Raw genomic sequence first — 72089 nt, 5'->3', positions numbered from 1 at the left:
CAATCAGACACTACAAACATACCTTCCATCCATCATACACTACCAACATACCTTCCACCAATCATACACTACCAACATACCTTCCACCAATCATACACTACTAACATACCTTCCACCTATCATACACTACCAACATACCTTCCACCAATCATACACTACCAACATACCTTCCACCATCATACACTACCAACATACCTTCCACCAATCATACACTACTAACACACCTTCCACCAGTCAAACACTACCAACATACCTTCCAGCAATCATACACTACCAATATACCTTCCACCAATAAAACACTACCAACATACCTTCCACCAATCATACACTACTAACACATCTTCCAGCAATCATACACTACCAACAAACCTTCCACCAATCATACACTACCAACAAACCTTCCACCAATCATACACTACAAACACTTCCACCAATCATACACTACCAACATACCTTCCATCAATCATACACTACCAACAAACCTTCCACCAATCATACACTACAAACATACCTTCCACCAATTATATACTACCAACATACCTTCCATCAATCATATACTACAAACACACCTTTAATCAATCATACACTACCAACATACCCTCCACCAATCATACGATACTAACACACCTTCCAGCAATCATAAACTACCAACATTCCATCCACCAATCATACACTACTAACACACTTTCCACCAATCATACACTACCAACATACCTTCCACCAATCATATACTACCAACATACCTTCAACCAATCATACACTAGTAACACACCTTCCACCTATCATACACTACCAACATACCTTCCATCAATCATACACTACCAACATACCTTCCACCAATCATACACTACCAACATTCCTTCCACCATCATACACTACCAACATACCTTCCACCTATCATGCACTACCAACATACCTTCCACCAATCATACACTACCAACATTCCTTCCACCAATCATACACTACCAACATACCTTCCACCAATCATACACTACTAACATACCTTCCACCAATCATACACTATCAACATACCTTCCACCAATCATACACTACTAACACACCTTCCACCAATCATACACTACCAACATACCTTCCACCAACCATATACTACCAACATACCTTCCATCAATCATATACTACAAACACACCTTTAATCAATCATACAATACCAACATACCCTCCACCAATCATACATTACTAACACACCTTCCAGCAATCATACACTACCAACATTCCATCCACCAATCATACACTACTAACACACTTTCCACCAATCATACACTACCAACATACCTTCCACCAATCATATACTACCAACATACCTTCCACCAATCATACACTAGTAACACACCTTCCACCAGTCAAACACTACCAACATACCTTCCAGCAATCATACACTACCAATATACCTTCCACCAATAAAACACTACCAACATACCTTCCACCAATCATACACTACTAACACATCTTCCAGCAATCTTACACTACCAACAAACCTTCCACCAATCATACACTATAAACACTTCCACCAATCATACAGTACCAATCATACACTACCAACATACCTTCCATCAATCATACACTACCAACAAACCTTCCACCAATCATACACTACCAACATACCTTCCACCAATCATACACTACAAACATACCTTCCACCTATCATACACTACAAACCTACCTTCCCAAAATCCCCGGCTTAGAAACATGAAATCCTGAGGTGCGTATTTTTTAAAAATTCATATCCCGACATCCCCAAAAAAAAAAAAAAATTCCCGCATCCCGTAAAGATCAATCACGAAATCCCGAGCTAAAAACACACGAACCAGACGTCCTGAATAAGTCCTGCCTCCCTCTAATCTCTACACTATCTTCATTTTGGCCAAATCACTACTTTCACTTTTAACAATATTTTTTTATGCCCCATTTATGGGAATTATGATGTTTAGTCTGTTCGTCCGTCCTTCTGTCCGGCTTCAGGTTAAAGTTTTCACTTTAAACAATAAATTTGTATGCCCCATTAATGGGAATTATGTTTTCAAGTCTGTTCATTCGTTCGTTCGTTCGTCCGTCCAACTGTCCCGCTTCAGGTTAAAGTTTTTGTCGAAGTAGTTTTTGATGAAGTTGAAGTCCAACCAACTATAAACTTAGTAAATATGTTCCCTATGATATTATATTTCCAATTTTATTGCCAAATTAGAGCTTTTATCCCATTACATAATCCTTTTAACATAGTAAAAGATAGTGCTGATATGGCATCTGTATACTATGGACACATTCTTGTTTCCACATGTTTTACTTATTTCAATATCTATGCAGCTGGTATGACCCCCTTAGATAGTAAATATTTCAGAAAAAAGGTAGACAGAATACAGACAGTCTCTTTATATTATAGTGATATAATCGTAGTTTACACGTGATAAATGCGAAAACATAATTGTCTCTAAGGAGGTATAATAGTTGTGGTTCTTGCGACCTAAAAACCATGATATGGAGAACGCTCTGATTGGCTTATTTATTTTTCATTTTTGTAATCTATCATACAATTGGTTGTTCTTGTGCATGTTTAAAACCGGAAGTCTTATCCATGACTAAAAGTTAGTCTGATAACCAGATAACAGAAACAATATCCGGACACCTAATTTGTCGTTTTTCTCCCAAAATAACTCAATCTGAATAGTCATAAGAATGGATGACAAATGCGACTATGCATGTTACCTAAAGAACACAGAGGCATGATGATTAATTTATTGTGGAAGGAAGAGAAGCGACACACAAAATGAGGTCTTCTCGTTTAATAGTATAGATAGGTAAATAAAGGCAACAGTAGTATACCGCTGTTCAAAACTCATAAATCCATGGACAAAAAACAAAATCGGGATAACAAACTAAAACCGAGGGAAACGCATTAAATATAAGAGAACAACGACATAACACTAAAATGTAACACACATAGACAAAATCCCACGAGAATAACAAATATAACATATATATATATATATAACATCAAAACCAAATACATGAATTTGGGATAGACAAGTACCGTTACACGTCTTATCGCAATGTAAATTTACACTTAAAAATAAGAGAAAACAAACGACACAACGTTATAATGTAATACACACAGAAACGAACTATAATATAACAATGACCATATTCCTGACTTGGTACAGGGCATTTTTAAAGGAAAAAATGGTGGGTTGAACCTGGTTTTGTGGCATGCCAAACCTCGCACTTTTATGGCCATATGAAATATAACATCAAAATGACAACACAGGACTACCATATAAATAAATTGGAGAACACAATTGACAAAGAATCACACGAACAACAGCCAACAAAAGGCAACAAGTTCAAAATTTTAATACGCCAGAAGTGTATTTTGTCCACACAAGACCTATGTGTGACGCACAGATACAAAAGTTTGAAAGCCGAAACGAGTACAAAGTTGAACAGCATCGAGGACCAAAAGATCAAAAAGGTTGTGCCAAAAATGGCAAGGGTTTTCCGTTAAGTTACCAGAAAATCCCTATAATTTAGAGTAATTTATACTTTTGCAAACAGTAAATTTAATAAAATGAATATACAAAAGATGTACATGATAAAGCTGAAGTATTAACTAATTACAGGAAACAACTGAAATACATTTACATAACCAGACATTTGAAACACAAAAGTAGACACATCCGAATACGTTTAAACCTCTACGTAAAGTGACGTCCTATTTGAAACTGAAAAATGACGAAAAAATGACGTCATTTGAATTAGTAAAACAGAGCATCAAAAAATGAAAAATGACGTCACATAAGAATGAATAAGATAGAATAAGGATTAATTTAAGATTATATATTTGAGCTAACTACTGATATTGCATTTAATAACAAAGCACATTATAAAATTTATTCAACAATTAGCTATTATTTATCGTTTTACAGTTGATGAAATAAAAGAAGATGTATATGTGTATGATTGATGAAAGATTATTTGATTGTATTTCAGGGTCAGACTCCTTATGATATGGCAACAATAAAAAGCTATGATGATTCTGAAGAGAAAAAGAAGAAGAAAGAAGTGATGGACTTCCTTACGGTAAATATTTTTTCTTAATAAAAAAGGGATATTCACAAATACAGTAAAACCTGTATAAAGCGGCCGGCTACGGAACTATGAAAAAGGACCGGTTTAGACAGTGAGCCGGTTTATTCAGGTTTCCGTTTTGACCGAAAATTAATGACTTGTGACGTCCGACATTTTGCATGTAAAAGTTCTCTCTGATTGTAAATTATATCTGATAAATTAAAGTACTTTCACTTCGTTTTTCATTGTTGTCGAGCCTGCAACTTTTGTTGCAGAAAGCTCGACATAGGGATAGTGATCCGGCGGTGGCTACGGCGGCGGCGGCTATGGCGGCGGCGGTGTTAGCTAACTTCTTAAAAGCTTTATATTTTAGAAGGTGGAAGATCTGGATGCTTCATACTTTGTATATAGATGCCTCATGTTACGAAGTTTCCGTCAGTCACATGTCTAATGTCCTTGACCTCATTTTCATGGTTCAGTGACCACTTGAAAAAAAAGTTCAGATTTTTTGTAATGTTGAATTCTCTCTTATTATAAGTAATAGGATAACAATATTTGATATGTGCGTACCTTGAAAGGTCCTCATGTCTGTCAGACAGTTTTCACTTGACCTCGACCTCATTTCACGGATCAGTGAACAAGGTTAAGTTTTGGTGGTCAAGTCCATATCTCAGATATAGTCTAGTCAAAATAAAGTTTAACGTCAAACAAATTGCAACAAAAGAAATTTTTGTGCAATTTGAATAATAAATTATGTCTAAACAACATATCAAAAATCGACAAAAATCGATCGGCTTGTTTTTTCTTAAAATCAATTACAAATTTGCTGATAATTTCCGTGTAAATAACGTAACGTTCAGGCTGCCGTAGAGTGAAAGAGTTCACAAAAGGGAAATAACTGCAATGTAGCAGACGAATTCGCTGTTATAGTATCAACGATTTTGCCGGTATTGGTAAGTATTTAAATGAAATAAAAGACAATAAGTTGTATAATAGGTATGTTTATAATGTTCAATTCATATATAGATGTTCACGAATCCCGATTTTTTGTCAATAAATGTTATTTGTCCACGATTCACACACTGGCTCTGCCGACGCCTTTAAATGAATTAATTTTGAATGTAAGCCGAAAAACTCTGATAAATCCTTTGGTTATAAATAAAACCAATTACCCTTTTATAAAATATATCTAAAACAACGAAAAACTACTTTTTTATGACCGATTCAAGCTAAGGCTATTTCGGGAGAAAAAAAGTATGGAACGCCGTTAGCGTCATTTTATACTTTTAATTATCGGAATGACAATGGAATTTTTAATGTTTTAAGGGCATTTTAGATTATTTCAAGTTATTTTTTTTCCATCAGTATTGTATTATGATGTACAACAATTAACATTAACACACTTTTATGCAACAAATTAGTGGAAATCGTCGTTTTCTTACCGTTTTAAGCCATTTATTTTGTTTATTACTGTATTCAATATAACCGACGATTTATATTATATATGTATATTAATTTAAATATTGCTTTTTATCAAATGTGTTGTAGTACATGTAGAAACTTGTCATGAAACAATATTATATTTTTGTTTTATATAAATTTTACATTCATGCCTATAATATAACATCATATATATTCAATTATTAATTAAAGGATGAATTTATAATTATTTTTTTTTTTACAGATGGCATCATGGACAGCTGTATCTTTTGTGACAAGCTCCTGGAAAACGGTGAACCCACAGTAAAACTTGGAAAGAAAGGGTGTGATAACATCAACAAAATCAGCTCCGACAGACACAAGGAAATATTTACTGCTCCTGGCCAAACAGTTCACCATGATTGTAGACGAGATTTTATAAACCTTAAATCGACGAGATGGAAAATAAGTTTGAATGTAGACCCGGAAATAAGTGATACTGAAAGAGATTTAAGGTCCAGCAAACCACTTTTCAAATTTAAAGATAACTGCTTGTTCTGTGGGCAAACTGCAAAGAATTACAAAAGAAAAAGAGGATATGACGTTGTTTGTGTTAGAACTTTAGATTTTCAGTCATCGGTAGAAACTGCATGTAGAGAGAGAAATGACAAATGGGGAGAAGAAGTTTTCAATAGAATACAGATGGCTCATTCTGATTTGCATGCGGCAGATGCAGTTTATCATGCTCAATGCAATTCAAACTTTAGAACTGGGAAGCAAATGCCACAAACTATAGCTACAACACCGGAGGACAATTTGAAAAAAAGAAAAACATCCTATGCAGGTAGACCAAAGAATGATACTGCAGAAAATGGTTTCCAGGAAATTATGTTTAAAATAGAAAAGAATCGGAAGCAAATATCTATCGCCGATGTAGTACGTGAGATGGAAAAAATATGTGGCGTAGAGAATACTTATTCAATTGTCCACATGAAGAAAAAAATCCTGGATTATTTTGGTAAATCAGTATTGTTTACAGAAGAAGAAGGAAAACCAAGTATCCTGACGTTTCGGGACAACATTTCATCGATATTGCATACTTTTTATAATCGTAGAGGAAAAGAAAATAAGGAAGAAGAAAAGAAATCTATCATATCAACTGCAGCACAACTTATAAAAGAAGACATCAAGCTAATAACGTCTAAAGACATTTATTATCCGTCTGCAGAAGAAATGGAGTCAGAAACCTCAAATGCTGACTATGTCCCTCGTTCACTAAGAATATTTTTGAACTCGTTATTTAGCGAAGCAGATTGTATCACCAAAATTTCAGCAATTGGACATGCAATCATACAGGCAACAAGGCCACGAAATGTTATAGCACCATTGCAGATTGGCTTAGGTATTCAAATGCACCACCACTTTGGTTCCCGTTTCCTTGTTGACACACTGTACAATCTTGGGTTTTGTTCATCCTACAGTGAGGTACAGAAATTCGAGATGAACGCTGCTGCGTCAAGAAGCACAGAAAGTGAAAATGACAGTCAATCATTTGTACAGTTCGTTGCAGATAATGTAGATCACAACATACGATCTTTAGATGGGTTTGGAACTTTTCATGGGATGGGTATTATATCAGCCTCCACTCCTGGCATTAAGACAGCAAGAGCTGTACCTCGTACGAACCCAAGCATAAAAGAAATTACTGCATTAGCGAAAATAAACATCAAATTCTACAAAGAACAATCCAACTCGTTCAGGCAATTAAAATATGAAGTACTCAAGAAAAGAGAGATGGGAAATGAGACTTGGAAGCTTGATCTATTATCCAAAATTTGTTGGCCTCTAAAGTTAAATGCAAGTTGGTCAGCTATAATGCATAAAACTAGTGGATCTTATCCCGGGCAGTCAAATATTACATTTCTTCCTATGATCGATCTTAATCCTAGCGACGAGTCCTGCATCTATACAACACTCCATTTTGTCTGTAAAGAGGCCAAGAAAAACAAATGCACTCCTATATTAACTTTTGATCAGCCTTTATACTGGAAGGCAATGACGATACTTCAAAACGAACCTACTACCAGCTCACTCAAATGTCTTGTACTGAAACTTGGAGGATTCCATGCAGAGATGAGTTTTATCGGGAGCATCGGATACCTTATGTCTGGATCAGGATTGATGAATATCTTTGAAACTGTGTATGCATCCACAGCGGTATCACATATGTTGAGTGGAAAAGCAATTGCTAGGGCTGTAAGGGGCCACTTCTTATTAGACACTGCTCTCACTGCATTGATACTCTCAGATATTTATGGGATTCCAGTTCCGAAAATAGACGTAAGCTCAGAGGAAAACGAAGATGAAGACTGTACTCAAACTTATGATAATTCTAAAGTTCAAATTCACGATACATGCTATACGGAAGAATTTTCGAATGCCACTGATCTATTACATTTATTTTTGAAAGGAGATGTGACTCTTACAGACATTGATCAAAGTAATGCATTAAACATTATAAGAGATAAAATAGAAGAATTTCGACAGTCGCGAACGAAGCATAGAACAGCAAAGCTTTGGTTTCAGTATATGGACATGATATGCATCCTCCGAGATTTTATAAAGGCAGAGAGGACTGGCAATTGGCATTTACATTTGGAATCCCTAAAGGCCATGCTACCGTACTTTACAGCTTCTGGCCACAATCTGTATGCAAAGTCTGCATGGATTTATCTTAACCAAATGGAATGTCTCAAGGAAAAAAATGCAGAAGTAGCAGCTCTATTTGAAAAAGGATACCATGTAATCAGACGAACAGATCAATATTGGGCAGGTATTTCGTCTGATTTGGCTATTGAGCAAGCTTTAATGCGAAGCATTAAGACAACAGGAGGGCTTACAAGAGGACGAGGTATGAGTGAAAGCCAGAGAGCACTCTGGATTTTATCTATGCCTGATTGTGCTGAGGTAAATAATGCAATGATGTCATTTACCGGGACAAAATTCTGTTCCTCAGATCAACATAAAGAAGATGGCGTTAGTCGCCAAAAACGGGATACTAAAGATACGATGATATTTACTTCCTTTCTTCAAGAGAGAAACCCATTTGTTGAGGAAGAGGGTATGAGAAACATAGAAACAGGTGTATCAGCAACATCAGATGTGAATGCAGATAGAGCTAAAGATATTGGACTCAGTATATTAAAATCGATGGAAGGTAAATGCGTATCAGAGTATACTTTCAAAAGAAAATACCAGGCTATCACACTTCAAGACAAACCTATTTGCGTAAATTCGGAACCTGAAATGGCATCAATCGACCCACAACTTTTATTTCAGAGATTTATCGTAGCTGCAGATAGTATATATGAAGACAAATCTGAAATATTTGCTTACGAACTGTCTAGTCAACCAAGTTCTATGTTTGATTCATCCGGATTTATGAGGCCAGCATCAAAGTCAACTCTAGCGGATGCGATTTGGAATCTTGGAGACTGCAGTACAGAATATACAGATACTGTCTACAGTTATGTTGTTGATGGTGGATCACTTATGCATAAAATACCGTGGAAAAGTGGGTTGACATTTGGAGAAATTTGTAAAAGGTATATTGATTCCATAAAGTGTTATGGCTCGATTGTTGTAGTATTTGATGGATACGTGTCCGGTCCTGATACGAAAGATGCAATGCATCTTAAGCGAACCAAAGGAATATTTGGTACAAATGTAACATTTACGGAGACCACGCCTTTTAGGTCAAAAAAGGAATTATTTTTGGCTAATAATGAAAATAAACAGAAGTTTATTGAAATGTTGAGTAGACATATGCATTTAAACGGAATTGAAACAAAGCATGCTTCAGCAGAAGCAGACGTTCTGATCGCTCAAACTGCAGTAGAATCTGCCATTTCGCACCCAACAATACTCCTTGGTGAAGATACGGACCTGTTGGTACTTCTGTTGTACTATAACAATTTTGGATCTATGAATCTGATCTTTAAACCAAATCATGATAAGAAGACAAAGTCAAAAATATGGGACATAAATAAAACGAAAGGCGTTCTTGGACAAAACATGTGCAAAGTCCTTCCGATCATTCACGCAATAAGCGGTTGTGACACGACATCAAAGCTGTATGGTGTAGGAAAGGTAGCTACATTAAAGAAATTTATCGACAGTCAAATATTGAAAGATCTTGCTGAGATATTTTTAAAAGGATCTCTTGTTGAAGACATTATAAATGCCGGGGAAAAAATAATTACGTTTTTGTACGGAGGTGCTCCGATCGAAGGACTTGACGTTCTGAGGTACAAAAAATTTGCAAATAGAGTTCTAACTTGCAAAGAAGTCATCCAAATACACACTCTTCCGCCAACTACCGAGACTGCAACATATCATAGCTTAAGGACTTATTTACAAGTTCAGACATGGATCGGAGGAGAAGAGATAGATCCTTGTAATTTTGGTTGGTTACTTGCAAATGGAAGACTTATGCCTATCAAGACAAAAAAGCAACCCGCTCCACAAAGACTCCTTTTAATTATACGTTGCAACTGCAAGACTAATTGTGATACTCGTCGCTGCACATGTAGAAAACATGGTTTAGAATGTAACATTTCGTGTGGCGAATGTCGTGGTCAGAGCTGTATGAATGCAATGCATGTTGACATTAATTTAGCAGCTGATGAGCTTATGTTTGACTCAAGTTGAAACAAATATTGAATATATTGTCAGTTATATTTTCTAGATTTCAAGAAGGCAACTACCTTTAAATAAGTCCTTTTTTTCTTAAAATGAAGATGTGACATTGTTTCTTTGACATAAGCTCTTTATGGTTTTTTCCTAATTTTCGAATAACGTATTTACTTATTCAAGATAAATGGATTAGTTATTATAGCACATTTTGATAAAGTGATTATCTTAAATTTCAGTTTACCTCGATTTTTCACTAAAAAGTAACTATTTCACCCCAAAATTCGTATGTTAATAAAAAAATGCGGTATTATTTATAATGATATTTTATTTACTGTCTAAAATAAAGTGGAAAACCGATTTATTTATATATTTACTAACATTAAAAGAAAACAATCAGTTTTTGCCGATTTTTGTCACAAAAATGCAGTTTTTAACCCAAAATTACTCTTTTTCAAAACTTGTTTCCAACAATTTTGCCACTATTATAGGTAGTTCTCATAACTGTTATCTTATTTTTACACTCATTTCTTATCGTTTTGTCATAATAATAAAATATAAGAATTTTTCCAGTTTTCAGCGATTTTTGTGCAAAAACCTATATTTTGACCCAAAAATTCCCGAAAATTAGCCCATCGATTTCTGTCGATTTTTTATATGTTCAATAGGATATGTCAATAGATCGAATTTTATCAAGAAACCTTTTGTTGCAATTTGTTTGAGGTTGAGTGATTTTTTGGGCTAGATTGACTGGACTAATACTACAAGCAATAGGGCTAGTATATTCGGTGTATGGAAGGACTGTAAGGTGTACATGTCCAACTGGCAGGTGTCATCTGACCTTGACCTCATTTTCATGGTTCAGTGGTTATAGTTAAATTTTTGTGTTTTGGTCTGTTTTTCTCCTACTATATGCAATAGGTCTACTATATTTGTTGTATTGAATGATTGTAAGGTGTACCTATCTAGCGGGCAGATGTCATGTGACCTTGACCTCATTTTCATGGTTCAGTGGTCAAAGTTAAGTTTTTGAGTTTTGGTCTTTTTATCTAATACTATATGCCATAGGTCATCTATATTTGGTGTATGGAAATATTTTATGATCTTTATGTCAGTCGCGCAGGTTTTATTTGACCGTGACCTCATTTTCACGGTTCATTGCACAGTGTTAAGTTTTTGTGTTTTGGTCTATTTTTCTTAAACTATAAGTAATAGGTCAACTATATATGTTGTATAGAAGCATTGTTAGCTGTACATGTCTGCCTGGCATGGTTCATCTGACCTTGACCTCATTTTCAAGGTTCATTGGTCTTTGTTTAGTTATCTTGGTTAATGTTAAGTTTATGTGACAGTTGTATTAAAGCTTAGCTTTATACTTAGGACTATCAACATAATATCAATGATTAGTATAGAAGGCATTTCAGCGTGTGCACTCTTGTTTGCATTTGCATCATAATGCTCGCGTTGTTTGGATTGTAAGACGAGAGTTTCGATTTACTCCCATGATCAATAATTTGAAATGTTGGAATGGCCGATTAAAAAGCCAGAATATTATCAAACGTAATTTCATCACTTTCGAAACGTTGTCGTACAGTGTACAATATCCATTGATTGTTGTCATCCGGGTGTGTTTCATTATCAAGGTCATTTGTTTAGGGGTTGACAACAGGGAACCCAGGATTTCGAAATCACGATGTGAATTTCTTACTCCGGGATTTAAATTTGTTTATCCAAGTTAAAACGTAAGTTCAATCCGAGATATATTAGGTGTGTCTTTACGTTTAATTGACACGTTTATAATGTTTTAATAAATAATACAGCTCACTACTGTACGATTGTAGGTTCACAGTTTGACACCTGACTAATTGATTATCACGAAAAGCAATATTGTATAAAAAAAAATTGTTTTGATTGCATATCGATCATTGACATGAATTAGACAAACTGGTTTTGACAGGTAATAATTAATGTAATTAAGAGTATTGGGACTTCATAATTAGACCGGAATTCGGAATACACAGGGTCCGGTTTACAAAGGGTATTTTAACAAAGACTTTGAATGGAAAAAAATGGGACTTTCATTTTCGACCGGAATGGACAGGAAACCGGTTTATTCAGGGTCCGGTTTAATCAGGTTTGACTGTATGTCACAGATTGTTAGAGTCACAACAAACTTGGTACTAAGAAGTTACAATAAAACATTTGCCTTTAGTTGTCTATGTGGTATTTGTTGTCAGTTAACAATGTAAGTTGACAATTTCAAGCTTGTTGCCTAATGTAGATTTTGGCATATATGTGAAAGAAAAATGTTTGAAAACTGTGTACTCATCTGTTTGGATATCTTTTTGGTATTTGTTTTGTTGGCTTGCTGTCTTCTTGGTTGATACATCACATCTCCTTTTATTTAAGCAAAATATGTGCATTATGTATCAGTGTATGAAAAGATTGATTTAAATGTTTCTCTAACTCTACGGAAAGTTATCCCTTTCCGAAACCCATTTTATAAAAAAATTTAATCAACATGTGGTTGCCGGTGATCTCAAAAGATCATTGGATGATTTTAAGGGTCATAACCTTTTTAGCTAACCGGATGAATCAAAATATGCTAACAGGTGTTAATGAAATTGACAACTTCGTGGAATGTGGAAGGCACACAAAGGGGATTTTCGTTTAACAAAAAAAGAAAATTAATCATTAGAGAAACAGATTCTTACATAGTTACTCGTGGATCATCGTGTTTATCCAATCTCGATAGTTAAATTATAACTGAGGCTCTGACTTTAAAATTGATAATTTAACTATCTCGATTGGATATATCAGATAATCCACTGTTATCTATGTAAGAATCTATATGTATGTAAGTATGACGTGATAAACATATATATTAATGCACTTCTTAACATCATTTTTTACATGTGTAGAAAAACCTGTGTAAAATCTTTTAGAATCTAATATAAATACATTTACAAGTTAATCACATCATTATTAAATATGCTAAATTCTACCATCATGTTGTATTGCATATAAGAAAAACAAATTATTTTGACTAGTAAAGAATAATGATTTTTTTCAGTGCGTGCAAATACAAATATTTGAGACATTATTTGTAGCTATAGTTATGATGCTCTCAAAATTTATATTAGTTATAAATGTAACCTCAATTTTGATATTTTGATTAAATTTTCCACGTTTAATTAAAAGAAAAAGTAAACCTGTGTACAGTAGTTTATATACATACATATGCAGATACAGTGAGGTATTGTCAGTTTGAACAAAGCAAGTTATTTACAAATTTGAATACATCATGAATCTTGTCCTTTGTGATTTAGTTGTATGCTAATCAAATATAACAGTATTATAACAAGAAGAAGATGCATAACCCTTATAATGTAAATAGACTTTTTTTGTGGTTTGTAAAAGATTTTAAAGATGTTGTTTTGATGGTTTTTATGCCCCAGCGACAAAATGTCAGGGGGCATATTAATTTACCCCTGTCTGTCCATCCGTCCGTCTGTTCGTCCGTCCGGAGTAGGATACATTGTTCGTCCGGCCATCTCCTTCTACAGTTTTGGAGGTACAACTTTAATATTTTGTAGGATGCTCATAAATATAATAAAGGTGTGCATGGCCATAGGATTTAGACTTTTTTCAAATATTCTGAGAATGACAGGTAGTTGGACTTAGTCATGTTTTTGGTACTAGCTGCATAAAGAGATCATGGTTTTTCCAGCTATCTCCTCCTACAGTAACATCATCATACATAGTGTTAAATTTATAATTTCTTATGGTCAGGCGGAGGCATCATTTGTGTCTTACAGACAGCGTAACAATTTCAAGTTGTATGCCAACATTACTGTTTGTCAAATCTAAAATGTGTGGAATGTGTGTATGTGGTAAAGCAGAAAAGGAGGTGGGGGGCATTGTCCTGTGTATAGCCATGTTTACATTTTTCATGGTTTTTAGCTCACCTGTCCTGAAGGGCCAAAACAGAGTTTGTCATCACTTTTTGTCATTTTCAAACTGATATGTTATTGTGTTGTGTTGTTGCACCATTGTCTCAAGTTTAGGGGGAGTGAGCACTCACAAACCTGTTTAACCACCACATTCTGTATGTGCATGTTCCAAGTATAAAGTCTGTACTTCACCGTTTGTTTTTGGTTGCTGTCTGATATATTAATTTAGTATTTCGATTATTGATTGCTCGATATCAAACTGTTGATTTTCTCGTCTTAATGGCTTTACATTTTACCGTGGACACACCAAGTTTATGAATTGTTATGTGATATCAGATTGTTTATTCTTTTGTAGACTGTCATGTTAAAGACTCCAGAAGGTAAGTCTAGTTATGATCTGCCAGTATTCTTGTCTATCATTCCGTTACTTAAGAATAAAGTGTTTTTCCTGTACTAGTATTGATAGTAAGTTTTTGGATGTCTGCTTTATTAAACTTCTGATCGGGAATAAAAGAAGGTTGGGGGTTGAGATATCAAAACACTAATTTAAAACTTCCATACATTCATGTGCTGTCCCAAATCAGAAATCCTTAAAAGAGTTGTATTTATGCTATACCTTTTTCGTTATTTTCAGAATTTGGTGTTTATGGCAGATCATGCGTTGTATCTATTTAAAACAACATCTATACTAATTTTTCTGCACCAGATATGGATGTCCACATTAAATTTCTTTCACTGATACTTTTGACCAATTTAAAAAACAAAATGCAACAGAATGTAAATGTAAAAAAGTAAAATTAATACCGTTAATATGTTATACTCGTGCATATTCGCGATAAACAGACTTCATTTGATTAATGTTTCAATCTGTTTACATTAACTAAACATGTGTCTTTCTGCAGACTGATATTTTTTTCGAAAGTTAATATTGGTCGAAATTTGCCACGGCTTCTTCAAACCAATCTCCTGTATTGTTAAATGTTTCAAAAATAACGTGTGCTCCTTGACCAATTAAATATAACAGTAATGTCCATGTCTGTCCTTCCCAGAAACATTAGAAGCTGTCATGTGATACTAAAAAAATTTCTTCAATTTTATCCATCTTTGTGAAAGTAAAGATTGTTCCCCATAACTGCTCTAACACAGCAATGAGAAAAAAAAGACTGAAATTAACACTACCTTAGTTCTAAAAGTCACCATTAGAAATTGGTTGAATGATATACGATGTGTCTGTGTCTTTACTCACTGCTTTTGTAAATATTTAGATACCATTAAAGTCCTCTGATCTGTTATTGATTGATTGAGTCCTATTTTCGAATGTGACTTTTTACTAAGTGAATTTGCATGGCGGGTGATGTTTGCATAGCAGGAGACGATAACCATGTCGATGCACCTTTGGAGTTCATAGGGTTCCCTCAGTTTCTGTTTGTTTGTTGTTTTTTAATCTTTCTAATCGATTTTTTAAATTTGAGTATCAATAAACTACTGTTTCTTTTATTTATAGGTGTTATTCCCCTTTGATTGCCAATTTGCGGTTAAGGACACAATTTTGAATTGATCAGATTATTATTTTAAAATGAACATATATCTTCCTGACAGAGTTGGCCTAAATGATCGATACATTCCTGATTTTATGGTTTGTTAGATGATTGGTCAAATTATTTGTTCCATATATGATCAAAGTTTGAATGGATAATACATTAAGGGTTGTTAAAAAAAGTGTCATCTAGATGATAGGATGCAACACCTGCTTGCTATAGGAAATCTTTAGTTCTGATTGGCCAATTTTCCTGAAGCTTTTTTGAAGCTACACGAACACAGTGTCAGATCATCTGAAAATAAATTTTGATATACATTGTTCATTATTTTGTATTTTTGGAATACATACTAGTAAAAGTTTATTTTGACATTAAAAGACCTAAAACAAAAATGGATGTTAATATCTATCACCATGGTAGGCAATGGGATTTTAAAAATTCTTTTTATAAGGAGGTATTTTAACATCAAAAGTAACTTTTATATTTATATTTGTATACCTCCAAGATTTTTTAAAAGAAAGGATATTTAAAAAGTCACATAAAGACCCATCTCTGACCAAGAAGAACATCACTATATCATTAAGTGGTAAATTGGAAAAGTTAATTGTTAAAGAAGCATTAGCTACAAATTCGATAAGTAATCTAAACAGCAAACTATTTAATGGCTTCTTAGGTCAAGACATTTGTCACGTGACAGAAGGTTGGAGTTTGCGGTTTATTTTGTAAACGTGCATAACTTATGGTTTTTTTACGACCACAAAAAATTTGCGGTCGTATATTGGTATTGCGTCGTCCGAAGACACTAAGTTTCCAGACAATAACTTTAGTTTAAGTGAATGGATCTCCATGAAATTTAAACACAAGGTTTGAAACCACAAAAGGAAGGTCGGGATTGGTTTTGGGGGTTATGGTCCCAACAGTTTAGGAATTAACACCATAAAAAAGGGGTCCAAATAAGCATAGTTTCCAGACAATAACTTGTGTGTAAGTGTATGGATCTTTTTAGCTCACCTGGCCCGATTTTGACAAATGTTTTCGTAAATTTTTGTAATCTTTTACAAAAATCTTCTTCTCTGAAACTCCTGGGCCAAATTTAGCCAAGCCATTATTGGGGTATTTAGTTTAAAAATTGTGTGGCATTACCCGTCCAACCAACCAAGATGGCTGCCATGGCTAAAAATAGAACATAGAGGGGAAATGTAGATTTTGGCTTATATCTCTGACACCAAAGCATTTAGAGCAAATCTGACTGGGTAAAATTGTTTATCAGGTCAAGATCTATCTGCCCTGAAATTTTCAGACAAATCAGACAACCTGTTGTTGGGTTCCTGCCCCCGAATTAGTAATTTTAAGGAAATTTTGCAGATTTTGGTTATTATCTTGAATATTATTATAGATAGAGATAAACTGTAAACAGCAATTATGTTCAGCAAAATAAGATCTACAAATAAGTCAACATGACCAAAATTTTCAATTGTCCCCTTAAGGAGTTATTGCCCTTTATAGTCAATTGTTAACAACTTTTTCGTCATGTTTTTAGGAAATATTTTCCACTGTAATTACTGGGCCAAGTTCATTATAGAGAGAAATATTTGTAGCAACAAGAATGTTCAGTAAAGAAAGATCTTCAAACACATCACCATCACAAAAACACCATTTTGTCATGAATTTATCTGTGTCCATTGATAATATGCACATAGACCAAGGTGAGCGACACAGGCTCTCAAAGTTTAAATTTTGTACCACAAGGTTCCATACCAAAAAAGGAAGGTTAGGATTGATTTTGGGGGTTATGGCCCTAACTGTTAAGGAATTAGGGACCAAAAAGAGGCCAACAATACTTTTCTAATACTTTGTATAAATTGTTTATTTCTTGACCAATTTCAATGGGGTTTTATTCTTGAATTATTTGGGTTCTTTAATATGTTGAATCTAGCCGTGTATTAAGTTTTTGGAATTTGGGCCCCTTTTTAAACTGGTCCACATTGAGGACCAAAGGGTCCAAAATTAAACTTTGTTTGATTTCAACAAAAATTGAATTTATGGGGTTCTTTGATATGCTGAGTTTATCCGTGTATTAAGTTTTTGGATGCTGGGCCCTGTTTTTAAATTGGTCCACATTGAGATCCAAAGGGTCAAAAATTAAACTTTGTTTGATTTAATCACAAATTTATTTATTGGGGTTTCTTTGATACGCCAAATCTAACCGTGTATTAAGTTTTTTGATTTTGGGCCACGTTTTTAAATTGGTCCACATTGAGGTCCAAAGGGTCCAAAATTAAACTTTGTTTCATTTCAACAAAAAATGAATATATGGGGCTCTTTGATACGCTGAATCTATCCATGTATTCAGTTTTGGATGTTACGCTCGTTTTTAAATTGGTCCACATTGAGGTCCAAAGAGTCCAAAATTAAACTGTTTGATTTAAACAAAAAATGAATATATGGGGTTCTTTGATATGCTGAATCTACCTGTGTATTAAGTTTTTGGATGTTACGCTCTTTTTTTTTAAAGGGTCCACATTGAGGTCCAAAGGGTCCAAAATTAAACTTTGTTTGATTTCATCACAAATTGAATTATTGGGGTTTCTTTGATATACCAAATCTAACAGTGTATTAAGTTTTTAGCTCACCTGTCCCGAAGGGACAAGTGAGCTTATGCCATCACTTGGCGTCCGTCGTCGTCCGTCGTCTGTCGTTCGTCGTCTGTCGTCGTCCGTCGTCTGTCGTCGTCCGTCGTCTGTCGTCGTCCGTCGTCTGTCGTCGTCCGTCGTCTGTCGTTCGTCGTCTGTCGTCGTAAACTATTTCAAGAATCTTCTCCTCTGAAACTACTGGGCCAAATAATTTCAAACTTTAACTGAATGTTCCTTAGGGTATCTAATTTATAAATTGTATCCGAAGTTTTGATCTATCAACAAACATGGTCGCCATTGCTAAAATAGAACATAGGGGTCAAATGCAGTTTTTGGCTTATAACTCAAAAACCAAAGCATTTAGAGCAAATCTGATATGGGGTAATATTGTTTATCAGGTCAAGATCTATCTGCCCTGAAATTTTCAGATGAATCAGACAACCTGTTGTTGGGTTACTGCCCCTGAATTGGTAATTTTAAAGAAATTTTGCTGTTTTTGGTTATTATCTTAAATATTATTATAGATAGAGATAAACTGTAAACAGCAATAATGTTCATCAAAGTAAGATTTACAAATAAGTCAACATGACGGAAATGGTCAGTTGACCCCTTTAGGAGTTATTGCCCTTTATAGTCAATTTTTAACCATTTTTCGTAAATCTTAGTAATCTTTTACAAAAATCTTCTCCTCTGAAACTACTGGGCCAAATACTTCCAAACTTTAACTGAATGTTTCTTAGGGTATCTAGTTTGTAAATTGTATCCGAAGTGATGATCTATCAACAAACATGGTCGCCATTGCTAAAAATAGAACATAGGGGTCAAATGCAGTTTTTGGCCTATAACTCAAAAACCAAAGCATGTAGAGCAAATCTGACGTAGGTAATATTGTTTATCAGGTCAAGATCTGTCTGCCCTGAAATTTTCAGATGAATCAGACAACCTGTTGTTGGGTTGCTGCCCCTGAATTGATAATTTTAAGGAAGTTTTGCTGTTTTTGTTTATTATCTTGAATATAATTATAGATAGAAATAAACTGTAAACAGCAATAATGTTCAGCAAAGTAAGATCTTCAATTAAGTCAAATTGACCAAAATTGTCAATTGACCACTTAAGGAGTTATTGCCCTTTAAAGACTTTTTTCACAATTTGTTCATCATGTTGACTTACTTTAAAAAATCTTCTCCTTTGAAACTGCTGTATCAATTTCAGCCAAACTTAGGCTAAATGAGTTTCAGAGTATCTAGTATAAATTTTATATTTTATTTCCTTGTATGTCAAGAAACATAGCTCCTATGGCTAAAATAGAACATAGGAGAAAATGATTATTTGTTTTGGCTTTTGAAGAAAATAGGACGATCCAAAAAACATTTAAATAAATTGAAAAGCAAAAATAATCATTGATGAGAGATTTAACCAAAAGAATTAATGTGAGCGATTCAGGCTCTTGAGAGCCTCTTGTTTGATTTTGGGCCACGTTTTTAAATTGGTCCACATTGAGGACCAAAGGGTCCAAAATTAAACTTTGTTTGATTTCATCACAAATTTATTTATTGGGGTTCTTTGATGAGCCAATCTAACCATGTATTAAGTTTTTATTTTATTTTGGGCCCTATTTTTAAATTGGTTCACATTAAGGTCCAAAGGGTCCAAAATTAAACTTAGTTTGATTTCATCAAAAATTGAATTCTTGGGATTCTTTGATATGCTGAATCTTAACTGTGTATTTAGATTCTTAATTTTTGGCCCCCTTTTCAAATTGTTCTACATTAAGGTCCAAAGGGTCCAAAATTAAACTTAATTGATTTAAGAAAAACTGAATTCTTGGGATTCTTTGATATGCTGAATCTAAACATGTATTTAGATTTTTGATTATGGGCCCAGTTTTCATCTTGGTCCAAATCGGGGTCCAAAATTTAACTTTGTTTAATTTCAACAAAAATTGAATATATGGGGTTCTTTGATATGCTGAATCTATCCGCGTATTAAGATTTTGGATGTTGGGCTCGTTTTTATATTGGTCCACATTGAGGTCCAAAGGGTCCAAAATTAAACTTTGTTCGATTTCATCACAAATTGAATTATTGAGGTTTCTTTGATATGCCGAATCTAACCGTGTATTAAGTTTTTTGATTTTGGGCCCCGTTTTTGAATTGGTCCACATTGAGGGCCAAAGGGTCCAAAATTAAACTTTGTTTGATTTCATCAAAAATTTATTTATTGGGGTTCTTTGATATGACGAATCTAACCGTGTATTAAGTATTTTGATTTTGGGCCCTAATTTTAAATTGGTCCACATTAAGGTCCAAAAGGTAAAAAATTAAACATTGTTTGATTTTATTAAAAATTGATTTATTGGGGTTCTTTGATACGACAAATCTAGCCGTGTATTTTGATTCTTAATTTTTGGTCCCCTTTTCAAATTGTTCAACATTAATTTCCAAAGGGTGCAAAATTAAACTAAGTATGATTTAAAAAAAAATGAATTCTTTGGATTCTTTGATATGTTTAATCTTAACATTAGATTTTTTATTATGAGCCCAGTTTTCATGTTGGTCCACATCGGGGTACAAAATTAAACTTTGTTTGATTTCAACAAAAAATGAATATATGGGGTTCTTTGATATGCAGATTCTAACCGTGCATTTAGACTTTAAATGTTTGGTCCCGTTTTCAAATCGATCTACATTAAGGTCCAAAGGGTCAAAATTGAACTTAGTTTTATTTTAACAAAAATTGAATTCTTGGGGTTCTTTGGTATGCTGAATTTAAACATGTATTTAGATTTTTGATTATGAGCCCAGTTTTCAAGTTGGTTCAAATCTTTAATTTTTACAGAATACACTATGTTAAATCGTTTAACGGGTAAAGGTACCTACGAATCGTATGACATGCGCTGTATGGTTACTGGCCAGTTCGCCGTCGGAAAATCGACTCTGGTGAAGCTATTAGTGGGGGACATCATTCCCGAAGGGAGACATCCTACAGATGGTATCTTTCTTCTTGAAGGTCGATGTGGCCTTGACGTCCAGACAAGAGAATGGATTCTTATAAATCCAGGTAAGAGGTGAAATATACAAAATGTTTGTTTATGCCCCTGTGAAATCGGAGGGGAAATTAAGTGTTACCCTTGTCCGTCTGTACGTCTGTCCAATCATTATGTGAAATTGATACATATATCCCAAAATTAGTGTCTGTACTCTTACATTAGTTTGCATCAACCAAATTGTTATGCCCCTCCTACGATAGTAGATGGGCATTATGTTTTCTGGTCTGTTTACCCATTCGTTCGTCCGTCTGTCCATTCGTCCGTCCGTCTGTTCGTCGGTCGATCTGTTCGTCCGTCTGTTCGTCGGTCGATCTGTTCGTCCGTCCGTCTGTGCCTTCGTTCGTCTGTCCCGCTTCAGGTTAAAGTTATTGGTCAGGGTAGTTTTTGATGAAGTTGAAGTCCAATCAACTTGAAACTTAGTACACATGTTACCTATGATATGATCTTTCTAATTTAAATGCCAAATTAGATTTTTGACCACAATTTCACAGTCCACTGAACATAGAAAATGATAGTATGAGTTTCAGGTTAAAGTTTTTGATGAAGTTGAATTCCAATCAACTTGAAACTAAGTACACATGTTCCCTATGATATGATCTTTCTTAAAATGATAGTGCGAGTGGGGAATCTGTGTACTATGGACACATTCTTGTTTGAAACTGATATACCATGCTCATTACCACAAAACTAACAACAATTTGAATTTTGGTGGCGTCCCTTTTAACTTTCTTGAGTTATGTACCTTTATAACATTATATGCAAACAGGGCATCATGTGTGTCCTATGGACACATTCTCAATCTATTTTAAAAGATATAATATGACCCAGCCCTTTAACAGTGCACACTTTTTAACACATTTTTCTAACGACAAGCGCCTTGGAAACAATCGCTTTGAGGGGTCTTCTCAAAAAATAGTTTTGACGACCTGGAAACGTGGACGTGTCTGAAAGCACCCTTTTCCGATGTCAACAAGCAATACAAAACTTTCCATGTAAAAATGGAAATACGGTCAGAAATACAGAGTGGTTTGTTGATTTTTCACATAAAATTTTAAATATAAGGACAGAAATACGTACCAATATTGTAATAAGATCTCTGAATATAGTTCACATTGGCACTAATATTGATATTGTCATTAGCAAATTAAAATATAACTAAATTTCATTATCTTTTGAGGCGAGATGTATAGAGACACAGACACGTTAACTTTTATTTCTATAGAAGTCGCTCTTCACTATACTACTACCTGCCGATACATTTATTTTTGGCATTGCACAAGTCATGTCTTCTTTGACTATTAATGACGTTAAAATACTAAATCCCTGTGATGTGTTTTAGTCGATTTTAGTCTCTGATGCATGATTTTTTTTATTATTAATTGGTTTTGGCTTTTAACTAGCTGTCAGTAACTGCGAGTACTCTCAAATCGTATTTTCTTGTTAATTCGACCTGTTGATACTGTTTATAATGGTTTTTTGTTATTTTTTATTTATATGGATCTTGTCTGTACACCAGCTTTGATTATTTGTAATATCTTCAATTTTTCACTTATTCTTACAACATTTGTATAAATTTCAAGATTATAAAAAAAACGGTTTTTTTCTAAAGTGAACATTGATTGGTTAAATATTTCTCAGTCATGTCCTGTGTTTGAATTTGTTTGTTAGCTTTTTGGTCATGAATGTTTGTCTCTAATATTTAATTAACTGTGCATTTGTATTCAGATATCGCAGATCAAATTTATTCGTTCATTGTTTAATCATACGTTTTTTGATTGAGTTAAGTCTGCCAATTGATATTTTATCGTATGTTTTTCTTTGTTGTGATGTTATGCTATTGTTTCAGAAAAAGGGAGAAGGTTTGGATCCATTAAAACGTTTAATCCCGCTGCAAATGTTTGCACCTGTCCTAAGTCAGGTATCTGATGTACAGTAGTTGTCGTTTGTTTATGTAATATATACGTGTTTCTCGTTTCTCGTTTTGTTTATATAGATTAGACCGTTGGTTTTCCCGTTTGAATGGTTTTACACTAGTAATTTTGGGGCCCTTTATAGCTTGTTGTTCGGTGTGAGCCAAGGCTCCGTGTTGAAGGCCGTACTTTAACCTATAATGGTTTACTTTTTAAATTGTTATTTGTATGGAGAGTTGTCTCATTGGCACTCACACCACATCTTCCTATATCTATGATATAAGAATGAAGCATAACAATAAAAAAAAATATATATTGACATGTTGTACAACTGCCAATGACGCAATGTTTACCCGTAAACAAAATGTTAGAGAGGACTGCAAGGTTAACACCTGCATGTCAAAAACAAGTAAAACCCATATATAGTATGCTATGAAGGTGTCGGAGTTCATCAGCACACGCTATCTGTTTTGCGTATTACTACATTTGGTCACTGTTAAAAATTCTTTTTTTTTTTAACATGAAATATTTTCATTTACAAGTATTGTCAGGATTTTATTCCGAAGATGTGAAATATTTTCTTACTGCAAAATTTTGGTAATAGTTAGTTATTTTTTATACTGTTTTTGAACATAACAATTTTCAGGTAAAGACTAAATACTTGACAGTCACATCTAACATTTTAATTTACAGATGTATATACTCTATCAAATCATGGGCACGAAACAGCACTTTAAAACAACCACCGTCCTCTAACTGGAAATTTTGTTGTGGTATTTGTTACCGTAAAGAGGATTTATAACAATTTCTTTCATTCCACGATCTCCTGAACTTAACATAAAACCTCGGAGCCAATGTTTTCTACTTATGATATTATTTTTTACTTGTTTTGATATTTGTTATTTTGTATTTTATGTTTTATCTATCAATGTGCCACATTTAAAAAGAGGACATCTCAGCGTAAAAACGTTAATAATTGAATAAGAATGTGTTATCACAATAGACTACCGGCACTCGAGCAACACATTTCACTAATTTAAATTGATTATTTGTTTTACCCAGAAAAAAAACCCAGGTCAATGCAATTATCCCTCAATACCGCATGCTTTGTGGAGAAGCACAAAATATCTTGGTTTGAATAAGTCGGGATTTAGCCTATGACACCTGAAGTCTACCAGGCAACTCCAAACACTACCAGCTAAAGGCCTTATTAACACAAAATTTATACTACTTACTTGGTTCAGAAAAAGTTGGGATGGAATTCTAAATCTCCGAGTACACAGGAACGCTATATAAGGTGATGTCGGCAAACTTTAATTTCTGTCTTACTTGTTGACATGCGTTTTTTTTTTATACAACCGCAAAAAATGTTTTGGGATCGTATAATTATGGTATGATGTCGTCGTCGTATGCGTCGTCCGAAAACATTGGTTTCCGGATAATAACTGTAGTTTACGTCAATGGATCTCTTTAAAATTAAATAAGAAGGTTCAATACCACAAAAGGAAGGTTGGGATTGATTTTGGGGATGATGGGTCCAACCGTTTAGGAATTAGGGGCGCAGAAGGGTCCCAAAAACAAGCATTTTTCTTCTTTCAGGATAAAAACTTATGTATAAGTATTTCAATTGCTCTGAAATTGTTGTTCAATGTTGAATACCACAAGTAGAAGGTTCGGATTCATTTCGGGGGTTATGGTGCCAACAGTTTAGGAATTAAGAGCCAAAAAGGGGGCCAAAAAGAAGCATTTTTGTAGTTTCTGGACAATAACCTGTATGTTAGAGTATGGATCTATCTGACATTGTACCACAATGTTCCATATCACAAAAGGAAGCCTAGAATTGAGTTTGGAGGTTATTGCCCCATTCATACAGGAATTAGGGGCCAAAAATGAGCATATATCTAGTTTCCAGATAATAACTTGTGTTTTAGTGTATGGATCTCTCTGAAATTGTTCTTCAAGGTTCCATACTACAAATGAAATAGAGAGATCGAGTGTGGGGGTAATTACTCAAAGGGGGTTCAAAAAGTTTTATGGGTCTCAATGTTTTTAAGGGGTTCAGTTTTTTCAAAATTTTTACAAAGTTTCAAGAAGAAATCATTAATTGCACAGTATTGCGCAATATATTTGTAGGATCTTGATATTTGTTTTGTGTCTGAAACCTATATTATGTCAAAAATTTGATAATAACCCAAATTCAGACAGTAACAAGCTTGAATATTGTGTCCAAATTTGCCCAACTGTGCAGGGTTCAACCTGTGCGGTCGTATCAGGCTGCGCTCAGCGAAGCATTTTATTTTTGAAAAGAGAAGCTAATAAGGAAAGTTCTTGATTTAAAAAAAAATTGTAGTGCAGCATGTCATTGCAGCGAAAATTATGAATGGCAAGTTTCTAAATGATTTTTGAACACTGGTTTGACCAACCTGCGGCAAAGTAATATCTTATCTGTTGATGATGATAGTAAGGAGATGACTTTTTAAAACTGTACACGTCTGGTTAACATTAGACCTTGACCTCATTTTCATGGTTCATTGGTGAATGTTTAGTTTTCCTGGTTAAGTCTGTTTCTTCGAAACTATAAGCAATAGGTAAAAATTAACTATATTTGGTGTATTAAATGATTGAAAGGTGTACATGTATTTCCCGTTTGGTTTATCTTTATTTTCTTGGATCATGTTAGGGACATCAAAAGTTCAATGTAGGATAAAAAACTTAATTCACATAGTTTTTCCACTGACCCCCCACCCCCTACCCCCCTCTTAACTTAATTTGGGAAAAATTGATTTACCAATAGGGATATATGTAAAAATCGATTTTAGATATACAAAAATTGCAGAATTTTAATCCCCCACCCCCAAACCATTTGATTTAAGTTTTTTTTTTTTATCCTACATCGATCTTTTGATGTCGTCCCTTAAGGTTATGTGATACTTGTAGAAGACTTTATATTGATGACTATCAACATGATCAACATAAAATCAATGGTCAGTAAAGAAGGGGAGACATTTCAGCCTGTGCACCCTTGTTACCCTTTTTTAATTTTCGTTGAAGTCATAGTAGATAAACAGTATGGTTCGCGAGTAAGCAATGCTATAAGGATTTAATTTAATGACATTGAAAGATGTTTTTTACCCATAGTTGCATTTTTATACTCCATGCAACGAAGTTGAGGAGGGTATAATGTTTTTCACCCATCCGTCTGTCCTTCCGTCCATCCGTAAGTCAGTCCTGTTCTTGTCATCGCAACTCCTCTGAAAACCCACAACAGAATTTTATGAAACTTTGTAGATGATAAGGACATACTGTAGATTTGCATTGACCGGAAATTACGATTCAATCGTTTTCTAGGAGTTTAGCCCCATTAACTTAGAATTTTGGCCAGTCCTGTTCTTGACATCGCAACACCTCAGAAACCACACAACAGAATTTCATGAATGTTTGTAGATAATATGGACATACTATGTAGATGTGCATATCGACAGGAAACTACGATTCAATTTCTTTTCTAGGAATTATGCCCCTTTAACTTCGAATTTTAGCCAAAATACACTACTGCAACTGTTTGTCATCGCAACTCCTCTGAAACCACACAACAGAATTTCATGAAACTTTGTAGATAATAAGGAGATACTATGTAGATGTGCCTATCGACAGGAAAATACGATGGAAATTTTTTCTATGAGTAATGCCCCTTTTAACTTCGAATTTTTGCCTAAATATACTACTGCAACAGTTTGTAATCACAACTTCTCTGAAACCACACAACATAATTTCATGAAAGTTTGTAGTTATTGAGGACATAATATGTAAATGTGCATATCCACAAGAAAATTATTATCAGTTGACTTTTGTAAAGTTATAAGTCTTTGAACTTAGGAATCTTCTGAATTTGTGTTTGTCCAGTGACAATATGGGGGCGTGGGGTATGTGAGCATGTTCACAAAAGTTCTTTAATTTTTGTCGAGCCTGCGACAAAAGTCGCAGAAAGCTCGACATAGGGATAGTGATCCGGCGGCGGCAGCAATGGCAGTGGCATTAGATAACTTCTTAAAACCTTTATATTTTAGAAGGTGGAAGACCTGGATACTTCATACTTTGTATATAGATGCCTCATGTTACGAAGTTTTCATCAATCACATGTCCAATGTCCTTGACCTCATTTTCATGGTTCAATGACTACTTGAAAAAAAGTTAAGATTTTTTTGTAATGTTAATTTGTCTCTTATTATAAGTAATAGGTTTACTATATTTTGTATGTGCCTTCCTTGCAAGGTCCTCAGACAGTTTTCACTTGACCTCGACCTCATTTCATGGATCAGTGAACAAGGTTAAGTTTTGGTGGTCAAGTCCATATCTTGGATACTATAAGCAAAAGGTCTAGTAAATTCGGTGTATGGAAGAACTGTAAGGTGTACATGTCCAACTGGCAGGTGTCATCTGACCTTAACCTCATTTTCATGGTTCAGTGGTTATCGTTAAGTTTTTGAGATTTGGGCTTTTTTTCTTATACTATATGCAATAGGTGAACTATATTTGGTGTATAGATTTTATGAGCTACATGTCAGTCGGGCAGGTTTTATTTGACCTTGACCTCACTTTCACGGTTCATTGCTCAGTGTTAAGTTTTTGTGTTTTGGTCTGTTTTTCTTATACTGTATAGAATAGGTCTACTTTATTTGGTGTATGGAATGATTGTAAGGTGTACATGTCTAGCTGGCAGTTGTCATTTGACCTTGACGTCATTTTCATAGTTCAGTGGTCAAAGTTGAGTTTTTGAGTTTTGTTCTTTTTTTTTATACTATATGCAAAAGGTCAACTATATTTGGTGTATGGAAATATTTTATGATCTATATCATGTATATGTCAGTTGTGCTGGTTTTATTATACGACCGCAAAATTTAAAAAAAATTTGGTCGTATATTGGTATCACGTTGGCGTCGTCGTCTGCGTCGTCGTCGTCGTTTGCGTTGTCGTCGTCGTCCGAATACTTTTAGTTTTCGCACTGTAACTTTAGTAAAAGTGAATAGAAATCTATGAAATTTTAACACAAGGTTTATAACCACAAAAGGAAGGTTGGGATTGATTTTGGGAGTTTTGGTGTCAACATTTTAGGAAATTGGGGCCTAAAAGGGCCCAAATAAGCAATTTCTTGGTTTTCGCACTATAACTTTAGTTTAAGTAGATAGAAATCTATGAAATTTTGACACAAGGTTAATGACCACAAAAAAAAAGGAAGGTTGGGATTGATTTTGTTTTTTTTTTAGTTCAAACAGTTTAGGAATTAGGGGCCAAAAAGGGCCCAAATAAGTATTATTCTTGGTTTTTGCACAATAACTTTAGTATAAGTAAATAGAAATCAAAGAAATTTAAACACAAGGTTTATGACCACAAAAGGAAGGTTATGATTGACTTTGGGAGTTGAGGGCTGAACAGTTTAGGAATTAAGGGCCAAAAAGGGGCCCAAGTTAGCAATTATTCTTGGTTTTCGCACCATAACTTTAGTATAAGTAAATAGAAATTTATGAAATATAAACACAAGGTTTATGATCACTAAAGGAAGGTTGGGTTTGATTTTGGGAGTTTTGGTCCCAACAGTTTAGGAATAAGGGGCCCAAAGGGTCCAAAATTGAACTTTGTTTGATTTCATCAAAAATTGAATAATTGGGTTTCTTTGATATTCCGAATCTAACTGTGTATGTAGATTCTTAATTTTTGGTCCCGTTTTCAAATTGGTCGACATGAAGGTCCAAAGGGTCCAAAATTAAACTTAGTTTGATTTTAACAAAAAATGAATCCTTGGGGTTCTTTGATATGCTTAATCTCAAAATGTACTTAGATTTTTGATTATTGGCCCAGTTTTCAAGTTGGTCCAAATCGGGGTCCAAAATTAAACTTTGTTTGATTTCATCAAAAATTGAATAATTGGGGTTCTTTGATATGCCAAATCTAACTGTGTATGTAGTTTCATTAATTTTAAGTCCCGTTTTCAAATTGGTCTACATTAAAGTCCGAAGGGTCCAAATTTAAACTAAGTTTGATTTTAACAAAAATTTAATTCTTGGGCTTTTTTGATATGCTGAATCTTTAGATTTTTGATTATGGGCCCAGTTTTTAAGTTGGTTCATAACAGGATTCAAAATTAATATATTAAGTATTGTGCAATAGCAAGAAATTTTCAATTGCACAGTATTCAGCAATAGCAAGAAATCTTCAATTGCACAGTATTGTGCAATAGCAAGAAATTTTCAATTGCACAGTATTGTGCAATAGCAAGAAATCTTCAATTGCACAGTATTGTGCAATAGCAAATATTTTCAATTGCACAGTATTGCACAATAATAAGAAATATCTAATTGCACAATATTGTGCAATAGCAAGAAATTTTCAATTGATTGGAGTTATCTTTCTTTGTCCAGAATAGTAGTTGAATCAACTTAAATCATTGTTTTATACAATATACAATGTATATTCACTTTTACTACCAACTGATCAATTAAAACAATCTTTACCATTCAGTGATAGCAAGCACTTTTTTACATTTTAATATTTTAAGATGTATTTAAATGAGTAATTATTGTTGCAAGCTTCATTAGAAATTTGAATTGAGATTAGTTTTGGAATAAAGGAAAGGGGGATGTGAAAAAAAAATTGGGGGGGGGGGTCAATTTTTCTCATTTCAGATTTCATAAATAAAAAGAAAATTTCTTCAAACATTTTTTTGAGAGGATTGATATTCAACAGCAAAGTGAATTGCTCAAAGGCAAAACAAAAATTTTAAGTTCATTAGACCACATTCATTCTGTGTCAGAAACCTATGCTGTGTCAACTATTTAATCACAATCCAAATTTAGAGCTGAATCCAGCTTGAATGTTGTGTCCATACTTGCCCCAACCGTTCAGGGTTCAACCTCTGTGGTCTTATAAAGCTGCACCCTGCGGAGCATCTGGTTTTTTATTGTAATTTTTGTATTATAAATAAGAAATTTGCATGCAAGCCATAGATGTGTTGGACATTTTGGCATGGCCTGAGCTGTTTAAATTGAAATTTTATACCAAGAGTTAGCCTTATTTTCAAGACTGTCAACATTAAATCAATCATGGTTAGTAAAGCAGCCGAAACATTTTAGCATTTGTACTCTTCTTTTTAATTTCAATTTTAACTCAGTGAAAGTGACAAAGTGTATGGCACATAGGTTATTATACATGTGGATTAATGTGGAGGTAAACTGTAACAGTCAAGTACATCTCCAGTAGGTATATTTATATGTATAGAATTTTATTACCCTCTTATGTACAAAGTGAAAGAAGCACTTCATATGTACAAAGCGAAAGAAGCACTTCATATAAAAATTAGCATTTATATTAATTTTATCTTTTAATGATTCTATAAAGTGGTGGTTTTTTTTTCATACAGAAACTTATAATGCCATGGATGTGGTATACAATAAGGTTTTAATGACTTCAACAGAAGAAAAAGATCCTCATGCAAAAGAAAAGTTGTACCAAAAACAAGCCTCAGATACAAGTCCTTCTCGAAGTAAAGATGATGAAATGGTTAATCCAGGTGTTCTACATCAGTCACAAGCTATTGCATTGCCTCTCCCATTAAACACATCAGATAATCTCTCCAACCAACCTCCAACAGCCCTTTCTTTGTCACCTCAGGCGTCCTCTATTGTGCCTCTATCACAACAGCAGCTGAAACAGAAAATGAAAGCTAAGATGACTAAAGATGAAATCAGAAGAAAAATGGAAAAAGTTCTAAAGAGTGGCAAATACAAGATGAAAGTGGGACGACTTATTTTCTGGGACTTTGGTGGACAGTATGTCTATTATACAACACACCAGACATTCATGACCTACAGAGCGTTGTTTCTGGTTGTATTTGATGGAAGCAAAGGATTACATGAACAGGTTCCTGATGTCTTGTGTTTTCCTGGGCAGCATATGACTCCAACCCCAGCAGGTAATATAATAAAACTATTCATTACATGATTGACCTATTCAAAAATTCTACTTCTGTCTTCATAAATGGCTTTCCGCAGTCCTATTTGAAACATTCTGATTTGCTTACTTTTATATGAAATTGAGATAAATCAGAAAGTATCATTCAGTGATGTGCCTATTACGCATCAATATTGATGAATTTAACCTATCTAAAACCCATCTTACATTTTTAACAGACTTAACATGTAAAGACCAGATGGATGGATAGATTGTTCTTAAAGTTCAATGTAAAAATATTGCATGTATATTATTACGGAAACATGTTAATGACTATGATCATAATGTAAATCATAATTTTTACTAGACAGCAGGGCTCGACATTACTGTTTGTCTGATTGTCTAGGACAAGTCGATATAGTGGTCGGACGAGTAGAATCATCATACTAGTTGTCCGACGGGACAAGTGAAAAATCCTTGATATAAAACATATAAAACTTTCAAGACTTACAAATTTCTAAAACATGAACTATTTTTTAGCTCACCTAGCCCGAAGGGCCAAGTGAACTTTTACCATCACTTTGCGTCCCTCGTCCATTGTCCATCGTTGTCGTTAACTTTTACAAAAATCTTCTCCTATGAAACTATTGGGCCAAATCAAACCAAACTTGGCCACAATCATCATTGGGTATCTAGTTTAAAAAATGTGTGGCAATACCCTGCCTACCAACCAAGATGGCCGCCATTGCTAAAAATATAACATAGAGGTAAAATGCAGTTTTTGGCTTATAACTCAAAAACCAAAGCATTTAGAGCAAATCTGATAGGGATAAATTGTTTATCAGGTCAAGATCTATCTGCCCTGAAATTTTCAGATGAATCGGACAACTCATTGTTGGGTTGCTGCCCAAAAATTGGTAATTTTAAGGAAATTTTACTGTTTTTGGTTATTATCTTGAATATTATTATAGATAGAGATAAACTGTAAACAGCAATAATATTCAGCAAAGTAAGATTTACAAATAAGTCAACATGACCAAAATGATCAGTTGACCCCTTCAGGAGTTATTGCCCTTTATAGTCAATTTATAACCATTTTTCATAAATCTTAGTAATCTAATTAAAAAATCTTCTTCTCTGAAACTACTGGGCCAAATTAATCCAAACTTGATCACAATCATCATTGGGATATCTAGTTTAAAAAATGTGTGGTGTGACCCTGCCAACCAACCAAGATGGCCACCATGTCTAAAAATAGAACATAGCGGGAAAATGTAGATTTTGGCTTACAACTCTAAAACCAAAGCATTTAGATCAAATATGACATGGGGGTAAAATAATCTATTAGGTCAAGATCTATCTGCCCTGAAATTTTCAGACAAAACACAACCTGTTGTTGGGTTGCTGTCCCAGAATTAGTAATTTTAAGGAAATTTTACAGTTTTTGGTTATTATCTTGAATATTGTAATAGATAGAGATAAACTGTAAACAGCAATAATGTTCAGCAAAGTAAGATCTACAAATAAGTCAACATGACCAAAATTATCAGTTTTACACCTCAAGGAGTTATTGCCCTTTATGATAATTTTTTAACAATTTTGCATAAATTTTTGTAAATTTCTGTAAATTTTTAGAATATATTTTCCATTGTAATTACTAGGCCAAGTTCATTATAGATATATAATTGTAGCAAGAAGAATGTCCAGTAAAGTAAGATCTACAAACACATCATGATCACCAAAACACAATTTTGACTTGAATTTATCTGTGTCCATTGTTTAATATGTACATATACCAAGGTGAGCGACACAGGCTCTTGAGAGCCTCTAGTTTATTGATCATACCAATTCTAATTTCATTGAATGAACCAGAGGGTGTAATTAAGGGGAGGGAAATCAAGGACAAAACATGCTGACAGACGGAAGCTTTCATATAAAGTGATAATAGCTATAACAATTTGAGGCCTATAAATGAAGGGTTCATTTTTTCATGGCTGTCAGTGTAAAAATGTTTAAAAATATTTTTAGCATGTTTTATTCCTTCCAAGCTTTTGAAAATGCATTAAAGTCATTTAAAACCAGTTTCTTGAGATTTTAATGTTATCGAAATTATTGAACAAATGCATGCATTTATACTTAACTAAGGCTTGTATGCACGTTTTTTAAATTTCTTACAAATCTATGACATATTACTGACAAATACTATTTCATTCAGTGAATAATGTTCACATTAGCTAAGGCCACACCAATCATTTCCAATTTGATAAATAGTTCTTTGGACATTTACTCTAAAAAAAAATGGGGCGAGCGAGCGATTTTTGTTTTTGTTTTTAAAATTTTTTTGAAAATGAGTTTTTGACAGGCGAGTGGTCTGCAAGAGGAGCGAGCGATATCTTTTATATTAAAAAGTGTTACATGCTAGTTTTATCAAACAGAAAAAGAAGGAAAAACACTGATGTTTTGATGCATAAGGCATGTTATCCCATTTGAATACATTATTCTGACTCTAATCAAACAACTGTAGACTCTTTCACCTTGCAGCAGGAAATATTTGAAAAAACCCTCTTAAATGTGACTTAGAAATGGCAATACCAATGACCTTCACAAATGTAAAGAGCACGCAAAACACATGACAATTATTAAATTGATACTTTCAGTTTGTAAGTTTTTGGTGAACAGCCTTTTTATACGACCGCAAAATTTGAAAAATTTTTCGTCGTATATTGCTATCACGTTGGCGTCGTCGTCGTCGTCGTCGTCGTCCGAATACTTTTAGTTTTCGCACTCTAACTTTAGTAAAAGTGAATGGAAATCTATGAAATTTTAACACAAGGTTTATGACCACAAAAGGAAGGTTGGTATTGATTTTGGGAGTTTTGGTCTCAACATTTTAGGAATTTGGGGCCAAAAAGGGCCCAAATAAGCATTTTCTTGGTTTTCGCACTATAACTTAAGTTTAAGTTAATAGAAATCTATGAAATTTTGACACAAGGTTTATGACCACAAAAGAACGGTTGGGATTGATTTTGGGAGTTTTGGTTTCAACAGTTTAGGAATTAGGGGCCAAAAAAGGGCCCAAATAAGCATTATTCTTGGTTTTCGCTCAATAATTTTAGTTTAAGTAAATAGAAATCAATGAAATTTAAACACAATGTTAATGACTACAAAAGGAAGGTTGGTATTGATTTTGGGAGTTTAGGTCCCAACAGTTTAGGAATTAGGGGCCAAAAAGGGACCCAAATAAGCATTTTTCTTGGTTTTCGCACCATAACGTTAGTATAAGTAAATAGAAATCTATGAAATTTAAACACAAGGTTTATGACCATAAAAGGAAGGTTGGTATTGATTTTGGGAGTTTTGGTCCCAACAGAATAAGGGGCCCAAAGGGTTCAAAATTAAACTTTGTTTGATTTCATCAAAATTGAATAATTGGGGTTCTTTGATATGCCGAATCTAACTGTCATGACTGTGTATGTAGATTCTTAACTTTTGGTCCCGTTTTCAAATTGGTCTACATTAAGGTCCAAAGGGTCCAAAATTAAACTTAGTTTGATTTTGACAAAAAATGAATCAGTTAGGTTCTTTGATATGCTGAATCTAAAAATGTACTTAGATTCTTCATTATTGGCCCAGTTTTCAAGTTGGTCCAAATCGGGGTCAAAAATTAAACTTTGTTTGATTTCATCAAAAATTGAATAAATGGGGTTCTTTGATATACCAAATCTAACTGTGTATGTAGATTCTTCATTTTTGGTCCTGTTTTCAAATTGGTCTACACTAATGTCCAAAGGGTCCAAAATTAAACTTAGTCTGATTTTAACAAAAATTGAAATCTTGGGGTTCTTTGATATGCTGAATCCAAAAATGTACTTAGATTTTTTATTATGGGCCCAGTTTTCAAGTTGGTCCAAATCAGGATCTAAAATTATTATATTAAGTATTGTGCAATAGCAAGTCTTCTCAATTGCACAGTATTGCGCAATGGCAAGAAATATCTAATTGCACAATATTGTGAAATAGCAAATTTTTTTTTAATTAGAGTTATCTTTCTTTGTCCAGAATAGTAAGCAAGAAATATCTAATTGCAAAATATTGTGCAATAGCAAGATTTTTTTTTAATTGGAGTTATCTTTCTTTGTCCAGAATCAACTTAAATCTTTGTTATATACAATATACAATGTATATTCACTTTTGCTACCAACTGATAAATTAAAATAATCTTTACCATTCAGTGATAACAAGCAGTTTTTTTACATCTTATTTCCTTATCTTATCTAAAATGTTTTTAGATAATGTATGTTGGACATTTGCCAGACATGACTATGATATCATTTTCTATTTTTATTTGCCAATAACTTTATGTAAATAACTTCATTGGAAATTTGCCAATATAAAATGTTGCTGATGAAGTTTTTTTTTATTGTTTTATACAATAAACAATGTATATTCACTTTTACTACCAACCAATCTTTACCATTCAGTGATAACAAGCACTTTATTTTACATTTTAATATTTTATGATGTATTTAAAAGAGTAGTTATTGTTGCAAACTCCATTAGAAATTTGAATTGATATCAGTTTTGGAAAAAGGGAAACCGGGATGTGAAAAAAAAGGGGGGGGTTAAATTTTTCTCATTTCAGATTTCATAAATAAAAAGAAAATTTCTTCAAACATTTTTTTGAGAGGATTAATATTCAACAGCATAGTGAATTGCTAAAAGGCAAAAACAAACTTTTAAGTTCATTAGACCACATTCATTCTGTGTCAGAAACCTATGCTGTGTCAACTATTTAATTTTAGATTTAAAAAGTTTTGAAGAAGAAATCTTTAATTGTAAAATTTGTAAAATCTTGACATTTGTTTTGTGTAAAAAAAAACCATGTAATGTCGAAAATTTGATCACAATCCAAATTCAGAGCTGTATCACGCTATAATGTTTTGTCCATACTTGCCCCAACTGTTCAGGGTTCGACCTCTGCGGTCGTATAAAGCTGCGCCCTGCGGAGCACCTGGTTTGACAATGTTTCAGATTTTATTACATTCCACCAAGGGCTGTTCCAAAAATAAATGTATGGGAGAGGAAGGGCACTTTTTATTTGACCCCACCATGCATACATTTTAAATTGGATTTAACATTTAAATGTTCAAGCAATCTTTCTTAAATACCCACCACCCATCAATATTTTAATACAGGTGCCTTCCTCCCCCATATAATTAATTTTTGGAAAGGCCCTAAACAAAACATTGGATTTTCTCATGGTTGAAGAATTTTTGGTTGCCTATAATTGCTAACATCTACTTCTTTTGAATTTTGGTGGATAGTTGTCTTATTTGCAATTAACCACAAAAATAATCTCCTTATTGTTTTATTAAGAGCTGTGGTTGGAAACTTAAAGACAAACAGAAGGCTATGTGTTCTCATAGCTACTACTGTGAACTGTAAGATGCACCCTGGGAAGGAATACATTTTAAAGATATCGCCTCGGATAGATTTTATTTTGATAGTAGGATTTTGACATATTTCACAGTATTAAAATTGCAGTCTTTTATGGATGTGGTCTATATACCACAACGCATTTTAAAGTTTATTCTGCACAAGTGTCCCTGCTTCTAAAGTATCTGAAGACCATCCACACTATATTACTATGTCAAAAAGGTCACGCAACAGTTTATCTAGACCTGTCAATTTCTCCTTGCACTGTTCACACGATTTTGGTTCAGGTTTTTAAGGAAGTTCTATTGTTTTTTCATTAACACTGCAAACACATTTTTTAGGGGGCCCTGTTGGTATTTCTTTTAATTTTTTGTTTTGATCGGAGGGTGTTCTTCTATCTATTTCAAAATTCACAGATTTCCAGTTTAACTCTCCCAACACCGAAATATACAAGTCAGCGCCAAGATTGATAGATGTAGTCCAAAATTACTCTGACGTCCAACGGCTGTTTTGTCAGACAAGCATCGGCCCCAGTAATCTCTGACTATGATAGGTGATGCCGACGGCTGTTGTCGAATTTGTATGTGTTTGATATCATCAAACGAAATATTGACAGACTTTACCCTGCATACCCTTTTGGCTTCATCAAAAATATATTCGAATGTAAATGATGATTAACAACGGATAGCCGTTTGTTCAATGAATTTGAATGTCCTCGGCTTTGAGCCGAAACCACAACAACTGATGGCTTGACATTTAGATTTTTATATTTCCTTTCACTTTTTATTGATTGGTCACACGTGATTTTGAACCTAGATTTGATTATATGCAAAAAGAAAGCGTCAGTGAGAAAAAAAAAATGTCAAGGCAAGGCTAATTTCGAAGCGGCATGCAGACCAAAAAAATACGAAAGCGGTAGTTTTTTTGTTTGTTGAAAACTTCATTTCTCAAAAACAGGAGCAGGAAAATCCATAGAACTATAAATCAAATAAGTTTTTCTATAACTTAATAACTTTTAAGTTTTTTGCTAAAGTTTAGTGGATCGTGACATTAATAAACAATAAAAACAGAGCATGTACAAAACGTGAAAAATAGGTTTTTATATATTATATTATATTCATGTATTTTATTTTCAGTATTCTTACAACACTGGGTCAACTGTATCCTTACTTATTGTAAGGCAGTATATACAGGCATACCAAAGATTTTGTTTGTTGCTACTCATAAAGACAAAGTACCAAGGGTGAGTGAACTAATTGTAGGTGATATAAAGGCATTCCTTAGATAATGTTAGCTGGTCTGAAGTCATACGTTAGATAATGTACTCTCGTATTGAGGCAAACGTTAGACAATGTACTCTCGTATTAATGCATGCATTAGATAATTGAAAATAATCTATAAACATTCTTTACATCACTTATTTACACAAACAATTCAGCAAAATTGCAACATAATCTACGAAAATGAGAGCTGTCAATCAAACTAATTCATTTTATGTATGACATAATAACTACTCTCCCTACTGTGACAAGGTTGCAGAGGGGATAATACTAACTGTTGTGTGGTATAGGTGTCAAAATTAGTGAATTAATCAGTTGAAGGTAACCACTTATCAAGGCAATACTTTTTGTTATGAAGTTTCATTAGCTTTTGTAGATAGTGCTACGAATGAGCAATACACGTCGTACCTTTGTTGCATAAGTAACCATGAAGTAAAATTGATATGTAAAATCTTTAAATCATTTGTCAAACCTTCAACATTTGCTTGATATATCCATTGTAATGGGAAATACTCGGGGAAATTGTTTAATAATAAACCTAACTTAAGGTAAAAATGTTTGTGTCAAAAATTCATGTTACACAAATGTATGGACAAATATCAGACCACTTGTGGATGAAGCATCGTTTCATACAAAAGTCTAGAGTCAAAGGTCAAAATCACAGCAGCAGATTGAAATTAAAGCATTTTTGTTGTTAGAATAAAACAGAAAAAGGTGAATTTATGTTAATTGAGAATACTTATAAATGATATGACATCATGGATTTAATTGCACCAGATGCACAATTCTACAATGTCTCTTTACTGGTGCTAAAGGTTCAAATATTTTAAGATCAAGAATTTTTTACAGACTTTAAAGATAGGATTTTACCAACAAATTGAGAAACTCTAGCTTTTTTTCAGTCCAATAACTTAAGTTTAAATCATGACACAATATGGAAATCAGTTTCAATATTGACGTATTTCACTGTTACTGTTATCGTGTTATGATCTTTATTTGTTTGGAAAATGTACCAGAATGTTGTTTCTGTGTGAAAACTTCAGAAAAATCTATGTCCAGTCCCCTTCCAAAATGTTGTTTCTGAAAAAAATTATGGAGGTCAAATCAAATATTCAAAATTCCATTTATGCTGTTTTTGAGGATTAATCCATGATTCATTGGAAAATAACACTTTATATCAATTATGTACAATACCTAAGAACACTTCACATATCTTAATGTAATCACATAATCCGCCCGTTTTTATACGACCGCAAAATTTGAAAAAAATTTCGTCGTATATTGCTATCACGTTGGCGTCGGCGTCGGCGTCGTCGTCGTCGTCGTCGTCCGGCGTCCGAATACTTTTAGTTTTCGCACTCTAAATTTAGTAAAAGTGAATGGAAATCTATGAAATTTTAACACAAGGTTTATGACCACAAAAGGAAGGTTGGTATTGATTTTGGGAGTTTTGGTCCCAACATTTTAGGAATTAGGGGCCAAAAAGGGCCCAAATAAGCATTTTCTTGGTTTTCGCACTATAACTTTAGTTTAAGTTAATAGAAATCTATGAAATTTTGACACAAGGTTTATGACCACAAAAGAACGGTTGGGATTGATTTTGGGAGTTTTGGTTTCAACAGTTTAGGAATTAGGGGTCAAAAAAGGGCCCAAATAAGCATTATTCTTGGTTTTCGCACAATAACTTTAGTTTAAGTAAATAGAAATCAATGAAATTTAAACACAATGTTAATGACTACAAAAGGAAGGTTGGTATTGATTTTGGGAGTTTAGGTCCCAACAGTTTAGGAATTAGGGGCCAAAATGGGACCCAAATAAGCATTTTTCTTGGTTTTCGCACCATAACGTTAGTATAAGTAAATACAAATCTATGAAATTTAAACACAAGGTTTATGACCATAAAAGGAAGGTTGGTATTGATTTTGGGAGTTTTGGTCCTAACAGAATAAGGGGCCCAAAGGGTCCAAAATTAAACTTTGTTTGATTTCATCAAAATTGAATAATTGGGGTTCTTTGATATGCCGAATCTAACTGTCATGACTGTGTATGTAGATTCTTAACTTTTGGTCCCGTTTTCAAATTGGTCTACATTAAGGTCCAAAGGGTCCAAAATTAAACTTAGTTTGATTTTGACAAAAAATGAATCAGTAAGGTTCTTTGATATGCTGAATCTAAAAATGTACTGAGAGTCTTGATTATTGGCCCAGTTTTCAAGTTGGTCCAAATCGGGGTCCAAAATTAAACTTTGTTTGATTTCATCAAAAATTGAATAAATGGGGTTCTTTGATATACCAAATCTAACTGTGTATGTATATTCTTCATTTTTGGTCCTGTTTTCAAATTGGTCTACACTAAAGTCCAAAGGGTCCAAAATTAAACTTAGTCTGATTTTAACAAAAATAGAAATCTTGGGGTTCTTTGATATGCTGAATCCAAAAATGTACTTAGATTTTTTATTATGAGCCCAGTTTTCAAGTTGGTCCAAATCAGGATCTAAAATTATTATATTAAGTATTGTGCAATAGCAAGTCTTTTCAATTGCACAGTATTGCGCAATGGCAAGAAATATCTAATTGCACAATATTGTGAAGTAGCAAATTTTTTTTTAATTAGAGTTATCTTTCTTTGTCCAGAATAGTAAGCAAGAAATGTCTAATTGCAAAATATTGTGCAATAGCAAGATTTTTTTTTAATTGAAGTTATCTTTCTTTGTCCAGAATCAACTTAAATCTTTGTTATATACAATATACAATGTATATTCACTTTTTACTACCAACTGATAAATTAAAATAATCTTTACCATTCAGTGATAACAAGCAGTTTTTTTACATCTTAATATTTTATGATGTATTTAAATGAGTAGTTATTGTTGCAAACTCCATTAGAAATTTAAATTGAGATTAGTTTTGGAATAAGGGAAAGGGGGATGTGATTAAAAAAATTGGGTTCAATTTTTCTCATTTGAAATTTCATAAATAAAAAAGAAAATTTCTTCAAACATTTTTTTGAGAGGATTAATATTCAACAGCATAGTGAATTGCTCTAAGAGAAAACAAAAATTTTAAGTTCATTAGAACACATTCATTCTGTGTCAGAAACCTATGCCATGTCAACTATTTAATCACAATCCAAATTTAGAGCTGAATCCAGCTTGAATGTTGTGTCCATACTTGCCCCAACCGTTCAGGGTTCAACCTCTGCGGTCGTATAAAGCTACGCCCTGCGGAGCATCTGGTTATTTTTTCATTCAATTGTTTAACATGAATATTAAACATGTCCAATACCATCGACTTTTTATTTTGGATTAATGGATTCGGTGATAAATTTGTTTTACATGAACTGACCGAGTCAGTGCATACTTTGCATTTCACTATATAATCTTATTACTCTCTGTAATTCTGTATTTCTTAATAGGAGGATATTGAAACAAGGCGTACAGAGTTATATAGTGGAGTAGAAGAGTTATTTAAAGACCATGAAGGACGAGGACATCTGGTCATCGACAACCAAATATTTGTCAATGCCACAGACACCACAGATCCAGAGATCGATGTCCTTAAGAAAGCAATCACAGATCTTACCTTTCAACATCCATGTTGGGGAGAGGAAATGCCTAATGCCTCTGTTCCCCTTGAACTTGAGATTGCTAACTTGGTAGCAAAGGGAAAACAAGTATTGTCTTTGAGAGAAGTTGAAGAATTGAATTCCATCAGCAAGGTGTCTGTCTTGTCTAATGAAGAGCTGAGAGATTTCCTCAAATTTCACCACTCACTTGGGAAATTAATCTATATTGATACCCCACAGTTGAGAAGTTATGTGATTATCAGTCCGCTACTTCTGGTCGAAGTGATGAGATCCTTTGTTACAGGTATTATATGATAAAATATCCACTTATATACTCTTCATGGTCATCAAACACAGCCAGGTGTCTATATAACATGCTAATAATCTCTTTTTGCCTTAGGCTAGATAATTGTCATAACTTTTCCAAAGATTATAAAGAATAAAGACTTGCAGTTACAAACATTTCTGAAAATAATTCTCATACTCGGACTCAGAAATTAACCAATTGTAATACTAGATATGATGTTTGAGGGAGTACAAATGAAAGTTTTATTACTAAAAGGCCCGATCATGCTGATATTAACACATTTTTTCCACAACCACGGATAAGAAAGAAAGTGAAAATAAGACATGATCACCTGGTAATTGCGAATTTTGAATGTCAAAAAATTTTCTTCTCTGAAACTACAAAAACAGTTGCAACCACATCTTCATTGGAGTATCTGTTCTAAAGAGTATGTGGGTTTTTTTTGTATGGCTCCTGTCAGTAAATCAATTGGCTACCAAATAATACATTAGATTAAAATGTGTCTATCATGTTAATGGTCTCAATATGTTGAAGTACGTATTATAAATAGGGAAAATATAACAAGGTCAAATATGATCAGAACGTTAAGATCTACATACTTCCTGTCTTTATCCTAATTAACAGATCACCCCTAGAAGGAGTTATTGTCATTACGTAAGGTTTTTCAACTTTTTATCATGTCTTTTTACAGGCTGTCTATTTAAATTAAAACTGTCTGTTAGACGACATCTTATAGGAGTAATTGACCTTAAATGGCAAATGATAACAGTCTGTTGTTTTTATTTGTTTGCCTATTTAGTTAAAAAACTATAAAAGAAAAATGGAAACATAAAAGCCGATATAATCAGCCAGAGAAGATTTACAAATAAAGCATTCGTTTCATTATCATGAGATACTTTTAAAACTCTTTTAATTTTTAATTAGTTTTAATTTAACTTTACAGATATTGCCTTCTGGCCAAAGAAAGGTCTTATAAGAAATACTTTTGAAAGGATGTCAGCGAGTGGTATAATACAAAGAAAAGATCTGTATCTTATTTGGGAACAAAAGCACTTCAATAAAATATCACCCTACAAAGAGTTCATATTTGATATGCTTATCCACCTTGATATTCTATCAGAGGAGCGTAGGTATGATATTACTACGGGAAGTAGGTTACCAGTGGAAAACTTCTTTGTTCCCTGTATGCTCACTCAAAGAAATGACACAAGATTCATGACCCATGAATGCACACCAGAGAAAGCCATCAGTCTAGCTTTTGTTTTCAAAGGGACAATAATACCACCAGCCTTACCAAATCGTCTCATTAGCGCATGTCTCAGTATGTGGACTGTGAAGACATATGAAGGAAAACAACTCCTGTTTTCAGGATTCATTGGATTATCATTCGACAAAGCACATGATATTGTTGTATGTGTTGAAGGCAACAAGATATTGCTCTACATAGTCCATGAAACCTCCAATGGACTGATCGTACCAGATATTGCCACTGGTATCAAGGAATGCATGTATACAACATTGGAGAGAATCTCAGAATTCTATAAGTCCACAGTCCAGGCCACATCTATCAGCCAAAAACTACCCTTCCACATTGAATATGCATGCTCAAGGTTAGAATGTCATATCCCAGAAAAGGCAGCATTCACAACTGATGAATGGATCTGTTATAAACACAAGATTGTACATACTAAAGAAAAGTGGAATATTTGGAATCAAGATCAGGTATACATAAATCATATGACTTTCATAGAATAAGTTTATTTGTTTTGTAATACTTTGTGGTTCTGCGATAGTTTTCATCTAAAGTACAAATTGTGATGTTTTAAAATGTCATCTTGTAATCTGTTTCTAGGTTTCATAGAATAAAGTTATGGATAGTTTATGTTGGAAAAGATAAGAATTATATTTCAGTGACTTTATTTTCATATATTTACAGGGTTTCCCCTGGGTCAATATTTGTTTTCGCCTCCACTTGTGGCAAAACAATATATTTTTGGCCACTTTGTTATTTTTTTCGCCAAGTAACATAAATATATTTTTCGTTTAAAATTTCCTGTTTTTCTACCCCCTCCCTCCCTTAATAAGATGAGTTTGCCCCATTATTTTCTCAAACTTATCTTAGATTTAACTTAAATAAGATATAAGTCCCGGAATATAACAAAATTATTCGACATATTTTGACCATATAATACCAGAAAAATGTACAATTCTTTGAGGAAGTTTCTTTAAAAGAAAAATATGTGCCCTTTTGTACTAAGAAGTGGTTTTTACAACAAAACAAAAGCTTTTATCACTTGAAATTAATCCCTCATTTAAGGTGTAGTCATTACATTGAATGGTTACTCTCATTCGAGGGGATGTTTCCAACCTTTTGCATAGATTTCTTTTTTTTCTTTTCTAGACCATCGTAAATGAAAAAGTTGAGACGTAAAACTATGCTTGAAACACGTTGTTTATAAAGTACTCTCTCAAATAAATTATCTATATCAAAATCAACATGGCCAAAGAATAAAGTTTAAATCGGAGATTTTTTTTGCCTTTGAACATTTTTCGTCATAACAACCGTTTTCTATTCTGGACTATCATTAAAAGAAAGAGAGGAGATGTGACATGTGACGGACGCCATTTCACCATATTTTGTCAAACAATACAATCAACACCTTTATTAATTAGTCCTTTGTTGTCGACTCCTATAAAATGCAATCAGCTGATTATTGATTTCTTGTCAAAATCTTAACGAGTTTAAGGTGAATTCCGAGTATTGTCTGATCAGGTAAAGTCCGAGAAATCCGTAAAAAAAGTAAATAAACAAGATAGATAAATGACAATAAATCGTTATATATATTTCTTTCAACAAATTCTTTCTCAAATTTTAATCGCCACATGTACCATTATTTCCAGCGGAAACTCTGTATCTATACATATACCTTTTTAGCTTCGTTATTCTGTGTTTTCGTGTTAAAGTTGACCGGTTCTTTGTAATTTGTAAGTAATCTGCAATAATCAATAGCATGGTAAAGTTTTTAATGGAAATACAAAATGTGAAGTCAACACTGTTTTCCTATTTACTTTAATTTAACATAGCGCGCCTTTTTTTATATGTTTCAGGAAAAAGAACAATGTGAAGAGGACTGTCCAGGTAAATAACTTAAATTAGATATTACTGATCTATTCATTACACTAGTTTACACCTTGCTGCAACCCAAAGACGTTTTCGCCCCTAATCACATTGAGCTGTGAATCAGATTCAGATATCATTATTCTTTGAAATCCTCTCATTTTCTCTAAAATATCGTTTGCTGAATGTTTGAATGATCATAAAAGATAATACTTTTTACATGCAACAATCTGCTTACGTTGAAAAATTGTTTCATATCAATATCGCACATCCTTGCTACAAATTCTCTGTTTTGCTCTGCATGCTCCAATGATATTGTGATTTCAATCATACTCAGCAATTGATCTGGTTGTGCATATTCTTAAATTATTGCCATTGTACAGAAGACAAACGTAGAAATTATAGACCATTTTGCCTAACCGATTACAGTGCCCATATAGGTTGATCCGTTGCTCTCGGTGTCATTTCAGGATTATGTTCCCCTTGTACCAAACACCAATTAGAAGGTTTTGTTCTACATTTTCTCCTGTTTTTTTCATTGACAATGCTAACACAAGTCTGAAACGTATATACCTTGACTGGGTTGCTATATAAAGTTTGGTGGTGCAATTTCCCATACTTTGCTTAGTTCATTAATAATGCCACATGATGTTCAATTAGAACATTAGTATTGCTGTTTGACCAACGTTGAGACAGATTAATTAAATTCCTTGTCTAAGAAGAAGACCTTTATTGGTTTGACCATCCAATCAAGTTAAGGCCGTTAAGCTACAAATAGCATTACTATCAGAATTTGAACGACAAAATGTCTTCCTATGAGACGAATAAATCGTCTGAAGTCATACACGCGAAGCTATGAATGTGTTTTTGATTTGATAGATGCTTTTGTGCTTTTTTATATAATTGTTTGTTTTAAGATTTTAACACAGTGATGACTGCTGTACCCATATTTTGACTTTTTTATTTATTATGTCTTTTTTGTTCACGCATCGTTGTTATATAACGTAATTTGATGAGACTGTCGTAAAAGTGACAGGTTTAGCACTATAAAACCAGGTTCAATCCACCATTTTCTACATTTGAAAATACCTGTACCAAGTCAGGAATATGACAGTTCTTGTTCTTGTTTGATGTGTTTTGTCATTTTATTTTGCCATGTGATTAGGGACTTTCCGATTGAATTTTCCTCGGAGTTCAGTATTTTTGTGATTTTACTTTTTAGTTATTCTGTAAACAATGATGCCCCATAGTTAAGCTTTTGAAGAGTATATTTCCTATTCTGTAATTGAAGAACACATCTTTTAATTTGACGTTCATTATTTGATGAACAGGAATCTGGTATCATCGCCATCAAACATTGTTTATAGCCCTTTAGTTTCACTTTGAACGGCATCAATAAACATCTCTGGATCTACAAAAATAGTTCGAATCGCTTCTCCCGGCAAACGCCATTTGAGTGACAATGCTCTGACATGAATACACTGTGGTCTTGTTTTACGCTTAGATGCTTTTAGTTTGTTAACCCTTAAGCTATCTTTTCTTAATTTTACATCCTTGGGTTTTGCACCAGGAAGCTTAACCACTTCAAACCTTTTGGTCATCTCTGAACTTGCCTCACACAGTTCTCGGTAAAGACTGTAAAGGTCGAAGTTCACCTGAGTTTTAAGATTTGTGTATGTTTCATCATCTGAATCTAAAAACCGCCAACCCAAGTAAGAAGCATTACATTGTTCAATCTTTGAATGAGCAGTTTATAGATCTTTGAGTTTTCAAGAGCTTTTATGAAGTCAATTTCATAGTGACACTTTTGAAACCGATTAAATACTCGATGAAATTGCTTTTTTTTTCTTTGTCAGTGTTTTTTTTCTACCTATAGGTTTTTTGCTCTCCTTTAACATGCCCAAAGCCATGATGTTGCTTTGAATATAACTTGCAAGTCCAAATCTGTTAACTGTTGCATCTTTTATTTTATCATTTCAACATGTTCAACTTACAAAATAAACCACAAATGCTCAGTCCTACATTATTAGCTAATTGATCAGTTACACTGTTCACTTGTATTGTGAGGTTATTTATCTTCTGTAAATTGTAATCTTTAATCAGGCAGTGCAATACATATGTTGTGACTATTTATCATGTGTAAACTGTAGCTGTGTATCAGTTATTATCGGTAATTTGTACTTAAATGTCTGCTTACAGTGCTTTCTTAAAATTATTTGAAATCATGGCGATGTGATCGTTTTCATGATAAACACTGAGAGAATAATGACAAGATAAATGTAATTTTACCCACTACACTACAAAACGTGGAACTTAAAAGTGATGATATGCTGTCAGATTCCTATCGTATCATTCTAATTTCTGACTATGCTTCAAGTTGTGAAAAATAAAGAAATTTGACTTACCGGTATGCTACCATTAAATTTGGCATTGTGAGTCATGTCCAAAGCAGACGCATGCAATAATTCCTTTTCAATACTTTGTGCAAGAGAACGCCATGTTTACTGCACTGTGACAAAATTTCAAATGACGTAATGCAGCCTGTGACGTCAAGTGTGATTCGCCGAAATTCGATGCGAACAAGTAGTTCGTTTGTTATTTTCTTTATTTTTGTAGTGATTTTTATTTTATTTTTAATTACCGATATACAGAATAAAGGAATTTTTGTTTTTGATACTGACTTAATCACAGAAATATCATGCTCGCCCTTCGGGCTCACCTGATATTTTACTGTGATAAAGTCAGTATCAAAAACTATATTTACAGCATATATTTAGTGATCCAGTGTAAATTGTACTTGTCAGGCATATTTTGTGGTTGATGATGATGATGGATGTGTTTAAATACTGGTTTGCTTTATAGCCCTCGCACGGTCGGTTTGTGGTTGTCCTGTCTTGCATGTCTTGTGTATCACAATCCTGAAAAGGTCGATCGGAATTGTCAGTCCGAAATAGGTTAAATTCACTGTATTAGTGGTATGTATTGATTTAAACAGGTTTACAAGAAGATGCCCTGATCCAGATTCCAAGTGATATTGAACTACACAGATTTTCATCAAGATTTGACGAAACCACAATACGAGAATTGGCCATACATCTTGGAATGACTTTCCAAGAATGGGATGATCTCAAAAGTAATAATCCTAGATGTGTTCAGATTGTCAAGTATAGAATACTGGTCAACTGGAGAGAAACATGTTCAGGAACTTTTAAGAAAATGTGGAATGCTTTAACAAAGATGGAGTTAACTACCCATATGCTCTGCCAAGTAAGCTATCTTTTTATTATTTATTTTAGTTTTTGGTTTTAAATGAATACTTATGTAATTTGTAAAGATTCACATATTCTTTGCATCAATCTGCGCATGATTGTTACATACCTCGTCAGCACTTCTTTGTTGATATGAAATATCAATGATTCTTTCATGTTCTGTATTTTTGTTTAAGGATTTTAAGATATTGGAGACATTACGTTTTTTTTAACCCCACACCCCCAGGCGTGTTTAGCCTACATAAGACTCATCAGTGACGCTCAGATCAAAATATGTATGAAGCCAAACAAGTACTAAGTTGCAGAGCATTGAGGACTCCAAATTCCAAATACGGCTAGGTATCTATGCCTGGGATAAGAAACTCCTTAGTATTTTGATAAATGCATACTTGATCTCGACCTCATTTCATGGATCTGTGAATTAGGTTCTGTTTTCGTGGTCAATTCCATATCTCAGATACCATAAGCAATAAGGCCAGGTTAAGGGTTAGTCTACTCAGAGTTCGCGCAATCTTTTTCCCCTGGTGGTCCTTGAAGAAAATCTACTGGTCCTCACTATAAGTTCTATTGAAAAATACTAAAATTGTGTCAGTCCTACGCAAAATTTTGGTGTTAAAATCCTGAGGACCGACACTTTTCGCGAACTCTGAGTCTATATTTGATATATGTAATGATAGTAAGGTGTACCTGTCCAACTGGCAGTTGTCATCTGACCTTTACCTCATTATTGTGGTCCAGTGGTTAAGTTAAGTTTTTTGTGTTTTGATCTGTTTTTATTATACTTTATAAAATAGGTCAATTATATCGGGTGTATGGAAATATTTTACTACTTTCATGTCAGTATGGCAGGTTATATTTGACCTTGATCTCATTTATTTTCATGGTTCATTGCTCAATGTTAATCTTTTGTGTTTTTCGTAAACTTTAAGCAAGAAGTCAACTATTTTTGGCGTATTGTGTGATTGTAAGGTCTGTCTGTCTGGCAGGTGCCATCTGACCATCACCTCATGTTAATGTTATATTGGGCAATCATCAGTTTTCCTGGCTGAATAGATATAAGAAGATGTGGTTTGATTGCCAATGAGACAACTCTAGAATCATCGGAGCATTAGCACTGAACAGCAAGCTATAAAGGCCCCAATGAATAGTGTAAAACCCTTCACACGGGAAAATTAACTGGGTAATCTATATAAAAACGAGAAACAAGAAACACTTATGAACCACATCAACAAACGACAACTACTGAACATCAAATTTCTGACTTAGGACAGGTGCAAACAGATACAGCGCATTTAAGCGTTTAAATAGTTTCATGATTACCAACCTTCACCCATACCTCAAACAATAGTGTAACATCACAACAAAGAAAGACAGACTTTAAGATGTCAATTGAAATTGATTAACTTAACCAAAAGACATATTAACACATGTGAACATACACTGAACGAATAACTTTAGTCTGACACAATCACTACAAACCAGTAAAAGTCTGAAATGGCCTATATCTTTAATCGACAGTACTGATTTTAACTCGATTTGTCTACATTGGGCTGACATTTGCTTGATAATACTCGACTTTAGTCTGAACCATACTTTACCGTCTAAAATTATCTTCAACTTTGATTCGACCAGTACGTTACCATTTAATTTGCGTCTACATCATGCACCATATAGTTAGAACCATACTCGACGTTGTGTGAACCAAACTCGACGTTGTGTGAACCAAACTCGACCAGTCTTGACCTTCAAATTTAGTGTTGTCTAGTCTGAATCACCCCATCTAACTTAATCATAAATTGATCTTTAAAAAAATACAGGTTATTTGTTAGTTTGGTTCATTGCTGCCAAAATTAAAGGATTTAGTTAATAGGTAAAAAAAACTAGAATTATTGAAGTTCGGACTAAATTTAGAAAGTCACCTTTAAATTTGTTTATTACTTTTCAAATTGACTTGGATTTTCATAAAACTATACAGGTTTTTCGGTTATATATTAATCTTACTGAATTCTAGGTTGTTTTGTGATAAGTGTATTGCTGTAAAATTTAAGCATTTAATTAATCTAGGTAAAAAAGCTAGAGTTCGCAATAAATGTATAACCTTTTCAAATCAACTTGGATTGTCATCAAACTATACAGCTATCTCAGTCGTAAATTGATCTTACTAAATTCTAGGTTGTTTGATACTTTGGTTAATTGCTGTAAAATTTTAGGATTTAATTGATAGGTAATTTTAGATAAGCTAGAATTTTCAGTTCTACAGAATGTTGATACTCACCTTTAAATTTGTTAAAAACTTTTTTTCAAATTGACTTGGATTTTCATAAAACTATCAGCTATCTCAGTTGCTAATTAATCTTACTGAGTCCCAGGTTGTTATGTTGTTTGACATAATGCTGTCAAATTTAAGAAATAATAAATCAAGGTAAAAAAGGCCCGAATTTTCAGTAAGGACTAAGATCAGATAGTCATCTTGAATTTTTTTCAAAGCAACAGCTTTTCAAAATGTACAGGTAGCTTCATTATATATTTATGGTTTAGACTGAAAAAATAGGTTGAAAATGGGTTAAGACTGTTTCAGACTGTTTTCAATGGCAAAGATAAGGGTAAAATACTAATCAGTACGGTCGTGTATGGTTAAGACTGGGTAATGTCGAGTAGAATTCAGACCAATTTAGACTGGTCGAGTTAAATTCAGTATAGTTCAGTACAGATATCTGCAATTTCAGACTTTTTCCTGGTTTGTAGTGAATATAAATACAAAATCAACAAAAAAAAGGGGTGACATGTTTCCTGGATACTATAAGGAAAAGGTCAACTGTATTTGATGCATCGAATGATTTTATGACTGTCCCTCATCAACATTCGGACATTAACTCAAATTAGTTTTACCCAATGTGCATGAAACTTTGGTGATTTGTAAATATTTATGGACGTGAGCTCCTTGTCATCAATTTAAGATTTTAAGATTCCGAGAAATGGGGTTTAATTCATTAAAAAAGTGAGGTTTCCAGTTTTCGGACAATAAGTCAACTAAAAGAACTAGCCAAGGAATTTGTTTATGTCCCGGCCGATAAAGCTGCTAATAATATTATTATTGTTTGACGTAAATTTTACATTGAGGTTCTGAAAAAGGAAATCACCAATTCACCAACATTCCAACTGACTCCATTTTCAGAAAACGAAATCTGTAACAAACATAAACTTTTGGCCACCGCTTTACAAGCAGAGCCAAATACAATGAAAGTCCCAACTATGTATTGGCTTCCGAAGCTACACAAAACCCCTTACAAATATAGATTTATTTCGTCTTCAAGCCATTGTTCAACTACTAAATTGTCTATTCTTCTTACCAGCACACTTGGTACAATTAAAAACCTGATAATAAATTGTTCAAATAAGGCCTTCGAAAATAGTGGAATAAATTACTTTTGGAGTGTCAAGAACTCGTTGGCAGTACTTGATAAATTGCATGCTTATATTGGTGATTTTGAATCTGTTCAAAGTTTTGATTTTTCTACCCTTTATACCACATTGCCTCACATTCTCATTAAGAAAAAATTCACACACCTAATTAAATGGGCATTCAAAAAATCAGAATGTGAATATATATGTTCAACTCTTTTAGGTCATTTTTTAGTAGCAATAAACAAAAAACTATGTTAATTGGACATGCTTTGATACTATATATGCCCTTGAATGTTTACTAGATAACATTTTTGTTCGCTTTGGGGATTCCGTCTATCGTCAGATTATCGGAATTCCAATGGGGACTAACTGTGCACCACTTATTGCGGACCTGTTTTTGTATTGTTATGAGTTACAATTTATGACAAAAATAAGCAAAGACCCATCAAAACAACATCTGATAAACAAATTTAATAATACTTTTAGATATTTGGATGATATTTTGGCTCTCAATAATGACGACTACAGTATGTATATTAATGAAATTTATCCTGTTGAACTTACTTTAAATAAAGCTAATACTAACAATGACCACTGCCCTTTTCTCGATCTTGATATCTATATCAATAATGGAAAGCTGAATACTAAAATTTATGATAAAAGGGATGATTTTTCATTTCCTATCGTTAATTATCCGTTTTTAGATGGTGACGTTCCCTTGTCACCATCTTACGGTGTTTATATATCTCAACTTGTACGATTCGCTCGTGTATGTAACAATGTTTTGGATTTTAACGAGAGAAATTTATGTATTACTGAAAAATTATTACACCAGGGTTTTCGATATCACAAACTAGTCAAAACATTTACTAAATTTTATCATCGGTATAAAGACATCATTCGTAAATATAGCTCAACATGCAGACTTCTAATACGTTCAGGTAATTCACATCCAATTTTTTATGGAAATATTCTTCATAAAGCACAAAGGTGTCAGTATATATTCACCTCAGAAACTTACAAAACCTTTGAATAGACTTATTAAGAAGGGATATAATTAGGATACTGTTGTCAAGTCATTAAAGATTGCATATTTTGGCGTTAATATTGAGTCACTGATAAGGTCTTTGCATCGGAACTAAACACATTTATTCTAAAAACAGTTGTTGGCATGACACGGGTTATGTTCTTCTCATATATGTTATGATGGTATGATACTAAACCCCTAACGGGAAGGATTGTGCCTGATGTTCATATGATGAAATCATAATCTTTCAGTCAGTTTAATTGAAGTCTGGAGCTGGCATGTCAGTTAACTGCAAGTAGTCTGTTGTTATTTACGTATTATTGTCATTCTGTTTATTTTCTTTGGTTACATCTTCTGACATCAGACTCGGACTTCTCTTGAACTGAATTTTAATGTGCGTATTGTTATGCGTTTACTTTTCTACATTGGTTAGAGGTATAGGGGGAGGGTTGAGATCTCACAAACATGTTTAACCCCGCCGCATTTTTGCGCCTGTCCCAAGTCAGGAGCCTCTGGCCTTTGTTAGTCTTGTATTATTTTAATTTTAGTTTCTTGTGTACTATTTGGAAATTAGTATGACGTTCATTATCACTGGACTAGTATATATTTGTTTAGGGGCCAGCTGAAGGACGCCTCCGGGTGCGAGAATTTCTCGCTACATTGAAGACCTGCTGGTGACCCTCTGCTGTTGTTTTTTATTTGGTCGGGTTGTTGTCTCTTTGACACATTCCCCATTTCCATTCTCAATTTAATGAATGTTTTCTCCAATTTGAAAGAAACTTTGATCAATTGTCTTTATTTATTGACATAAGCTCCCTTTCCATATTTCATGTATTTACAAATATAAGATTTTACGTTTCCGAGTGTTGGGGTCTTATTCATTAGGGGGATTTTCCAGTTTTCTAACAATAAATCAGTTCTCGTGAAACTTTGGTGAATTGTATTTTGATTTTTATAAATTTTAGCCCAGTAGTCAGCACTTCGGTGTTGACATAAATTTCAATTATGTGGTTAATTTCCTGTTTCAAAACTTTGAATTTTTCGAAAAACTATGGATTTTCTTATTCCAGGAATAGATTACCTTAGCCGTATTTTGCACAACGTTTTGGAATTTTAGGTCCTCAATGCTCTTCAACTTTGTATTTCTTTGGCTTTACAACTATTTTGATATGAACGTCACTAATGAGTCTTACGTAGACGAAACGCGCGTGTGGCGTATTAAATTATAATCCTGGTACCTTTGATAACTAATTAGATCAACAGTTTCCAAGTTATTCATTAACAAGGGTGATATTCCAGTTTTCAGACACTACCTTTAAAGTGCTTTGAGCAGTATTCATTATTTGTTTATAGTCTGACAACAGATTTACTAAGTATTGCGCAACAGCAGAGTGTATTGCCCACCAGCAAGAAATCTTGAATTGAACATAAATTCAACTAATATAACCAATTTCAAGTTCTTTCACTTCATTTATTCAGAAACCTATCATATGTCAAATATGCAATTACAATCCAAATTCAGAACTGTATCAAGCTTGCATATTGTGTCCATTTTTGTCCCAACTGTTCATGGTTGGACCTGTGCGGGCATATCCAGCTAAGCTCAGCAGCTTGTTCTTTTAAATGTACATGTATACAGTCCAAGTCTCCCTATCTAATCTCATTTATATAAAAGGTTATACATATATAACATAGATAGTTATAGGAGAATAAGCTGTCAAATCCATGTTAACAATTTGACTTCAATTCTCATATTTGATTTATAACATACTAAACTATATATCCATATCATTAAAAGTCTAAAATAAACAATTAACGATGCATGTACTTCACAATATGTATCATCATTTCATGTGTTAGATTAAACACCACTGTCTGTTTGTGCATCCGTCCGTTCGTAAGTCCTGTTCTTATCATCGCAACTCTTTTGAAACCACACAACAGAATTTCATGAAACTTTATAGATAATAAGGACATACTATGTAGATGTGCATATCAAGTTGAAATTATTAATCAATTTTTTTTCTAGGAGTTATGCCCCTTTAACTTATGTGTGGGGAAGTAGTGTATGTGAGTGTGCTCACAAAAGGTCTTTAATTCCATAAAGTATTGTATTTCAGGTACTGTAATTTGTTAAAAACTACAATAAGTTATCTATCTGATTATTGAATGTTTGTTAATGTTGGACATCCAGTGGACAATACATACAATAAATATATGTCCTTTTGTAATAAGAGCTGACCCTAATGAATGGTGAAACATTGAGAGCAATTCCTACCGGGACAGAAATTTCAAGGATTTTACTGCCAGTTGGAAAAAGACCAAGAGTGACCATATGGCTATTCCACAGCCACCCTTTATGGGTTCCTCCTTATTCTAGATATTTTTAATAAATTTTCACTGAGCTTTCAATAAGATTTCAACGTTTTTTCCTGTCAATCTATCAACAACAAAAATTCTCTTTTGAAAAAAAAAAGAAAATAGATATTTATGCATTGCAATCCCAGAATAGTACTATTTCCCTGAATTGCAATTGGACTTAGCTGCACATATTATACTCTTTGTTTTGACATAATTTTAATCAGACATTATTCCTTCAATGCCAACTTATAGTTATATAGTACCTGCAATTTGTCGACAGACCAAAGGATGTAGGCATTTAAGAAATAAACCAGCAATACATTTCGGACATAATCACTATTTTGTATTATGCTGGCAAGAGTTGTTTATTATATCAAATGTCGGGAACTTTCGGCCTCTTCCATTCGCATGATTTTTGCCTCTGTATACTCTGGTTCTGGCATACCCACATTGAACATACTTGTTTTGCGGACTGAAAACTTGTAATTACTATCGCTCTTCCAACTAGACATTTTACGCTACAACATAAATGCTATATTGAGAGACAATATATAACACTTCAAAAATGCTTTATTCATACGAAAACAAATATGTGAGTAAAAGTTAATCATCCCCCGCGCAACGAGTTGAACGCGACATCAAAATACCAAACGGACATCCTTCTGTCCTTCCCTCTATACGGTCTTGTATAGCGCTCTCTTGTTTACAGTTTTTAAATTAGCTTTGTTGCGTTTCGAAAATTAGTGCCAATCATATTTTTTTTAAAGAGTTATGCCCTTGGAAACATTCATTAAACAGACAATTGCATCGTTAGCGCTTTTATTAGTTCAATGCTTGCCAGATTTTTATGAAACTTATAGTATAGGTTTAGATCTACAATGCTTTAGACGAATTTCAAAAATCAGTGCCGATAATAGAGGGGCATTATGTTTTTTCTGGTCTGTTGGTCTGTTCGTTCATCCGTCCGTTCGTCCGTATGTCCCGCTTCAGGTTAAAGTGTTTGGTCAAGGTAGTTTTTGATGAAGTTGAAGTTCAATCAACTTAAAACGTAGTATACATGTTCCTTGTGGTATGATCCTTCTAATTTAAATGCCAAATTAGAGTTGTTTGCTCTTTGTGCTTTTTTGTTGAATATTTGTTTGTTTTGAGATTGTGACACAATGAGGACTGTTGTACCAATATTTTGACTATATTACCTATACTGTCTATTTTGTTCACGCATCATTGTAAATATTTTGGAATTTGATGCAACTGTCATACAAGTGAGAGGTTTAGCGCTATGAAACCAGGTTCAATCCACCATTTTCTACATTTGAAAATGCCTGTACCAAGTCAGGAATATGACAGTTGTCTATTCTTTTGATGTGTTTTATCATTTGATATTGCCATTTGATTAGGGACTTTCCGTTTTGAATTTTCCTCGGAGTTCAGTATTTTTGTGGTTTGACTTTTTTATATGTTAGAACCTATTTGCCTTTTGACAAAACATATGTGTTTGAATGATTGTTAAATGTAAAGTATAAGTATTCATGCTTTGAGAATGTTCCTGTACCCGTTGTGATTGTAGTATTTAATACAGCTTGCTATACTGTGTTTGGCCTTTTTAACTTTTTTTATTCGAGCATCACTTATGATTCTTTGTAGACTTAACTCGCGTCCAGCGTACAACATTTTAATCGTAGTATCGTTTTATATCTGAATATCTTTTAATATAAATTGGTTCTTATGAGAATATCTTCAGGTATTTATAAAACTTTTGAAAATAAGATATTTTTCAAAACCAAGTTTCAATGTAGAATATATGGATTGATTTAAATACAATCAGGAAATCCTACAAAATTAAGATGTTTTATGAGACCGAAATAAGTCTCTGTATAAGAAGTCCCAACGAAGCTGGTGTGTTACCCTAAATCAAAAAGTTGCATGCCAAAGGCTTTCTCTTTGCATGGAAATTGGACTTTAAATTCATCTATACAACATCTACCATGACTATTGGCAGCTTCAATAACGAGTTGAGAATAATTAAAAGCATCCATGCCGGAAACCAAATATGAAGATATGATAGATGAAATAAATGCATTCAGATTATAAAGCAAACTGAGTGCTTAAATTTAAATTGCGATTGATTCGTGCAATTTGCATTAGTACTCCGATTTGTAGAAACTGAGATTTGCAAAAGGGTTATGAAAATATGATAGTAGATGTATATATTCACTTTTCTATTCAGAGCTATACAACATTGCCTTCAACTGACGTGTGCAAGAATCTACACCCAATTACATATTTCTAATAAAGGTGTTTAACATCATCATTATCTTATTGAATTCAAAGTCAACTATTTCAATTCAAAAGCAGTCAAAAAAATTCAGCAACATTGTTTTGGGTACCAGTCAGCAGTCTTGTGTTCACGTATTGCTTTTCTTTTTTTAAGGAAATCAACTTGTTTTATGAAATTGAATGCAAAACATTACACGTGTGTTCATTTTGTTGCATTCTTATTTTGTTGTTATCAGCTATTAGAAACGGTCATCTATGCGCATTTACTTTCGTTAAAACTTGATTTATGCGATTAAGACTTTAATGATTTTGAGTTTCAAACCCATCATTCCATATCAGGTTAAAACATTACATCCCGATGAAAAATGTGAAACAAATATTCGAGTGTCCTAGTCTGTATGCCTTTCAGTCCGTTGTCCTCCTGTTCTTCTGGTTGTTGGTCTACCTTGAGGTTAAACATGTTTAAGGAAGATCACTGTAATATTTTGAAATCGTCAACTTGAAATGCAGTACACATATAATCTATATTTATTTCTAAAATATCTTTGTAGGTTAAACGAATCAGAAAGAGACAGTGTGGTATGTTTTTCAATTAAGTCAAATCAAAATGTCGATGAAAGCAAAACATAGGTTTACTATTGAAACAGTAGATTTATTGTGCTATTTCATAACGTTAGTTTTATTTGTGGAGGTAGCCGGAGTGCCCGGAGAAACTCGCCAACCATCTGTAGGAAAACTTACACTACCAAACAGTCACTTACGATTAGAACTGAGCGCACCTGTCACCTGTGGGATTCAAACTCACAACCACAGTGTTGACAGGCTAGTGATTGGTACAATAGTTGAACTTCTTAGACTGCTCCGCCACCGAGGCGAAACAGTTGATGGAAGTTAGTTACATATAGGTGTATACAATATGATTATATTGAGATTCGCGTAAGCTTGTTATGCGCTTTTATACAATGCAGTCTGATTCTGATTCTATTTTTATTTTATCATTGGCTCAACGAGCAAGTAATTAAAGGAGCAATGGATGATCTTTAAATAAAATTCATTACAACATCAAGCTAAATGTAGTGTCATTGAAAACAGCCTACGTTTTTTATACGACCGCAAAAATTGAAATTTTTTTAGTCATATATTGGTATCACGTTGGCGTCGTCGTCTGCTTCGTCGTAGTCGTCGTCGTCCGAATACTTTTAATTTTCGAACTCTAACTTTAGTAAAAGTTTATAGAAATCTATGAAATTTTAACACAAGGTTTATGACCACAAAAGAAAGGTTGGGATTGATTTTGGGAGTTTGGATCCCAACATTTTAGGAATAAGGGGCCAAAAAAGGGCCCAAATAAGCATTTTTCTTGGTTTTCGCACAATAACTTTAGTATAAGTAAATATAAATCAATGAAACTAAAACACAAGGCTTATGACCACAAAGGGAAGGTTGGGATCGATTTTGGGAGTTGAAGTTCTAACAGTTTAGGAATCAGGGGCCAAAAAGAGGCCGAAATAAGCATTTTTCTTGGTTTTCGCACCATAACTTTAGTAGAAGTAAATAGAAATCTATGAAACTTAAACACAAGGTTTATGACCATAAAAGGAAGGTTTGGATTGATTTTTGGGAGTTTTGGTCCCAACAGTTTAAAAAATAAGATGCCCCCCCCCCCCCCCCCCAATTAAACTTTGTTTGATTTCATCAAAAATTGAATAATTGGGGTTTTTTGATATGCCGAATCTAACTGTGCATGTAGATATTTAAATTTTGGTCCCGTTTTCAAATTGGTCTACATTAAGGTCCTAAGGGTCCAAAATTAAACTTAGTTTGATTTTAACAAAAATTGAATTTTTGGGGTTCTTTGATATGCTGAATCTAAAAATGTACTTAGATTTTTGATTATTGGCCCAGTTTTCAAGTTGGTCAAAATTGGGGTCCAAAATTAAACTTTGTTTGATTTCATCAAAAATTGAATAATTGGGGTTCTTTGATATGCCGAATCTAACTGTGCATGTAGATTCTTAATTTTTGGTCCCGTTTTCAAATTGGTCTACATTAAGGTCGTAAGGGTCCAAAATTAAACTTATTTGATTTTAACAAAAATTGAATCCTTGGGGTTCTTTGATATGCTGAATCTAAAAATGTACTTAAATTTTTGATTATTGGCCCAGTTTTCAAGTTGGTCAAAATCGGGGATCTAAATTAATGATTTCATCAAAAATTGAATTATTGGGGTTCTTTGATATGCCAAATCTAACTGTGTATGTAGATTCTTAATTTTTGGTCCCGTTTTCAAATTGGTCTACATTAAAGTCCAAAGGGTCCAAAATTAAACTAAGTTTGATTTTAACAAAAATTGAATTCTTGAGCTTCTTTAATATGCTGAATCTAAACATGTACTTAGATTTTTTATTATGGGCCCAGTTTTCCAGTTGGTCCTAATCAGGATCCAAAATTATTATATTACGTATTGTGCAATAGCAAGTAATTTTCAATTGCACAGTATTCAGCAATAGCAAGAAATCTTCAATTGCACAGTATTGTGCAATAGCAAGAAATTTTCAATTGCACAGTATTCAGCAATAGCAAGAAATCTTCAATTGCACAGTGTTGTGCAATAGCAAGAAAATTTCAATTGCACAGTATTGTGCAATAGCAAATATTTTCAATTGCACAGTATTGCGCAATAGTAAGAAATACCTGATTGCACAATATTGCGCAATAGCAAAATATTTTCAATTGAAGTTATCTTTCTTTGTCAAGAATAGTAGTTGAATCAACTTAAATCATTGTTTTATACAATATACAATGTATATTCACTTTTACTACCAACTGATAAATTAAAACAATCTTTACCATTCAGTGATAACAAGCACTTTTTTTACATTTTAATATTTTATGATGTATTTAGGCCATACAAAAGAATAGGTTTGTTTGCCCAAACCCTACCTACCCAGAAAAAAGCTGCCTTCTTAAATTCTTTTATTGTCCTGATTTGAAGACGTTTTTTAAATCAGATAGGCATGAAGACTAATTAACATCCAATATTTCAATTTCTTTAAAAAAAATAAAATTAAAAAAATGCCTACCTACCTACCCACTGTCTTAAACTTGGGTAGGGTTTGGGCAAACAAAAATATTTTTAATTGTGGCCTTAAATGAGTAGTTATTTTTGAAAACTCCATTAGAAATTTGAATTGAGATCAGTTTTGGAATAAAGGAGGGGGATGTGAAAAAAAAATTGGGAGGGGGGGGTTCAAATTTTTTCTCATTTCAGATTTCATAAATGAAAAGAAAATTTCTTCAAACATTTTTTTGAGAGGATTAATATTCAACAGCATAGTGAGGCCACAATTAAAAAAAATTGGTTTGCCCAAACCCTACCCAAAGGATGAAACAGTGGGTAGGTAGGTAGGCATTTTCTTTTTCTTTTTTCAAAAAGAGAAATTGAAGTATGGGGTGTTTATTAGTCTGCATGCCTATCTGATTAAAAAAAAAAAAACTTCTTCAAATCAGGACAATAAAAGAATTTGAGTAGGCAGCTTTTTTCTGGGTAGGTAGCGTTTGGGCAAACAAACCTATTCTTTTTTATGGCCTGATTTGCTCAAAGGCAAAACAACCATTTTAAGTTCATTAGACCACATTCATTCTGTGTCAGAAACCTATGCTGTGTCAACTAATTTATCACAATCCAAATTTAGAGCTGAATCCAGCTTGAATGTTGTGTCCATACTTGCCCCAACCGTTCAGGGTTCAGCCTCTGCGGTCGTATAAAGCTGCGCCTTCAAGCCATCTGGTTATTTTATATTTTTATTGTGCTTTATACATGTTATAGGAGAAGAAAATATTTCAAAACGATGAAATACCTAACATGTGTTTGCTAATATTAATGAATTTGCTAATGATTAAGGATAAATCTTCATTCTTAAGAATTTATGCTAGTATCTTGAAAATGTTGATCACAAAATTTCGAGCAGTAAATAATGAAACTCACTGAAAAAGAATAAGACTTTAATGGTGGGAACTTTGAATGCTTAAGTTCATATTTCAGAGGGTCGAAAAATTAAATAATATGTATGGATATTTTATGCCTGAGAGTTATTATCATATAAACATAAGATGATGTTGTATGATTGCCATTGAGACAACTCTCTGCCTCACTACCAAATGACGTAGACGTTAAGAACTATAACAGTATAAAACTACGGAACTTTCCAGTTAATTTTTATCACATATGTTTTTGGCTCGATGGTTTTGAATGCTGTCTTTTTTTCTTTGTCGCTAACTAGACATAGGTGTGTGTGTGTCATTGCTACGGAGTCCATTTTAATCCTTCAAATGATCTGACAGTTTGACTATGTATATCAATGTATTGGAAAACTCTAAAGAATATCAAAGAAGCTGGGGGGGAAAAAACTTTAGTATGCCAAAATGCAAAAGTGATAAATAGGGGGCATTGTTTTTTTCTGTAGTAGTTTGGAATCGAGACATTTTTAGGTTTTAGTTTAAGTTGTTTAAGTGTTAAACAATGAGTTTGAGGTAACATCAACCTGAACCAAAAGGTAAATTAAAATAAACTTTATAAAAGAGGGTTGTTTTGAAGCATTTTATTATGATTTGAACTTTTTAAAATCACATACCATGTAAGGGGTTTGACTCTAAATTTAGTTTGACAGAGGCATATATGGTAATGGATATAGATTCTTGTTTCTGTTTTGTCTTTGATATTTTTTTATATTGATTCTCTTACTTTGAGTACAAGACAAGTTGGCAAGGACAATACATATTGATTTTAATACTGGCTGTATGTTAAAGAATCAATCCACTGCACACACTAATATAGTTGTTTATTAGTTGTTGCTACATTGTTAGGTATTGATGCATCCCTGACTTTCAAATGATAAGGTTAAATCCAGATAAGCCCTTATGTTCAAGTGAAAATATATAGAAATCGTCAATTGAATACTTATATGTGTGCCCTTTAACCAATTGTTGGCATTTTTTGTAGCAGAAAATATAGTAGATTAATTCGTGTTGCCCAGTCTTCAGTTTTCTATGTTGTGTTATATAGACCGTTGTTTGACTTTTGGTGATTTTGTTTTTGTGCCATGGCATTGTCAGTTCATTTTCCACTGATAAGTTTGACTATTATTTTGGTGTAATTAGCCTCTTAAGGAGTAATTTATCTTGAATAGCAATGTCTACCTGTTTTGTTTTATTGCTCTTTGTTATTATCATATGAACTCGCAGACAGAAATTGATACTTTCAACAGTAAATATGATCTGTAAGACAATATTTAAAATTAAGTTAACTTCACTAAAAGTATAAGTGGACTTTTAATCAAATTAGTTGCCCTTGAAAGATGATATATAGCCAATGAACACTTGCTTCGACTTATTGCCAGTGACAAACCCTCCTTTCGGTATTGGCAAGTTTCATATATAACAAGTGAACACCTGCCTCGACTTATTACCAGTGACAAACCCTCCTTTTAGTATTGGTAAGTTTGATCTATAACAAGTGAACACTTGCCTCGACCTATTACCAGTGACAAACCCTCCTTTCGGTATTGTTAAGTTTGATCTATAACAAATGAACACTTGCCTCGGCTTAAAGGGAAACTTCGCAAAAAAATCAAAAATTGATATTATGTTCATTCAGTATAAAAATGCTCAAGTTCATAGTTATTAAAGTTTATTCCACTAGATAAGCGATCACCATCGATTTTAAATTTAGAGTATCAATTCTCTGCGTTCGGCCATTTTGTCTTCTTTCCCGATTAATAACAACGGTATGTCTATAAACCACAAAGGAACAAAACTACAGTAACCGATGTAGTCGTAATTTTAAAGTGTTGATATTGGAATTAGGTAAAAAGTCAAAGTTGAAATCATAAATAAGTGTTCCGTGAAAATTGTTTTCGAAAATCTAATTTGTTCATAATTCTTTAAAGTAGTAAACTTTTTTTCAAATAAATTCTGATCACCAGCATGGCTAAATGTATTACTTCCAAAGGTATTGTGAGGGGTGTGAGGTGACACGTCCAGGTATTCAAGCGATTTCCTGTCGGGCTTGCAAGTTCATGCATCATTTCACCTCTGCAGGTATTGATCAGTGTACACGGCGGATAACTTATAACTTTCCATTTTGAACTATCAGATGTATAATATACAACTCTGTCTTACTTGTCATTACTAAACTCATACGCTTGTTTATAAATAACTTTTCTGGTGTAAAGAATATTATTCATAAAAATATAAATAATACCCAAAAAATAAGATTTGATGAAATTAAAATCTATTTAAATATTTTTTCCAAGGGTGAATTTGGGAAAATGTAATATATACTTATTGTCAATAGTGAAGGACAGATTGGAACATACCAGAAATATTGATTTAAAAAAATGTACGCACTTGTCGACGATTCGTTTATACGACTGGGTAGAAAGTTACGGAACTGTAGCGCAATTTAAAATATATACATGTATACATTGAACATAAGAAAAAAACATATATTTTGAATAAATTGGGGTAAAAGTTTTGTAAATAGAATAGTCCAGGTATGCCAACAGTATGTAATCATCGAATGTCGTTGGACTATTGTATACCAGAAGAAGAAGAAAAAAAGAAGAGAACCAATTTTATTTAAATAAAGGTCGATGTATAATGCTTTGGTTCATCGAAGTTGGGGACATAGTAAAATCACAGATTTATATTTCAATAAGATTGTTCTCGAACAAAGGAAGGAATTCGTCATCACAATTGTTATATATGCCACTGGACGAACACTAATTATCCCCAAGGGATGTGAATATTTTGCTGGGAAACTATTGAGTATCAAAGTTTCAAATTAATTTCGGGATTTATTTTCTTTCTTGGTATTCAAGGGAAATATGACATTAAATTGGTTCTGTCTTTTTTTTAAACATCGTCAAAAAGATGTGTGTCTAAGGTGGACGCCGCAAGAACCCTGTAATACTAGTACGAGAGTATAGCATGTAAACATTCCTTCTCAATAATATGGTTGTATTGGAAATCTTTTCATACAGATTGACAACTCATGGTCCGATATGCATGTAATATTTGCCACATGACGCCCATAGTTCTTTCTACCATCATCATCTTATTCTTTGATATTGCTGTAAACATCGATGGTTCACACCCAAACAAAATGGGAGTAATGTACCTTCAGAGCTTCTCCGTGGTATACACTTGTGAAAATTAATTTATAGACGAAATTTCTGTATTGAAATGAATCTACATCTTCAAATAACGATTTTGAGTAATCACCTTACAAACCAATATAAAGGTATGGCAAAATATAACCATGAAAGAATTTAGTTTTTGTCAGACGCAAGAACTCATCACTATCATAAACGTATACGTATATATGCATGCAGTTTCAAATATCAAGAACAAGCGGTCGATGTCGATAGTCCGTTTTCTAACTGTTCAGAGTTAGACATGTCACTTGTTCATTCTTGGAAGCCTTCATATTCCCCGTCCAACGATGGGAACTCTTTCTGGTTGTGTTGACTATAAATGCTTGTATGGTAATTCTGTCGTTTATCTGTACAAGTGGTTGCATTTCCTCTCCTTTCCCAACAAACAAACTAACGAAACGTTACTAGTCTGCAATCTCTAAAGCTCATCCTCAATGGCACTTATACGTCAGGAAACTTACATGTATACTAATAATGATTGTTTCAAGAACAACGATTTATGGACGAACTATTCTAAATACGTCAATATCAGTTATGCATGATGACTAAAATATATAAGTTTTATTACAACTACTGTATTACTTATTTGGATTAATGACGGCTATCATGTTCAACGTTGCACAAATATTATCATAGAATTCTTTTTAAAAATGTACAAAAATCCTCAAAAAAAATAATGCCTTAGCTTAGATCATTGGTATTCTTTTCACAAAAAGTTCGTGTAAATGATTGTCAAATGAATTTAATTATCTAAGAATGAAATGTTAAAAAGAAACTAAAAAACAATCATGCATGGTGTATGTTGTATTTTTTTTTCAGTTAAGAACTTTAAAATTGCAATAGTTTTATGACCATTAAACACAGCCATGCAGATTTGAATACAAGTTAAGAAATTCCGGTAAAGTCAATGATATAGAACAGATGTGCAATGGTATATCAAATTGGGAAATATTGCATTTAGTTTTTATTAAAGATTAAAACTACCATTTTTTACTTCATATTTGATTGCGCCAATTGCCGCTAAGAAAGTAATCCAAAATTGTTTCCTTTTATTTTTATACACTTTCGGAATTATGAATCTGAATTTTATTTTCAATTAATTTACACAATTAAATTATTGTATCTTTATTCTCATCGTGTATTAAATCTTAGTGTATTAAATACAGCATATTCTTTCTAATCCTTTCTGTTTATCCTTTCCAAATAACAACATTCATACCTGTGTACGCTTGAACTCACACCTGCGGCTAAATAGCTACAAGGTAAACGAATTGACCTCAAGCCAAAAATATACAGTGACCTTTACAAAATAATATACACATTCTGCTCACACATTAGTTGCATTGAAATGATTATCAAAACAATAACGGTAAATAGAACTGAAATATTTTCAGTTCAATATCAGTAAAAATGTTCAATAAATATTTTATGGAAAAAAAAATGATAATAATTAATGGAATTTATTCGAAAACATTTACTAGAGATAATTTTATAGGAGTTTAATTCAATCAATACAAAACGGTATATGCATATTCATTTTCGTTCATTCTTATATTGTGGTTAATAACTACGACCTGTGCGCTTTTAATTACGTATATTGTCGATAAGCTATAAGAGTTAAACAGATTTTATTTTTTCCCAGAATTCAACAAATCGGGCTAAAACGTCACGACCCACTCGAGAATTCAACCAAAAAAGTTACAAATACTTGATTTTCTCCGTTATTAGAAGGAATATAAATTTAAAACTTTGCAAATGTGTTTTTTATGTTAAGATCAACATAATTAGATGATAAGTAAAAAATCGCGGAATTTCCCTTTAATACAATTGAAAAAACATATTCCTTGTATTGGTTCGTTTGATCTATAACTAGTGAACATTTGCCTCGATTTATGATCAGTGATAAATCCTCTAAGATATCATGGATATTGGTAAGTTGAACATTTGTCTCGACTTATTACCAGTGACACAACTCCCTTTCGGTCTTGGTAAGTTTGATATATAACTAGTGAACACTTATCTTGACTTATATCTAGTCACAAACCCTCCTTTCAGTATTCGTAAATTTGATTTATGCACACAAATTAAGAAGCAACATAAATCTAGTATGCCCATGCTGTAGCGGAGTGGTCATTATCCTTGTCTGTCTTTAAGTCCAGCAGTATGTCTGCAAGTCCCTAAATTTGTTTCCGTTGTCTAACTTTAGTTTTCCTCAACCAAATGTTATGAATCTTATATGCAATGCTTAATCTCACGAAACACAGATCAAGTTTGAATTTTGGTTGCGTCACTTTTACCTTTTTTTTTTAGAGTTATGCCCCTTTACAATTGGATGAATTGTTGGTTTTTTCGTTACCGTTCTTTCACTTTCATCTGCCTCAACTAAATATTATGAATCTTATACAAAATGCATATCACCACAAAACCACAAAACTCAGATAAAGTATGAATTTGGGAAGCGTCACTTTTATCGTTCTTGAATTATGCCCCTTTATGACGTTATCTGCAAGTGGCGGCATCACCTGTGTCCCATTGACACATTCATCATTTATTTATAAAGTAAATCAACCTTTTATAGAATCAGCAATGAATGTGCAGTTGTATTGTGTGAAATAAATGCATTTAGAAATCGTTAAAGTAGTTATATTATAATAGGATATATAGTACGCCAGACACGCGTTTCGTCTACATAAGACTCATCAGTGACGCTCATATCAAAATATTTATAAAGCCAAACAAGTACAAAGTTGAAGAGAATTGAGGATCCAAAATTCCAAAAAGTTGTGCCAAATTCGGCTAAGGTAATCTGTGCCTGGGATGGTGCATGCTTTCAATGCTTCAAAACACCAATGCTCCTTTTTGAGTGAAATTGCTTTGATTTAAACCTTTATTTTTGTCACGGTTTATGATGTAAGTGTTTTTGCTAGAAGATAAACTGGTTAATTAATTATATTTATATTTCGAAACATTATATATATGTATATGTTGGAATAACTTGTGTTTATAGTATTAACTGTTCGAAAATAACTTAATAAAAAAAAAGAATATTTGACAGATTTCAAAGAAGAATACTTGGATTTAATTCCAACAGATGAAATATTAGATGAGCTAGCACAAGTAATTGGTGTAGTATCTATCCCACTTGGTATAGAATTAGGATTACCTGTAACATCATTAGATATAATCCAGTATAAAAATGGATGGAATTTAGTGGCAGAATGTAAGGAAATATTATTCCAATGGAGAGAAGATAAGAAAGTGAAGCCTACCATAGGTGTGTTGGTTCAAGCCTTGGTAAATGTAGGGAGAGGTGCTAGATGTTTGGAGGAAATCATTAAAACAGTTGGAGTAAAGAAATATATTCCACTTGAGAAACCAGGAAAATTAAAAGCATTCATGAAAAAACTAAACCCTTTTCAATAGCAGAAGTAATACGAAAACAGTTGGCTTTATAGAACCATCTTTTTCACATTATCTTGTCTTGGTTTTAGTATAAAATTTAAATGCTGTTAATATTCACATTCAACCGATTCAAAATAAGTAAACATGGTTGAATATGCTGTGCAATTATATAGTTTAATTTAAAGCAGATACCACAACACAGTCAAAATAATGTTATTAAACTTTAATTAGATTCCACATGAGTTAATTTAATCCTGCACACAGTTACTGAACATAATATCCAAAATCATAAATATGTGTCAGTAATTTATCAGGCTCCCTTTGGACAGGAAATTTCAGAAAGACCTATGCAATCACTAGTTGATAGAGCCCTTGTTATCCATTTGCAGAGTTTTTTTTTTTTTTTTTTTTTTTTTTTTTTGGGGGGGGGGTGCTTTTACACGAGCCTACAATATGTAACAGTATGTTGTAAAACTATTCCATATTCTCTTTTTTGTTGAGGGGGTGAGGTGGGGCGCTAACAAATTTTAGGTTCAATCTGGGTTTTTTTCTGTCTGACCTTGACGAAGCCAAAAAGTCAGACATAGCTATTTTCGGTGGCAGCTTCAACAATGTATTAGTTTGTGAGTAGGTCTAGTTTATGGTGAACCACTAGAGGTTGGTCGATGATGTTTAGTATGCAGTTGTTTTAGCTTTGACATATCTGATTTCCATTGACAAGTTTACGTGTATTATTTTGTAATTCGGTAAGTTTAAGATGAACCACCTATTTTAAGCAAATGATATTTGAGATGTGTAATGGTAAGTATCTTTTCCATAGAGATTGTATAGCCCACCCCTCATCGTGGTTTATTAACTTTGAAACTTTCACGTATAAGTAAATGTTTGTGTTTATGTTTGTTTAAAAGGAACGACTTATGCTACATCAATGGTATTTTGTATGCAGTTGTATAAGCATTGGCTTATCTGATTTTCGTGGAGATTGTTTAGCCCTGTACCTTCAGTCATGGTTAATAATTGACTGTATATTAAACCTACTAACATTTCAATTTCAACATCTGCATCATCAAAAATAACAAAAAGGCGAGACGTATCTTTGTGTCAACATTTTTTTTTCAATCCTTTAAGAAGTTTGACTGATAAATGGACTTACATTCAATTACCAGTCAACATTTAGATACATGTACAGAACATAATCAATACATTTTTTCAAAAGTTCAGAAGTATTGTATGACCTAATATATAAAGTGTTAATTAAAAGAGTAAAATTTAGATTTTTTGTTGTTGTTGTTGTTATTTTACTAGGACTTGGACTTAGTTTGTCTTTACAGATAACATTTAGATACAGTACATGGTTATAAGATTTTCAGTCTTCAAACCGTCATTAAACCTTACATTAGTTGGACATAAGCTTCTTTCTATGATCAGGAGACATATTACATAGCCAGATAATGAAAATATTTGTTTATGCCCCCACCGTAACGCTGTAAGCAATAAGTCGATTTTAAGTAATGTATGAAATGATTGTTAAGATTAAATGGCTTTCTGAGAGGATTGATCTGACCTTGCCCTAAGTGGCAATGATATGTAAAAATATTATCAAAGTGTATGTGATAATTGTAGTAAAACTTTTATAGTTAAGACTAACCACATAAAAGCAAAGTTCAGTAAAGTTGTCTTCAGAAACAATTTGTGTTCATTTCTTACGTTCAGTCTTGTTTTCTTGATTAGGGAATGAACTAATTATTTGTAAATTTGATAATGTCCCATGCTTAAATAAGAACCAGGCAACCCACCAAGTTTCGAATTCAATCCCCGGTTAGCACCCAAATGAGTCATAGTCTGTAGCTTTATGTGTGTACAGTATTAATTTAACTGATTGCCTTTTTGGTATTGTTATTCATATGTTTATTACAAAGTAACATCAGTTGTCTGAAATTAAAATTGTCCCTAAAGTATGACTTGTCATACAAATAATGAGGAAATCGAGGAAAGGTGTATATATCTTATTTATTTACTGCAGTAATGTTGTAGACTGTGTCATTACATCTATCTAACAAATTGAGTCATATAGATGATAACATTGTGTTCCACTGTAGCTGTTTGTATACTTATTTTCCACTATTGTTGTAGATCGTGTAATTATTATACACGTTTGACAAATCCCATCTTGTAAATAAAAGCGTAATGAATTGTTTCAATCTTGTTTATACTATTGATATAGATTGTGTCATTGTTACATATTTTTGACGTTTTGTGTTTTGTAAATAAAAAGCTGTTTGTTCCACTTAAACATGACTGATGTTTTGTTTACGTTCTATGTTTTGGTAAATGACATGACTCAATAAAATGAGGGCGAGGATAAAAGTTACAATCAAAATCTAAAGCTGTGTTTGAAGAAAAAAAAAGAGCAACATGATAACACAAAAAAAAACGGGAACGATCGCAGGTGCTCAGGTAAAATGCAACAAGATAACAAAAAAACGCGAATGATCGCATAAGTTATAAAAAGGGCAAAATGATAACAGAAACACGGGATTTGTCGTATGGTTTTAGGAAAAGGGCAACACGATAACAAAAATCACGGGAATGATCGCAAGTGTTCAGGAAAAAAGCAACACGATAACAGAAATACGGGAATAATCGCAGATGTTCAGGAAAAGGCCAATAAGATAACAGAAACACGGGAATGGCCGAAGGCTCTGGAAAGGTGCAACAAGATAACAGAAACACGGGAATGATTGCAGGTGCTCATGGAAGGCAACAAGAAAACAGAAACACGGGAATGGTCGCAGGTGCTATGGAAAAGGTCAACAAGATAACACTGAATAGCGGATATGATCATAGGTGTACAGGGAGGATAAATAGTTCCTGCTTCCCTATTGTCAACATGTATCGATATAAGACAATAATAAAAGCAAAGTTTAGAGCAAATTATCAAATTTTCAAAAAATATGATAAAACTGAAACTTGGAAATTCTGAAAAAAAAATTATGCAACAGTCACCAAATTTAATATACTTTTTTTAATAATATCAACAAGGAACAATTATAGCTTTTGTATTACGGCAGAAAAAGTTGACCCCGTAAGTGAATACAAACTGACAAGCCCAAGGCGAAACCAAATGATAAATAAAAGACAATAACAACCTACAGAAGACAAAAATAAAATAAAGACTAAGCAAAACACAAACTGTCTTCTCTCAACACACAAGGCCAAAGGGAACCAACATGTCCTCCGTCATTCTTTAGGAGTGTACTTTAAAAAAATGCATTTTCGATTAGGACACGAAAGATATCAGAGGGGCATTCAAACTCATAAGTCGAAAATAACTGACACCGCCATGGCTAAAAGAAAAAAAAAATCAACAGACAAACAATAGTACAAAAAACAAAACATAAAAACTAAGGACTGGGTAACATGAACCCCTATCAGAAATTGGGGGTGATCTCGGGTGCTCCGGACGGGTAAGCAGATCCTGTTCTACATTTGGCACTTGTCGTGTTGGTAGAAGGCATGTTACTGTCTTCTATCTAGTTTTATTACCCGCAGAAAATATACCGGTAATAAAAGTAAGGACGGGTGAAATGCATATGATGGTATACATAAAGATCATCTGGTCGGCTAATAAGCACATTGGTATACAACATGAACCAACGCAGATAGATTGTTTTCAGTATCATAAACTGAAATATAGCCAAACTGACAGCAAATCAAATTACAAACAAAAATCTCGATTTAAGTAGGAAGCAAGAAACAAATAAGCTGCGGGGCAGCACTCGTTGGAATGTGCACGCATTACAATTTACAAATCAATGTGTGTGTCTAACGGACACTAGCAATTTATACAATTTTTAAACTGACCAAAAGAGGCCATGACTTGAACTTTGAAAGTGATTTCTTTACTCGGTTTTCTTCAGACCCAAAAGATTTCTTTGTCAAAAGTAGTTTTAAGTCTATACCAATGTATTCCTGCGTCTGACATACCAATGCATTCCTGCGTCTGACATACCAATGCATTCCTGCGTCTGACATACCAATGCATTTCTGCGTCTGACATACCAATGCATTCCTGCGTCTGACATACCAATGCATTCCTGCGTCTGACATACCAATGCATTCCTGGGTCTGACATACCAATGCATTCCTGCGTCTGGCATACCAATGCATTCCTGCGTCTGACATACCAATGCATTCCTGCGTCTGACATA

General features: G+C 33.4%; 1 protein-coding gene across 1 annotated transcript; it reads left to right on the top strand.

The window, feature by feature from the left end:
• The first annotated feature begins 41354 nt into the window (after positions 1–41354).
• Positions 41355–68261, top strand: LOC143083966 (uncharacterized). Its single transcript, XM_076260384.1, has 6 exons — positions 41355–41799; positions 42746–43524; positions 44911–44941; positions 47916–48187; positions 57811–57838; positions 67532–68261. The coding sequence occupies exons 1-6, from the start codon at positions 41541–41543 to the stop codon at positions 67897–67899; spliced, it is 1737 nt and encodes a 578-aa protein (XP_076116499.1). The 5' UTR covers positions 41355–41540; the 3' UTR covers positions 67900–68261.
• Positions 68262–72089: the final 3828 nt, after the last annotated feature.

The sequence above is a fragment of the Mytilus galloprovincialis genome, chromosome 7 (genome assembly GCF_965363235.1).
Source record: "Mytilus galloprovincialis chromosome 7, xbMytGall1.hap1.1, whole genome shotgun sequence".
Classification (NCBI taxonomy): domain Eukaryota; kingdom Metazoa; phylum Mollusca; class Bivalvia; order Mytilida; family Mytilidae; genus Mytilus; species Mytilus galloprovincialis.
The sequence above is the reverse complement of the archived record's forward strand: the minus strand, read 5'-3'. Positions and strand labels throughout refer to the sequence as shown.

Excerpts from the sequence above, each read along its gene's own strand:
- LOC143083966 (XM_076260384.1), top strand. The coding sequence starts at position 41,541 with ATGCCTAATGCCTCTGTTCCCCTTGAACTTGAGATTGCTAACTTGGTA. Across the intron at positions 43,525-44,910 it reads ATATTTGGAATCAAGATCAG|GAAAAAGAACAATGTGAAGA; the intron begins GTATACATAAAT and ends TATATGTTTCAG. Across the intron at positions 57,839-67,531 it reads AATCAGAAAGAGACAGTGTG|ATTTCAAAGAAGAATACTTG; the intron begins GTATGTTTTTCA and ends AATATTTGACAG.